Raw genomic sequence first — 72,089 nt, forward strand, 5'->3', positions numbered from 1 at the left:
ATATTACCAATTACTCCCTCGGTTCACTTTTACTTGATACATTTTGACTTTTTACGCTCATTAACTAATAATAAATAAAGTGCATAATTTATCATGATATTCATATTAATTGATGCATATTTTATTGGATTTGAGAAAATGATTTGAAATGAGTAATAAATACTGTGGGTAAAACATAATTTTTTTTTTGTCTTCTCTTAATATGCGTAAAGTGACAAGTAAAAATAAAAATCTATTTTTATTATACATGTTAAGTAAAAGTGAACGGAGGGAGTACCAGTCTTCTCTCTCACTCACTCACTCACTCACTCACTCACTCACACAGAGTAATAAATACACCTTGCGCCACACAGTGCCTCAGAAAGATATTGGGTATAAATATAAAAAAAATAACATCTCTTGTCGTTATAGTGATTTGCTTAATTCTCCAAATATTAAATTCGCTTACGAAAGGTCCCGCTTATGCCACTGCTCACCCACTCAAATTTGTGTTGGGACTACACTAAAGTTTCTCTATACAGTTTTCTTTTTACCCGATTCATTTGTGTATATTATTAATTTATTAAGACATGCTCATAATTTTATAGATTGCTCGAGAATTGGAGCCATTTTATATATATATGAAAGAAGGTGGTTTCTGACTTTTTCTTCAAATTATAGGAGAGGTGGAGAGGAAGGGCAAGGAGCATGTGAGATAAGCATAAGTTCGTTAATGATTGACATGCATGCATGTATATAAAGATATGTACAAAGACTCCAACAACCTCAATTATATATTTTTTGTGTGTTCCCAACATGTACTTTAAGAGACAACGAAGCCAACCTTTTGAAAAGCAGAAAAGGTTTGGGATTCTGAATCTACCTGGAATTTGAGGTGCGATTTGTCTCAAACTCGCACACCCAAAAATAACGGGAAAATTTCTTAAAACGGGAATAAAATTGATGTAAGGTCTGCGTACGCACTACTTTTCACAGATCTCATTTGTAGAATTTTATTGAATTATTATTATTGTTGTTGTAATATTTGATGACATGTACCAATAATTACGTTTCAATCGAAGTAAGTTAAGGTTGACTATTCAAATGTTGATTTATTCATGTCGCCCAAACTCGTTTTAATTTAATATTATAAGAGTTAGAGAGTGGGTAGGTAAATTTACAAGAAGGATGAAATCACTTTATTCTCTAGATACTTTATCTAACAAGCTCGTATAATTCTCCATATCTAAATATCATAAATTCAATTCATCATGAACCCAATATAAAGAAATGTATGAACTAAATATAAAGAAATTTCAAGCAAATGATGAACTTAAAAAAAAGGAAATTCAAACAAGTGAGAGACAAGTGGAGGAAATTGAAACACGAAGGCAAAAAGGAAATATGCAGTCTACCATTGGACAAATCTTATCTCTTCATTCAATTTCCTTGTGCTTATTGGAAAGTGAAGTAGATCTGGGGATTTCTCTATTTAATTTTTCGTCTCTTTTTGCCTCCTTTTTGTTAGTTTCCTCATCCTATCATATCTCATAACATTAATTATATAACAAGGAAAGGCCAAATGTCAATGATATTGCTGTCATGCACATGGCAAAATTTACCACTAGTATTCCAATTTTTCATCCTTGATAAAATTTGCAGAATTTCTTTTTTACCCTTTTACATGTTAGTATTTTGTTTTTCTTTCTTTATCTAATTTTGAAATCACTGAGCAAGTGGTACTTTATTTTTGCAGGAAATAGCAAAATTCTTTTCTGTAAGTAGATCTACTGGAAAAAAAACATACAAGTTGCTGCTTTATGATTGACGCGTGTATTTTTGAATCAGTCTTATGATTATTTATGGCATATATGACAGCATCATCTTTCTTGAAGTTCTCCTACTTTTGTTTGCTAATAAGTCATCCTACTAAGAAAAGGGCATTTTGGAATCTACCTGCCCAAGTAAGTTTATTCACTCAAGTAAAGCATTTTTTTATAATGGTGAATGGGCTATGAGTATATATAGAAGAAATGGTAAATCACATTGAAATGGGAATTAGTGAATTGTGCACAACTTATTCTACAACATTACATGTTTTATTTATGGAACATGGTTCCACAACTAGTACTAAGTATAGTTATGCAATCCTTTAAAACATCAAATGCAAACACAATAATATGAAGCCCGAAAACTTGGAATGATTACAGAGTGGTCCATTGAGTAAGCAGGGAAAGTAAGTTCAATTCTCACTGCTCTACTCTCTTTCCCAATCCACTATATATGTAATGGAAAAATTTAAAAAAAGAACACACACACACACACAACAACATCAGGAGGCCCCCTCTGCTTCAGAGTATGCCCCTGGCCTTGCCCTGCCGTTGGATAATAGTGGGATTTTGGTACAGTGTCAGCTGGCTGTCCCTACCCACTTCCCTCATCTGTTTGTTTGGTTTAAAGAACAAAGCCTTATGCCAGCCAGCAAATACAGGAACATGGTCCTGTTTCTTTGCCAAACAATTCACTCTCATCTAGATCTTTGTATTTCGAACGAGAGCCTCGACGTAACTAATAAAATTGATGTCGCGTGATCAGGAGGTCACAGGTACAAGCCGTGCTTACAGAATGTAGGGTGATGATGTGTACAATAGACCCGTGTGGTCCGGCCCTTCCCCGGATCCCGTACATAACAAGAGCTTAGTGCATCGGGTTGCTCTTTTCTATCTTTGCATTTCACTATTTTTACCTGCGTTATGCTAACTCTCCAAAATACTTACATTAGTATCAGATTTTGACTGGGCACGAAGTTTAAGAAAAGATAAAAGACTTTTGGACTCATGTAAAATGAGTCATATATATTTTGTGTGGTTATGAATCATTGCATAAAAGTAAATTGTTTCCAAATAGAAAAATGAGTCATTTTTTTTGGCACAGACTAAAAAGGAAATAGGTTCACATAAATTGAAACGAAAGTAATAATACTTTTATAAAATTTAACACGCACCTAATAATATTTTCAGAGAATCCGAACAACATAAATTTATACAGCTGCTAAAAGAATCTTAAATCTCATATGCATAAAGATACATGTTTTGCCAATTCCAATGCCACTGGAAAAATGTATAGTAATAATAATGTCATAATGTCATATACTCGAATCATCAGTTGGGTTCACGTAGAACTTAAAAGAAATATATCTACTATATTTTTATTTTCATAATCAAATGGTATGATACTATCTAAGAGTGAACCTGTAATTTTCACCAAACTATGCATCTAAGAGAGTGAACCTATAATTTTCACCTTGTTGTGTATGTATCATGGACCAAGCACATGAAAATAAATTTTGATCCTAAGATATTTTCTGTTTTTATATCATATTAAAGTGTATGACTATCTTATTGAACAATTTATACGGTTAGAAATAACACTGTTCAAATTACTTAATTATATTTTCATATGTATTTAACAATGTTTTTGTACTTGCAGAACAGTAAATAGGTCTGAATACGAATGATTGATTTTTCTTATCAGGCAAATACCTTAAACAAACGTACCGTTGTACTTGCATCTCTCTCATTTTCATCTTTGTTAAATTAATTTCTTGCCACTTGAAATAGTTCCCACGGGTTCCACACCTAAAAACCATAATCACACACCCTCTGTTCAAATACAGCCCTCCTACCTGCTCCTTCCACGTTCCTACATCACTGCATAGGTAATTTATAAGTATTTAGGTTATATGTTATAAGTAAGTGTTATTTATAATTACTATCTTTTAAGGGATCGTTTGGTTTGAAAGCAAGTTATGCTGGGATTAGTTATGGTAGTGTATTAATTATACTGAGATTAGTTTTGCTGAAATTAGTTATTTTAACTGTTTGTTAATTTTAAATTGTCAATTTTACTGTTTTATCCTGTAATTATTATTCCACATTTTACATGTATAAGTTATCCGAATACTATATCCGTAATCTTGGGATAACTTATTCATGATTAGTAATCAAACAAAGAGTAAAGCGGTATTAAAATTTTATCACACAATTATTTTTACCTATCGATCGTACCAAATTAATCCAAAGTAATTTAATTGTATAAATAGTTTTAAACCGTCAGAGCAGATATTTGAAGCTCCATTTATAACCCATTGCTCTCTCTTTCCCTATCTCTCTTCTCATGTGAGAGATGTCCATAAACCATTGTTCTTCACAACTTACAGAACCATTCTAGTGTACAACAAAACAACACTATATCATGGAATCAACAAGAAAATCCTCATCTCCAACTTACAAAAACCAAACTACACCTACTTCTCTCTGTCCTAATAGCAACCGATTAGAAGAAAATGAAATCCCAAAAGAACGTTTGTTTGAGAAACCATTAACACCAAGCGATGTAGGGAAGCTCAATAGATTAGTCATCCCAAAACAACACGCCGAAAAACACTTCCCTCTTAACGGGACACAAAATGACTCGGGCGAAAAGGGATTTTTACTGAATTTCGAGGACGAGTTAGGGAAATTATGGACTTTTAGATATTCATATTGGAATAGTAGTCAAAGTTATGTATTAACAAAAGGATGGAGCCGTTTCGTGAAGGAGAAAAAATTAGATGCTGGTGATTTCGTTTTGTTCGAGCGCCACCGGTTAGACGGCGACCGGACATTTATTGGGTGGAGGAGGAGGAACGCCGCCGCTGGAGCCACCGTTTTGGAGCAAGAAAGTGGTATTGCTCCGCCGGGAGGCGGTGGTGGTGGGTGGGGCCAGGTGTACTACGGTGGGTCTGGGCATCCTTATCCGTCGGCAGGTGTTCCATACCAACCTGACTGTCTTCATGCAGGTATTATTTTCTTTTTTCTTTTTTTTTTCTTCTTCATTTTCGATGTAGTACTGTACCTACATGCAGACAAATACTACACGTTTCTATCTTTTCCGTATTGCTGGTATAGTTATATTATTTTCCAGTATGTATATATTTAATTTCTCTGTGTAAAGAAATACTTTACAATACATAAATGAGAAAATTTAACAACCACCAAAAATAATACTAGTAACAATAATAATAATAATACTTTTTTAGAGTAGACGATTTTATCGAATTGTAAGGAGTAAAGTTAGTAAATCAAGAATTTTCATCAAAATTTAACTTGTCTTAGGGGTTGGAAACATTTCTTTTCTTTCTTTATTTTTGCAGCCTTGTTGGGAAGAGTTGTACATTTTTGACACATTGCATAAATAATCTATGCAAGTGGCAGAGGCATAATTTCCGCGAAGGGGGTTTGGAAAAAATAAATTGTAGTCAGTGGGAATTGAACTTATAACATTTCAAGGATTTTGAACCCCCTTGACCACTAAGCTACACTTTTGAGTTATGTCAAGAGGATTCAAAACTTAATATATAGAGGTAAACAACAGATTTTGCCTTATATATACAGTATAATTTTTCGACGAAGGGGGTTCGGAACCCCCTTCCGCCCTTCCGCCCCCTAAATCCGCCCCTGATCCATGCAAGTTTTTTATTACATGTAGTTTAGTTAATAGTTAATACTAACAACAAGCGGCATGCTACTTGCTTATGTTTTTTCTCCCATCTGATTCAACCAAGTCCCCTTCACCCGAAAATTACACTACGTATATAAAGTCATTTTAATTTTTTCATATATATATATATATATATATATATATATATATATATATATTAGGTGTTTAAGTCCTTTAACTTCTTTGCGTGTTAAAAATTGTATTCTTACATTTTTTAATAAAAATTCTGTTTCCGCCACTGCGTGAATCCGTTCACTGGGCTAGCTTTTATTCCAGTAGCAAAGTTGGAATTCTTGTCTTGAGGTTTTACCTTAATTTCCTCAAAAATAATTTTGTGTTCAAAATTCAAACTCGGCAAATGCAGCCATTGACATTTCTGTGTAAATATATACCAACCAACAACCAATTAGGTCTATTTGATCTTAACACAAACTTTTCTTCAACGAATAACTTGGGCACAGAATATATGATCTTAACACACTAACCGTATATAGCTTTGATGATACGGTTTACATTTAGGCACAGAATTCATATAATGTCTATATACATATATCTGCAAATTCACATTTGAAAAATGGTTGTTTGTTTTTATTTATTATTTATTCATTTTTTTCGTGACAAATTAAATATATAGTAAGAAGAACAATGCACAACCAAACAGCAGCAAATGGGAACAACACACGGAGACAAGTAAGATTGTTTGGGGTGAACCTAGCAGAGTGCGAAGTAGACGAGTCTTTGTGGTCCGAACCATCGACCTCAGATGGTTCGTCGACACCGAGCCACCACCAACAGAGTCATGAGTATCAGGGTCAAGCTGGCCAGCTACATTACCAATATCAAGTCCATTGTTCCAATCCTTCTGCGCCTGCCTCTTCCCATGCTAAAAATAACCATCACAATAACATGGTACGCTACGCTCTTTATTTTATTAATTAAAACTTTAATTACTTTCTTATGCACTACTAAAAATTACAGGAATTAGCAACAAACGCTAAATAAAAAAATCCGTTGCTAATTCTATTTAGTGATAGGTTAGTGATAGATTATCAAAAAATTCTGTTAATAATTTAGCGACAAATCAACGACGAAATTCATAAGTAATTTCAGTTTTTTTTAATAGTGATGGGAATTATAGATATGACTAGTCCGATTTCCAACTTTGATTTTCTTGTTTCCTTTGGTGAGACAGATGTATACACAACTCTACAGTCGCCCTACATAATATTTAATTCTGAAAATACAATGCACCTAGCTAACATGTGTATTGTAGTTAAATCGGAAATAGGTCATAGTAAAGGACTAAAGGCCAAGAAACATATAAATATCTCACGATTTTTAAGTAGTCTATTTGAACAAGTAATTTCTTTTGTCGTAGAAATCAAATTTGCTACTATTTGAAATCATGTAAGCTGTTTTGGAACTTGTAGTGAACTATTTTCTCCTCCCTACTTTTAGTTCCACACCTCTAGAAATATTATTCCTGTATTTCATTTGATGTGACAATTTTTTCTTGGTTTATTTTTAAAAAAAATAACACTTGTTAATACTTTCACTCCCCTGTTTGGTTTAAGGTGAAATTCGAATAATACTCTCCTTCCCTCTATCTCAATTTCTTTCCTTTCGTTTTAGCAGAAATAACAGGGAAATTATCTTTTCTTCTTCCAAATTTTCTCTACTTTTTCTTTGTCTTCTTACCATCTACTTTATGTTTTCCACATGTCTGGAATCGTGTAAAAGGAGAACACCTTGGGAATAACATCAATAAAATGATTGCTAAGAGTGTCTTATCTTTAAAAATAGTGTGTTAACACAACACATCAACCCTCGCAGTTGCAGATGACCGACTTGGGTCTGCTCTGTGGACCCGACCCAAAAGATATTTAGAAAGATGAGTCAAACGAATTAGCTTTGGCCAGCTACTGGTCGACTTCTATAATCAAACTATATGCTTCCTCAACAATAAATAAAAATCACACCTAACATATGCTAGTTTACTGTGTACTATCTTTGTTGTTTTCTGTGACACTATTTCTTTTTAATTTATTTCTAAGAGAATAATATATTTTTATAACTAAAAATAGTTTAAATTTAAAATTCTTATTTTACTTTTAATGACATAATTTTTATAGTTATACAAATATTATGATATGATATGTTTAAGACTTATTTTAAAATTTTCCCTTTTCAAGCATATTCATATAAAAGAAAATGAAACTGAGGAAGTACTATTTTAGCTTTGGGAAGTGAGCAAACAACTTTTTGTAAGAGAAATAGTCAATTCTTAATTACCCTTAGAAATCCTGTATATAGTCGTAGTATTCTTTTCATGCCTAGCTAGGTATTAAAAGAAAGATTTGATGGGGCCATTTACGTTCATTTTGACTAAAGATCAATAACAGTAGGAGTAGGATTAAGAGGTCCAAGGATTGTCATATAGTTTCATAATCAATAGGAAACACACGTATTGCTTGAGATAAATATGTGTAGTATACCATTTAATGATGCATAAGTAAAGTCAAGTGCATGACGTTGTCAACCCTTTAACATGAAGCAACTATGCTACAATTTTTTACTCTTCGAAGTAGCAATTAAGTGGGATATGTATCCATTTCGATACTTGAAAAGTAAAAGTTTAGCTGTCTCTAAACAACAATAATAAACCCCGTCTAATCTGACGAACGGAGTTTAGAGAAGTTAATATGTATATAGCCTTACGACAATTTTAGCTATCTCTATCGCCAAATAACCAGTGGTCCATGGCAGGGATGGTCACATGCACACACTACAATCATTACTTCTATTTTCCTTTTTTATTCTTTTTGAAATATCAAACCTTTATGATGGAATTGCTAATAATTATGTTGTATGGTTGTAACAGGATGTGGATTACTCGAGAGATATGAACCATATGAGATATCACCAGGGATAAGATCTGAGATGTGACATAAGTATTGACTTTTATGGGCCACTTGGAATGTCAAAAACAAGCAAAGAAAACTTGAAAAGGGGAAATCCCAGATTTTCTGGCAACTTGCTTTCCTGAGAAAAAGGTGGTGTATATCAACTTCCACACCTCCCAATTCCAATGTCCAGGAACTTTGAAAGAGACATCAGGGTGTTTGAACGGTGGGGCATTTGGGCAGTGGAGCAAAGGTGGATAGATTAAGATTGTAGGTGCGTCACCCAAGTACAGATTGACGTAAGTAAAGACCCAATTGAAAGAATATGAGTTGTTTGTTTTCAAGAATCTAAAAACTGACAGGTAACATCCTTTTTTTTTTTACACATTTCGATGATAATTCAAGGGCAGAATTCTTTTTGTTCCACAGTACTGTGGTCAATGTACTGTATGTATTGATGATTCATATGAAAAACTGATGAAAAGACTCGTCAATATAACCTGTGAAACTGTGAGTTCAATTCTCAAGAAGTCAGTCAAAGTAAAAATGACAGAATGCAAGATCAACAAGACCTTTTGCATCAAACTTTACGCATCCTTCTCAAATTAGTTGGCTCGCACATGCATGGTTCAGATTTTCTGAGTACCTAACCAAAACTTTAAAGTAATGAATGAAGTAGTAAGGATCATTTAAAACCCTTTGAAAATTTTTAAACAACCGATAAGTACAAGTGTAATCTTCTAATATCCTTCCGCACGTGTAATCCAACTCCAGGATTTATGCATGGATTTGAATTTATTTTCTTCTTTTTAAAAAAAAAAAATAAAGAAAGCTCAACAGGAGCGCACCTGGAAATAAAGGAGAAAGATTAGGCTCAACAGACTAATGAAATGTTAGTCATATGAAGAGAGAAAGTGGGCGTGCAAACGAGCTCACTAAATTTGACTTGGATACTATGTGAAAGAGTCTTTAACATCCCACCCAAAACTTCAAGGCAAAAGGGTGGCTCAGGACCATTTATACATTTTTGGAAACTTGATATTACTAAGGAGTGACAAGTGCAGCATTCTAACAATTCTGTTAAGCAAAATCTTTGTTTGTTATTGAGATTATACTAGTTAATAACAAACTATTACTGAGTGAAAGTAATTACTTTTAATAAATAATGTTATACTATTATTAGTTTTGATAGTCAAACACACTTGTATTGATTTATGATTCAAACCAAGCAAAGCACTTTTTGAGATGCATTGGGCGATCCTCACTGGACAATGGTGGAAGAGGTTGATGGAAATAAGAGCATGCTTAACAAGGTCGGGGCTCAAAATTTGAAAGCGGTAAACTTTAATTCACAGACCTAAAAATGCATCAGCATATAAAAAATGAAAACAACTACTGAAGCATATCAATTACTCCTACTTAGGGGTATGATACAGGCTATATCCTAGTCATCCTGGTTACATGTTCCGAGTCCAACACAAGTTGACAACGGTTTATAGAGTTCAACAGTATGACTAACTACTAAAGATGCAAAGCAAGGTAGCATTATTACCTGTCAAAGTCAACCATTAATTAAGAAATGAAGACTGGAAGATTACCACCATTGACTTTTGTTAGGAATCTCACGAAATTCTAGTGCTCCTGCAAGTGGGAGGTCACCAGACGCATATTAGAATTTAGAACCAGCGACCAGTTACAAAATTGACTCCTCTGCTAATGATAAGTCAATCATCAAACCAAGTACAAGAATAAATCTAAGAGAAGCAAAGTGTTTCCTTCAGCTTTATGCTTTTATAGCAACTTCCTTGCATTTTACGCCTGTGAGGGAAGCAAATGGTGTATTTCCATTAAGACAAATTAATGGTAAAAGTCATGTTGATAACTCTGGGCAGGAACCTTTAATCTTGGAAAGGAATAAGGATAGCGATATTCACATAAAGATGCAGTATACGTTCCAAACAAAGTACTCTCAATTGTTATGAACAAAATAACGATTGAAAAAAGTAGAGCACTGGTTGGAGAACGAGAACTATTAGAAGAATTCTTGATGTCTGCCTATGAAGGACCAATGACAAAGATAGAATTATGATTTCTAGGACATTGTCAGAAATTTTTATTAGAATGTGCTAAAATAAAAACCAATGCACTTGATGGATTTCAACCAAGCAGCCACCCATGACCCAGGCAATAATTACTTAATAAGGATTCCCACAGACAGTGACAAATAGGCCAAGTTACAGAGACCTATCTTAATGGACAAAGTGATAGCCGCTCCCCAAGGAGGCATGAAGTTTTTAAAATGTACATGCTTCATGAAGGGAGTTTCTGCAGCTTGGAGAAATGCACATTGGTGGATTTATTCAATCTGATGTCTCCCCTTTCCCCTCTTCTGATAGACCCTTAATGTCAAGCCCAGATCCTGGTTGAGCTTACTAAGTGTTGGGCCTTTTCTTATTGGGCCATCTTTCATTTTTACACTTCAGGGAACCGGCCCTTATCCGGATATTTTCAATTTTAGCCACATTCATTTGTACATATAAATAGAGCTAGTTGACTCTATTTTTAATTAATGGATCAATTTCTATTTACCCTATCGTCTCTCAGTTCTTCTCTCTCACCGACTTAGGCGATTAGGGTTATCTACTTGATCCAATTCTCAAATTTCTCGTTGATTTCATAAGTTAACATGGTATCAGAGCATTGATCCGAGTTGTCCGCAACGCTCTTCATCACTTCATCGGTTTGGTTCCTTTGGTTTCGTCAATCACGGTCTTCCGTGACGATTTCGATGGTTCAGACAATGTTTGGGGCTTTCTACAAATTTTGCCTCTGCAAGATCAGGTTTCACTTTCCTTGTGCTCAATCAAGGAATTCCGGTAACATCCCTTTGATTCCCCACAGTGATTGATAGATTGTTCAAGTTTGTGCCCTAATTTTGAAAATTGTTCATATCTGTGTTTGGTCTTCTGTGTATTTGATATGAAACGTTGGGATTGAGACATTGTTGTATATGTGAAATAGTTTCAATCTCTATTTTCGACTTTGATTTGCACGCATGGCCCCAGATTCGACTTCTACCTCCTCACCTACGCATACTGTAATTCCCCCTAGTACCTCACTTGATCCTTCTCATCCGTTGTATGTGCATGCATCAGATAATCCGGGAGTTACACTGGTAACTGTCCCTTTCTCTAATACTGGGTATGTATCTTGGAGAAAGAATCTTCTTATTGCTCTATCTGTGAAGAACAAGGTTGGGATGGTTAATGGGAGAATCACTCAGCTACCTCCTGACTCTCCTTTGTATGATCACTGGCTAAGATGCAATGACATGGTGTTTGCATGGTTGAGTAACTCAGTGTCTAGGGATATTGCTGATAGTGTACTTCACTGTGACACTGCAAGGGATCTTTGGAAGGATATAAAGGAGAGATATGGTCAATCTAATGATAGTATATACTACCAAATTCAAAGAGAAATTGGTGGAGTTTCTCAGGGTTCTAGTGACATTGCTAGTTATTACACTAGGTTAAGAAAATTATGGGATGAGTTAAAAACTGCTTCATTTGGTCCAGCTTGTACCTGTAGAGCAGAACCACAGTGCAGTGAAGGACAAAAACTCATTCATTTTCTTACTGGGTTGAATGAAACATACTCCAATGTTAGAAGTAACATTCTTATGATGATTCCTGTGCCTTCTTTGAGTAAAGCCTATTCAATGTTGCTACATGATGAGAGTCAAAGGGAAATTCAAACTTCAGGATCTTCATTTCTTTCTGAATCAAATTCCTTTCATGCCAAATCTACTCATGTTCAAAATAATTCAACAAACAAGTATTACTCTCAGAAAATCAGTTTTGAGAATAAAAGGACAAACATTGTGTGCAAATACTGTAGAAAACCTGGTCATTCTGTTGACAAGTGTTATAGGCTGCATGGGTTCCCTCCTGACTTCAAATTTACCAAAGGGCAGAAGGTTGTAGCCTGTGTTCAGCTTGATGACCCTAGAACTGATTCTCTTTCAGCTCCTGAAGCCCTGCCTGGAAGTCCAGTCCATGGGTTCATTAAAGAGCAGTATCAACATCTCATGAGCCTATTCCAACAGTCTCAAGTATCTGTTGCAACTCAGGATCCCAGCATTGCCTCTTCTGCTATGGGAGCATTTGATTACAGTGCTTGTACAACTACTTGCAATCATGTTTCTTCTATCAATAAAGCTGATCTTTTCTGGCATCAAAGACTAGTGCATATGCCATTTAATAAAATGAGATCTATTTCAGTTGTTTCTGATAAATTGTCTTCAAAAAAATCTTTTATTTGTTCCCTTAGCTAGGCAACAAAGACTCCCATTCCTTGATAGCACTATCAAGTCCACTCACTCCTTTCAACTTATACATATTGATCTATGGGGTCCTTATCATACAAGGACATATAATGGTTTTAGGTATTTCTTGACTATTGTTGATGACTTTTCAAGAGTGACCTGGACATACTTACTTTCCTGTAAGAGTAATGCTTTTTCTATTATCAAAGCTTTTGTTTCCATGGTCTAGAATCATTTTAACTCTAAAGTTCAAACAATTAGGGGTTTGATAATGCATTTGAGCTAGGCTCCAGTGCTCAAATCTCTTCCTATTTTGCCGATTCTGGTATTTTTCACCAAACCACAATTCCCCACACTCCTTAACAAAATGGGGTTGTTGAGAGGAAACACAAACATCTCTTGGAAACATCAAGAGCACTTTTTATTTCAATCTAAACTACCTGTCAAATATTGAGGTGATTGTGTGCTTACTGCCACCTACCTGATCAATAGGTTTCCCTCTAGTGTTTTACACAACTTGTCACATTTTGAGAAACTTCATGGTCATCCTCCTACATATTCTCATCTAAGAACCTTTGGTTGTCTTTACTTTGCTACCTTGCCAAAGGTGGGTAGGGATAAATTCCAACCTAGAGCATCTCCATGTATTTTTCTAGGTTATCCTTTAGGAAAGAAAGGGTATAAATTGCTCAATCTTACGTCTCATTCCATCTTATTCTTCAGGGATGTCATTTTTCATGAGCATATCTTCCCTTATCATTCATCATCTCCTCCTACTGCTTTCCTATTTCTCCTGATCCCTTTACAGACATTTCACCTACTGCTACAACTTCTGCACCTTCACCTGTTCAGGTTCCTCAACCTGCTTCACCAATGGCTTCTTCTCCTCAAGCTACTCATTCCTCTTCTCTTTCTATTGTTCCTTCTTCTATACCCCTTAGGAGATCCACTAGAGAATCTAACACACCTGCCTATCTTTAAGACTATGTTTGCTACACAACCATTCCCACTTTTCCTGTGAATTCCAAGGTTACCTCTATTGAGATTCACATGCATGAACCTCAGTTTTACCATCAAGCAGCACCTCATCATGCCTGGCAGGATGCTATGATTAAAGAATTTCAAGCCTTGGAGGCAAATCATACTTGGGACATTGTCCCTTTGCCTCCCGGGAAGAAGGCCATACCATGCAAATGGGTCTATAAAATCAAACAAAGGTCCGATGGTTCAATTGAGAGATACAAAGCTAGATTGGTGATTAGAGGTGATTCTCAGAAAGAGGGCATAGATTATTTTGAAACTTTCGGTCCAGTTGTCAAGATCACAATTGTCAAGTGCCTTCTCACCTTAGCAGTAAAGCATGGTTGGGCAGTCCACCAGTTGGATGTCAACAATGCTTTTCTACATGGAGATCTCCATGAAGAGGTGTACATGAAAATTCCTTTGGGTTTGAGTGTTGCTCCTTCTTCCTCTGATCCTTCTTTAGCTTGCAAATTGAAGAAATCTCTCTATGGTCTAAAACAGGCTTCTAGACAATGGTTTGCAAAGCTCTCACAGTCTCTCCTTTCTAGAGGTTACTCCCCTAGCAAGAACGACTCTTCTTTGTTCACCAAAATCACTGCCTCCTCCATTGTCATTTTGGTAGTATATGTGGATGATATCCTTTTAGCTGGTGATAATAGTCAAGAAATTGCAAACTTGAAAGCCTTTTTAGATCAACAGTTCAGAATCAAAGATCTTAGTTCTGTTCATTATTTCCTTAGTCTTGAGGTCTCTCTGGTACAAGATGGTTATATAGCCCATCAACACAAGTACACAAAGGATTTCACTGTCAAGAGGCTAAGCCTGTTACTACTCCTCTTGATCCCCAGAACAAGCTTTATATTGATTCTGGTGGTTCCATTTCTGATCCTTCTATCTATAGAAGGTTGATTGGCAAACTGAATTTCTCACAGCACACCAGGCCTGACATCTCCTTCTTTGTTCAACATTTGAGCCAGTTTCTGGTGTTTCCTAAAGTTCCTCATATGTTGGTTGCACTACATGTTCTCAGATATCTTGCCAATGACCCTGCTCAGGGTGTCTTACTCAGCAACTCTTCTGATTTCACCCTCAAAGCTTACTCTGATTCTGACTGGGCTGCCTGCCCTATCTCAAGGAGATCTGTTACTGTATATTTTGTTCTTCTTGGTAATTCTCCTGTTTCTTGGAAGTACAAGAAGTAGCCTATTGTTTCCTTAAGCTCTGCTGAAGCAGAATATAGAGCTTTGAGACAGGTGGTTGCTGAGGTTTCCTGGCTGCTTAGGCTTCTTGCTGATATGGGTTTGTCTATTACTTCTCCTGTTTCTATTTTTTGTGACAGTCAAGCTGCTGTACACAGTGTTTAAAAAAGCGCTCGCTTCATCGCTTTAAGAGAGAAGAGAGGCGAAGCATGAAAGGCAGCGCTTCAGCTTGCTGAAGCGACCCAGGTCAGTAAAAGCGACCGCTTCTCTGTAAAAAGCGAGAAGCGGGGAAAGCGAAGCGAAGAGAAGAAGCGTTCGCTTCTCTGTATTAAAATACTCAACCCTATTTTATTAAAAATAAGTTTTTTTGATTAAACACTGATCTTCAACAACAGCGACTAGTATTCTTCAACTTCCAACAGCAACGACTTCTTCTTCATCTACTTCTGATTTCTGAAAGAATCTCAAATCATCAACTAGGGTTGTTCTTCTTCTTCTTCTTCAACTTCAAGTTCAAGACTTCAACAGGTATGTTCTGAACTTCTGATTTCCATTCTTCTTCTTCTTCTTCTTATTCTTTTTCTTTCTAAACGTCCAAAAAGCAGCGAAATGCTGGCGAATGTTTTCCAGAATTTTACTGCCCAATTTTTCCAGAATTTTACTGCCCAATTTTTCCAGTTATTATCAGATAATTCCTATGATTTTTTATATCCTTTATAGTTTATTCTTAGTTCTTATTGCCTTTCTTATGTGTTATGTAGTTGTTCTTTTAATGGATCCAAAAGAAGATAGGAAAGATCTGGCTTGGGCTTACTCTGAAAGAGTTTGCGAGACCAACAAGATGGCAATTAGATGTCTTTTTTGTGACAAGATTTCAAATGGAGGAATCTATCGTCAAAAAGCGCATCTAATCGGCGGTGATCCAAATGTCGCATCTTGTCCTAAAGTTCCATCGCATGTGAAGGAAGATTTGAAAGCATTCCTTCATAAAAAGAGAGAGTTAAAGACTCAACTGATTCATGAACAAGAACTGTATAATCTTGATGACGATGATGAAACAGAAGAAGGTGACGATGCTTCGTCGCTTCCACCAAAATCACAAAAGCGGGGAAGGATGCAACCAATGTCTTCTAGTTGTGGATCTACTGGCAAGACCAAAGGTCCTATGGATTGTTACTTCTCGCAAAAATCTGGAGATAAGGAAGGAAAAGGTGGTAATCCTCAAATTGATGCCAAAACGATTTTGAGGGATCGTGCAATTACAATGTTTGCGCGGTGGATGTATGATGCAGGTCTTCCTTTTAATTGTGTTAATTATACTGACACTTTTTCTGCTTTTATTGAGGCCGTAGGTCAATATGGTCCAGGAATGAAGCCTCCAACATATCATGAAGTTAGAGGGCCATATCTAAAAAAAGAGGTAGCAGAGGTGAACAAAATCGTGGAGGAGCACAAAGTAGAATGGAACAAGTTTGGTTGTTCCATTACGATGGATAAGTGGACGGCGAGAAATGAAAAAATGATCATCAATATCTTGGTGAATTCTCCTAAGGGAAGCCTGTTTCTTGAGTCCGTTGATGCAAGCGACTCTTCGACTGATTCAACCAAAATGTACTCTTTGTTCAAGAGTACAATAGACTCTATTGGAGCAGAAAATGTTATTCAAGTTGTCACGGACAACGCCAGTGAAAATGTTAAAGCTGGAGATTTGATGTCTGCTGGGTACCCGCATATTTATTGGACTCCGTGTGCAGCACATTCCATTAATTTGATCTTTAGTGACATTTTCAAGGAAAGACCCTTTAGTTCAATCTTTAATCAGGCAATTAGAGTGCATTCCTATATTGTTCAAAGGCCTTTGTTATTGAATATGATGAAGAGATTCACTAAACAAAGAAGCTTGGTGAAACCCGCAAAGACAAGATTTGCTACTGCTTTCTTGACTTTGCATAGGATGTATGAGCAAAAAAGCAATTTGAAGAAGTTGTTTGTTTCAGATGAGTACACTAACAGTGCCTATGGAAGGGAAGCTCGAGGGAGAGAATCTGCAGATATTATACTTTCTCCTTCATTCTGGAACAATGTGGTTCATGCATTGAAGATTGGTGGTCCTTTAGTTAAAGTGCTTCGTTTGGTGGATGGGGAGCAAAGGCCACCAATGGGCTACCTGTACGAAGCAATGGATAGGGCAAAGGAGGCTATTCAAGTCTCGTTTAGTGATCAAAGAAAATACAAAAGAGTCTTTGAGATCATAGATAAAAGGTGGGATAGTAAGCTTCATAGCCCTTTGCATGCAGCTGGACTTGTTTTGAACCCGGAACTGTTTTATGACAATGAAGAAAGGATTCTAGGAGATGAACCTTTGTGGAATGGATACTATGAATGTATTGAGAAGTTGATACCTGAAGAATCCGTGCAAGATAAAATAACAGAGCAATTTAGTATTTATAGGAACGCTGAGCAACTTTTTGGAAAAAACATGGCGATTAGACAAAGAAAGACGAAGTCACCAGGTGAGCGAGTGCTTATATGTTGTTTTATAGTTAATAAGTTATTTCTTTATCAATATTATGTTTTGAAAATTTGTTCTACTTCTACAGTTGAATAGTGGAAGCAATATGGCCATTCCACTCCGGATTTACAAAAGTTTTCCATCAAGGTTCTAAGTCTAACATGTAGCTCATCCGGGTGTGAAAGGAATTGGAGCGTGTTTGAACATGTAAGAACTAAGAAGAAAGATTTAGTATATTGAGATAATTAAATTATATCTCAATTGTCCTAAACTTACTAATTACTTATTATTTGCAGATTCATACCAAAAAAAGGAACAAACTAACCTTGAAGCGTCTCAATGATCTAGTATTCATTAAGTACAATAGAACATTGAGGCGTCGTTACAACGCTCGCAATGTAATTGATCCAATTAGTTTGGACAGCATCGATCATGCTAATGAATGGCTAACTGGAGTCCCGGAAGATCATGCAGATGAAGAAGTATTTGAGGAAACTTCTGATTTCACTTGGGGTGATGTTGCGGAGGCGCGTGGAATTGGGGAGAGGATTTATGGTTTGAGAGGGAGTACCTCAACTTCAAGTTCACAGAGGAAGGGAAAAGAGGCAGCTACTTTGTCCCTAGTTGATGAAGAAGAAGAAGTTGAAGAAGATGACGAGCAATATAATAATGATAGTGGAATACAAGAATTTGACAATCTTGTATAAGAATAGGATGCTCATTTTGTGCTTTAATTGATACTACTATTTAGTTTTTATATTGAAGTATTGAACATTTGCTTACAATTACATGTGTTGTCTATGCAATATATTTTATTTTTAAAAAAAAATTCGCTTCACTTCAAAAAAGCGAGCGCTTCGCTTCTCGCTTCTGGCTTTAAGCGAAATGGGGTTTGTCGCTTTTTCTCGCTTCATGCTCTTCACAACACTGGCCGTACATATTGCCAGAAATCCAGTTTTCCATGAGCACACCAAACACATTGAAGTGGATTGTCATTATGTTAGGGATGTTCTTTCTTCTGGGGTGATCTCTCTTTAGCATGTGCATACTTCTGCCCAACTAGCTGATATGCATACCAAGGCCTTAACTAGTGTTCCTCATCACAGACTTTTATGCAAGCTTGGTGTTCAATCACCCTCAAGCTTGGGGGGGGGGGGGGGTCTGATAGACCCTTAATGTCAAGCCCAGATCCTGGTTGAGCTTACTAAATGTTGGGCCTTTTCTTATTGGGCCATCTTTCATTTTTACACTTCAGGGAACCGGCCCTTGTCCGGATATTTTCAATTCTAGCCACATTCATTTGTACATATAAATAGAGCTAGTTGACTCTATTTTTAAATAATGGATCAATTTCTATTTACCCTATCGACTCTGAGTTCTTCTCTCTCACCGACTTAGGCGATTAGGGTTATCTACTTGATCCAATTCTCAAATTTCTAGTTGATTTCATAGGTTAACATCTTCCCTGTTGAATTCCGAACCATACACCCTCAATGAATTTAAACATAAACAATGCTGTCAAGCATAGAGGTGGTGTTCCCTTATGGTTTCAAGTAATACATCAACAAGACTGTTAGAATAAGCAATGCATCTACATATAGCCACCAGCTAATACCTAAGAAATTTCAGGCATGAGACAGTCAGAACGTTGCCAAACTAACTTCCAACAACAGTACAATGAATATAGCAAAATAAAGTAGTGCCCAGAAACTGGTAGCATACCCGAGTATTATCATTTAATATCATCCCTTCTATTGAAACCATTATAGTTATGTACAAAAAGAGAATTGGTGATACTTATTAACATGATTGTCGCAAACAAGGGAAGACATAATACAAGTTCTTGCAGCGGTATTGCAAAAGATAACTCACGAATTGTCCATTAGAACTCAAGTTGGTCCTATGGAATTGGATGCATCAGTGTCTTTGGAAGACTTCGAGTCTTTATTTTTCTCCATGGTTTGTTGAATACCTTCTTGATATCCTTGTATGAAACTTTTAAGTGCATCTTTATATGCAGAAGCTCTTGTCATGTAAACTCGTTGCAATGCTGGTCGTAGTGTCTCCATTCCACCTCGTGCAGCCACAGCTAGGAAAAAAAGAGCAAAGGTTTCATAACTCAATTTAGAAATGATTTCGACACGACTGAAAGGACTTATCTACTAATTGAAGAGACCACAAGAAATATACAACGATATAATTGAAAGTGTTAGGCAATCGCTATGCAGTTAAAAAATTTAGATGGAGAGCAATAAATTATCGCAAAGTTTTGTGAAAATAAGATATCCAGCATCTTGCAGCATGTTATACTTGCCAGGTGGCTTACGGCCAAAAAAGTAGAGAATGTCAAACAGTAAAAACAAATACTTTCCATAAAACAAGCATGGGTAATTGAGAATTTTAAGATGGATAGATGATAAAGTAGTGAGAAATGCCACAAATAATTAACAAAAATAGATACTCCTATAATGTTAAAAATCAACTGGAAATTAGATTATAATGTTAACATGCAACTGTACTATCATTATTAATTAGAATTACGAGACCAATATTTGATAAGGAAAGAGGTAATCAAAGAGAAAATGAAACAACAGAACTAAATGGATGAAACGGACTCTTAGAAAATTGTCGAAACCTGACAAAATTATGGTTGCATCAAGTCACCATTAGGTGCTTGAACATCAAAAGGTCATCAGAGCATCAAAAAGTATGCAAGAAATCTTCTAGTTACTTTCCCCACGATCTAATTTACCAAAAAGCTTCAATCCTCCATTTTACAAATACTTACCAATATGAGTCAGACAATGATAATTCAATACTTCCAACCTATGTTGCTCAGACCCTTCATAAATCCTATTGCACCCATGTAGATCACGATTTGGGTGTGGGTGTTGGATCCACAACGGATTTGGTCAACATACCTCAGGGTTTTAACGACATCTATGACCAATATGTATAGATTGTTTGATTTGATTTTGGGTTTATGTCATTCATATAAAGTATGATAACGCTTTGCTATTGCACGAGATATCTTATGAATAAACTATTAGGTGTTTATAAGGATTAAATTTTATTAGATTTAGTTCAATAACTTTAATTAATTGTAATACATAGTTATAGTCGTCATGCTACACATCTATTGACTGTGTCCCAGCACCCGTATCCGCACTCGGATCCATATCCCCGAATACTAAAATTTACGTGATAAAGAATTCAACCTCTAGATTTGCACCCGTATCGGGTGCCCACACCTGAGTCCGAGCAATATAGCATCCAACCAGTTTTAACATCAAAAGGTCATCAATCAAAAAAGTATGACAAGAGATCTCCTCTGAACCTACTTTCCCTTATATGATCTAATTTTCTCCTTGTATGATCTAATTTTGAGAAAAGTATCACTCCTATCATTCATATAGAGATACCATTTGTACCAGAAAGAAGCAGAGGGGCATTCCTGGAATGTATACATGGACATATCTTTTACAATAACTTGGGTAAAAAGTATTGCCATTGATCTAGCATATATCTGGTAAAGCATCCGCGTATAAAAATGTAAGAAAAACAATCATATATGAAAGATAACTGGTCAGGTAGTTTACCTAGATCCTCTATTGTTGAGGGTTCCTTCTCCTTTCTGCTACCATTTTCTTCATCCGACTCGTCTTCAATCTCACTCTTCTTTTTGTGATCATTGGGCCGAAGTTCAGGACCAATGTCCCTCACCCAGCTTGCAGCATAAAGCCTAGACGCTTCCTTCAGCACCTGAATCAAAATTACCAAGAACAAACAATAATCACTGGTAAATGCATCACCATAATTCATTATCAAAAGATTTCACCAGAAAGAAAATAAAAAGAACACTCACAAGATAGCGCTCCTTCAAAGTTAGTTTCCTACGTTTTTTGATGTGGGGAGGGTCCGGTAAAGATGAAGGAAAAGCAATCTCCTTCAGATCATATCGAACATAATCAGATACTTTCCTCCAAACTATCTTCAGCTTCATTTTGAATCTTGAATTACCTTTACATATAATGCATAAACTCCAAGTTAGTTCATGATCAAACAATATAAATACCTACATACACGTATGCATGCATATATATGTACTAAAACTAGAGGAATTATTTTCTATTATAATGGTCAAATAACTGTTCACGGAATGGAATGTGAGAAATAAAAGGTCTTCAGAAACTGGTCCTCTCTCTGACCCAAGAACTACTTACTTTCCTTAAAAAATATATATAACTGACGAAAAGGTGCAAGGCAGAGAAACTCATTTTCACTGTTGAATCAACTTATAGCAACAATCATGATGGATCAAAATTATGTCTCCTTGATTAAAGCCTCCTTTTTATGTTTATTGCGAAAATGAGTTCTAATTAACATCCTAAAGTCATGTATGAGACTTATTAATCCATTGTTAGATGTTTACAGTCTACTAACGAAGAAATCATTACATGTTTGTGTGTTTATGCACGCGCTACCATTAAAAAGATTGCAAATGGAACGACAACAAGAGTGCCACTTTGCCAGTTCAGTTCATATGTTTTCTTTACCCCAGATACCTTCATCAGCAAAAGAGACAACTACTGCTTGAAGAGTTCAACCTCTTTCGGGCAATTTATCAAACACTTTGTAATCACAATAAAATCTACAGAATATGAATTCCTACATGCACTATTACCGCCGATTGTGGTTTGTCATTGGAAATTGGAATGGAATGGAATGAAACGGAAGAAGGGGATGCGCGAGATAACTCACCAATAGAAAGCGGCTCCGCAAAAGGAGATTTGCGCACTTTATATTTGTCAGAAATGTAAACAAACAAACTTTGGAATTTTAATTTCTTTTACTGCCAGCGTATAGTGTAAAACTTTTAATATATTCCAAATAAGGCCTCATACCTTGGGGCTGGGGGATCACAATTTGATTTGCTCTATGCTCGACCTTTTTCTTCAAAATAAAGGCAACGCAACAACGTTTGATTACTTATAAAATTGGTCGCACTAATTATAGTCCACGCACCAGGTAGGCATAGATTTAAGGAGTAAAATGTTCGCTACAAAAGATGTTTATTCTCAAGCTAAACCAAAAATATTTAATATTATTACAAAGGTGTTTTAAGGAGTAAAATGCTCACTACTAAAAGATTTTCATTCCGGAGATTCAAACCCAAAAAATTTAACATTATTACAAAGGGGCGAAGCACACAATAAAAGTTTTAGAATACTACGAAAAAGTTCAATAAAGTTAGATTGCTCGCATGCCATCACCAGTTGAAATAAAAATATTTTACAAAATTCCTTCCGATTTCTAATTTTTCAGATAATAAATAAAAGTTGATAAAAAGAACTAGAACAGAGTCAAATCCAAAGGAAATTTTATGCAATTGAATCTAAATTGTTTTTACGTCATGAGATTTAGTAGTTTCATTGTACCAATATTCAAAATCGATCTAATGCCCATTAAATTTCTCATATATATATATATATATATATATATATACACACACACATACATAATTTCTCAAGGATCTTGCTCTCCCTTCAGAACGACGACTTATTCACCTAGCAAACTTAAAGAAATCAGCACTCTTAGCGGATAAAAATCGTTAAAGTACTGGACAAACAAACTCTTAAAATAAATAGAAACATGGCTACTAGAGAAATACTTATAAATTAATTCAACCATTTCATTTATTAGAATATAATTCAGAAGTATGAGTAAAAAGTTTTCACCTGAACTAACTTACTACTGTTGCCGTATATGAGATAAGGTGCAGATCCAGATGAAAATATTCAGGTGCTATGGTAGATTGTAGATCAAACTGACTAGTTTAACTGCCAGTTTTCTTTTCCTCCTTCACTCATCGCCACTTTTTACTTTACTCATTACGCGCACATAGAAAACAAACCAGCGCAACCTGCAAGCACCATCACTAAAATTATTTCTATATGAAGCTTTCCAAGAAAATAATGAAAGCGATTTATATTATTAAGAAGTATGATATTATTAAAATAATGACAAGTTTTCTGGAATATCACCCTTCACTCTGGATGTGATATTAAGAACAAAATAAGAATAAACCTGCGAGTTCACTAATTAAAATGGCTTCTAAATACATTGTCATCTACCTGCTATTTTCTTTTTCTTCATATTTCATATCTTATCAACTTTAATTTTTATTTGTGGGGTCTAAATTTTCAACAGATTACTAATCAGACAGAGAAGACAAAAAATTTTAATAAGTTTGAGTAGCCTTCAATCTACTAAGGAAAATAACAACTCTTTCTACCCCTCGATCTGCATTGTGATGACCCAAAATGTCATCTTTAAATTTAATAATGAATTCTGTATTCTAAGACCTCGTAAAGTACTATTTATTATTACTCGACTTGGGTGCACAATCCATAAAATTTTTCGGAAAGTTTTTATGTGAAAAATAGATTAAAATGTGAATTCGAGCTTTAAAACTCAACTGAGTTGACTTTGGTCAATATTTTGAGCAAACGGACTCGGATAAGTATTTTGACAGTTCCGGTAGGTCCGTATCATGATTTGGGACTTGGGCGTATGCCTATAATCAAATTCCGAGGTCCCTAGCCTAAGATATGGAATTTTGATGAAAAATTAAAAGTTTGAAAGCTTAAGGATTTTTAAGAATTTACTGATGTTGAATTTATTGACACCGGGTCCGTATTTTGGTTCCGGAGTCCGGTATAGGTCCACTATAATATTTAAGACTTGTCTGCCGAATTTGGTGAGAAACGGAGTTGATTTGACGTGATTCGGACGCCCGGTTGTGAAAATATAAGTTTTAAAGTTTTCTTAAAAATTTCCTTTGATTTGGTGTCCGATTCGTAGTTTTAGGTGTTATTTAAAAAATTTGATCGCACGAGCAAGTTCGTATAATATTCTAGGATATGTTGGTGTATTTGATTAAGCTCCTGAGGGGCTCGGGTGAGTTTCGGATGGTTAACGGATCAAATTCGGACTTAGAAGAAAAATTTAAAATTTCAGCCTTCTGGTGTAATTGCATCTGCGGAACTTGACTCGCAGGTGTGACCACGCAAATCACAATGGACCTCACATATGCGCAAGGTTCGCAGAAGCGGACAGGAAACTCGCACAAGCGAGCTTGCAGGTGCGAGCCGAGATGCGCAGAAGCGGAGGCTGGGCTGGTGACTGTAGAGCACAGATGCGGAAGACATCTCGCAAGTGCGGACACGCACCTCCGCGTGGGTGATCGCAGAAGCGTAAATTTCGTAGAAGCGAGGGAAAAAATCAGCAGAAGCGGTTCAAATTCCGCAGGAGTGAGACTCCTGGACAGAATGTTAAAAACAGAGAAGTCCGAGATTTTGTCATTTTTGACATTTTCAAAAGCGGGTGAGGCGATTTTTGAGCGAGAAATCACGAAAAATTTTGAGGTAAGTCCCTTGTGAGCCTTTCTACTCCATAATATTGAATTATCAACGAATAATCCGACTAGATTATATGTTTTTGAGATGAAATTAGAAGTTTTGGGCCTAAGGATTTCAAAATGAGAATTTGAGATTTGGAGGTCAAGTTGATATCGGATTTTAGTAAAAATGGTATGGTTGGACTCGTGGTTGAATGGGCGTTCATATTTCGTAACTTTTGCCTGATTCCAAGATGTGGGCCCCACAGGCCAATTTTGAGTTAATTTCGGATTTTATTGAAAAATGTAGTATTTTCTTATAGAACTGATTCTATAATTTTTGTTGATTGTATCGAATTAATTATGACTAGATACGAGTCGACCGAAATCGGAAAATCAAGGAAAAGGCGTACTACTTGGTTAAATTGGAGCAAGTCGAGGTAAGTGACTTGTCTAACCTTGTGGGGGAGAAAGTTTCCCTAGGATTGGTATTAATTGTAATGTGGTGAAAGTCGTGTACACGAGCTAAATATGAAGGATTATGTTTTTAAATTGTATAGATCACTGTTGCATATTAATTAAATTATTAAATCTTGTTATATTCTCTATCATTGATTTGATTTATATACTTTAAATTTTCTTGACCTTTTTTCTGCTAATTGTTTTACCTGTTTAGTTGGAACTTGGTTTCTTTTATTCTGTGCATTATTTGAAGGTTGATTTTATTTAAATTAAATATTATTAATATGAAGTATTTGATATTTTAAAATTTGGTATTGAAGCAACGTATTAAAAATTTTAAAATATTATTTTGCTGAATTATTTATTCCTGAATATTTTTGTAAGATTTTCGTACTCATTGTGATGGAGTCGTGAGCTCTTTATTGTAGAAAAATATTATTGATGATTTATTTTGGTATGAGCCGTGAGCTCTTTATTGTGGAAAAATATTATTGTTGAATTATTTTGGCAAGTTAAATTATTTGAGCACTTGAGGTGCATATTGCGATATATTGTGATATTGAAACGCATGCGGTGGTATAAGGTATTGAAACGTATGTGGTGAGATAAGGGTGACTTGATACGCGTGGCTAGTAGGGAAACTACTAGAAGTTATGCAGTGTGATAAGGATGGCTAAAACGCGGGATGCTATTTCGGGAAAGATGATTTCTTTAAAATAAATTGTGAAGGCTCCCGCGGTGAGATAAGAGAAATGAGATATTGTGAATTTATTATGATTTGGGACTACAAGGCGGTACCTCGGGAGTGCCCTTGTTGATATTGATTTATGACCATAGTTGCCTTTGATTTTGTTGTGATTTTTCTTAAAGTTGAAAAGAAATTATGTTTTGTTCCACGAGCTATTATTTGCCATTATTTGTGTAATTAAATGGTGACCTACTACTTGATTCATTTTCATTGTTATTTTATTTTATTATATTGTGAAATATTTTACCATGCCATTTATTATTATTTTCCAGTAGGGCCTGACCTGACCTCGTCACTACTCTACTGAGGTTAAGCTTGGCACTTACTGGGTACTGCTGTGGTGTACTTATACTATGCTTTTGCACATCTTTTTGTGCAGATCCAGGTATTTCTTACCAGCCTAGACATTAGTGAGTACCTGTGCACGAAGACTTTGAGGTATATCTACCAGCGTCCGCAGACTCTGGAGTCCCCTTCTATTATTGTTATGTTGCTTCCTTATTTTCTTAGACTCTGTTATATAGAGACATTGAAGATAAATCCTTAGAAGCTTGTGACTTATTTATACCAGGTTTTGGGAGTTGTAATTATGTAAAGTTTTAGATTTCTATTTTTATTCCGCATTTATAGGCTTACCTAGTGTTAGAGACTAGGTGCCATCACGACATCCTATGGAGGGAATTTGAGGTCGTGACAAGTTGGTATCAGAGCACCAGGTTCATAGGTGTTATCACACCCCTTTTTTGCCCCACAAAAGATATATGTGTTATGGTTTATTGTAGGTTAAAGAGTTTTTCCAATTAAAGTGATAAATTTGAATAGGGATTATTTTATTTACAGAGTCGCCACTTGGAATTGATTTTTTGGGTGTTCCAAGTCACCTTTTATTTGAATCCCTAATCAAAGGAAGGTTTGACTCTATTATTATTGGTCTGCAAAAATAAAGTCTGGATAAGGAATTCTGTTGACCGGGGAGAAGGTGTATGGCATTTTCCGAGTCCCGTGGTTCTAGCACGGTCGCTTTATTGACTACAACTTGGCTTGAATTAATTTTAGATAAACTGTGATTTGTTGGTTTTCATGTTTTATCTGTCCGCTTTTATATTAAAATATGGAATTATTTTTGAAACGAATCACGTCTGTGCATCTGTTTTGTTTATTGTGCCAAAATCATGTCACGTGTACGTCCACGCAATTAATGGCATTTTTATTATATTTAAGGTTGTTCCGCCTAAAGTTGTGCGAACGCATACTTTGATTTTAGTTTTGGGAATCATAATTATGTCACGCGAACGAACATAATCACGAAGATTCAATTAATTATGAATACGCCTAAAGCATTCTAGCACATTCATGATTTGTTTTTTTCCTAAGTTTGAGATTATTGTGAAGACCATGAATTATAGAATTACTTGTGGAAGAAGTGTATGATTTTAGATATTTGAATAAATAAACCATCATATACCAATATCCTACAACCCAACAATTGAAGCCCAAACTCATTAGGGTCCAAATCTTCCCAACTTTAAAGCAAGTTTGAATACCATATTTTCAAAAAATATGATTAAGCATATAACATTTAAGGACTAACTTACATTATTATTTATAAAGTTTAAAGGCAAATAAATAAAATCACATAAAATAAGATAAAAAGAACAGAGGGAAGAATAAACCTTTAATGCAAAATTTCCAATTAAATGAGTCTCCAAGAACAGGTACAATAACTTAGACGAACGTCGAACAAGCATAAGCGACGAATAACATCAAACCTAGTGAACAGAGCTCCAGCGGAATCCTCGACCTCGACTATTGACTTCACTTTTTGGCGTGTAAAAAAGGATATTATGAAATATTTTTGTTGGGTTTTGGGTGATGACTTGCTGGATTGTTTGAAAGAAAGACGAAGAAAGAATGACACGAGTAGAAATTCCCTTAGCGTAGAAGAAGAAAAAATAATTTGTCTCAATTCTCTCCTTCCTTCTTTTTTTTCTCCTTCTCCCTCCCCCTCTCTCCTCACATTTCTCTTCTATTTATAAAAAAAATTTCGGAATTGTTTCAGATTTTTTATTTTATTTTTTAATTAAAAAGAATTCTCACTTCCCATTTTTCTTCTTTTTTTTTTTAAAAAAATAATTCCTCACTTTCCTTTACTTTTCTTTTTTTAATTTCCCACTTTTTACTTTTCTTTTTTTTTATTTTTCACTTATTTTACTTTTTTTTTAATTTCAACTTATCTTACTTTTTTTTTTTAATTTCTACTTTCTTTTACCTTTTTTTAAAAAAACCATTCAGCTACCTTTACTTTTATTTTTTAATTCCAACTTCTTTTACTTTTCATTTTTTAAATTTTCACATTCTTTTACTTTTATTTTTTTAATTTTCCACTTTTTTTTACTTTTTAAAAAAAATAATTTCCACCTACTTTTACTTTTACTTTTTTTATTCCATACTTTTAATTTTCCTGTTATTTTATTCCCATCCGAAAATTAAAAAAAATATTTAATTTTTTCGGGTATTTTTTTGAAATTTATTTTATTTAAAAATAAAGATAAAAAATAAAAATAATATTAATACTAATAATTTGACCTTTTAATTTTTTTTAATTCTTACCCTATATAAAAAAAATATAAAAAATCTAAAAATATATATATTAATTTCTAAAAGTAATTACATAATAGAAGGTGGTAAAAATTTAAATATAGTCAAAAATTAGGTGCTCACAGCTCCCCCTCTTTACTTGGAAACATGAAGAGTTTTCAAGAAAAGACTAGGTGAGCCATGTGACTAATGTTTGACCAAATCGTTATTTAAAAGGAAAAGAAATAAAAGATAGGGTGCAATCGAGTCCTGATTTTGGACAGCCTACATATCCCGGGTTATAAGGGAATCGGGTCACATGTAGTTCAAGGAGAATGGTGGAATGATTAGTTGAGGAGTCGAGTAAGGTTCTGTCGAGGCTCCAGTCTGCGGTCCTGCTATTATATCAAAATAAAAAAAGAAACTCAACAAGCCTATCAGCTATGAGTTACGAGATTCCTATATATGAGTCTTCTGAACTTGATCTTGAGTCTTGACTAGTTCTTCATGCAGACTCTCATCTAAACCTTGATGATCGCTAGCTGTAGGTGCTAGTTCATTGTTCTATATCTTCTTCTAATCAAAACGGGACTCCAATGCTCGTGGCTTCAGTCATGTCTTGAGCATTCCACATCTTTTCAACTACTTTTGCATTTTGGATTCATCTATTTTTTTTTCTTTTATTCTGAATTGAGACTTCTTCTTTTGGCCATCTCAAACCCTGTGCCTCGAGGTAAAACCTACTCAGACACTAAAACAAACAAACGAGCGAAATTTTTCTGCCCCAGTTTGTACTAGAAAAATTTTGTGAGTTATTGTAACAAAATTCAAAACTAGTTCTTTATTGAAAGAAATAAAAGGTTGCGAATGGTGTACCCCGAAAATAAATCAGAGACTAGGGAATGAAGACCTTATGTCTAAAATGAAAGAAACTAGGGAGTGAAAACCCTATATTTGAAAAGCGACTAGGGATTGGTGTACTGATAGAGTTAAGGAAATGTAACCAAGGGATGGCACCCTGTATTACGGAAAAGAAATGTAACCAGGGATTGGTGCCCTGTATTACTGAAATAAAAATGAATCCCCTGGGCGAAAAGGTTCTACCTGGGTTAAACTGCGAAAAGCGAGCCTGACGAAGAGTACTTCTACCCGGAATATGAGCTGAATCCCCCTAGGCGAAAAGTTTCTACCTGGGTTAAGCTACGTAAAATAACCTGAGCGAAGAGTACTTCTACCCGGAACTATAAGCTGGATCCCCCTAGGCGAAAAGGTTCTACCTAGGTTAAGCTACATAAAATAATCCTGGGCGAAGAGTACTTCTACCCGGAACTATGAGCTGGATCCCCCTAGGCGAAAAGGTTCTACCTAGGTTAAGCTACGAAAAACAACCTGAGCGAAGAGTACTTCTACCCGGAACTATGAGCTGGATCCCCCTAGGCGAAAAGGTTCTACCTGGGTTAAGCTATGAAAATGAGAGGTATGAACAATAGTGATGCATGCTAAAAATAAAAGAAAGTGGAGATTTTGAGGAAACTTACCTTTGGTGACATTCGTCTTTTAGGAGTCGCCATTCTGCACTGCTTTGTTCCTGTGCAAACAAAGAAACATTGTGAGTTTTAAAAGTGGTGGTCGGTTTGTGGCCTTGATGTCTTTGGTAGCTTGGCTTTGTGCCCATCTTCTTTTGATGATGATTTAAACCTGCCACTAGATGTTTCGTGAATACCACTTGCATTTCTGGCCCCAGAGAGCCTTTGACTTTTCAAACTTTTACATGACGGTTGGTCGCGTGTAACTTAACCTTTTCAACTTTATTTTGCCTTTGTGGCATTTCACTTTCGACTTCTTTCCTTCAAAACTTTCAATTCCAGAGCATTGGGGAACCTTTGGCTTTTCAAACTTTGCCAAAACAGTTAGCCATTTGGGACTTAACCTATTCAAGTTCATTTTGCCTTGTAGGTACTTTCAATTTGATTTCCTCCTTTCGAGAGTTTTTGATTTCAAAGTGTCAGCCACCATGGCCAATCGGGGTTGACTTGATGCCCCTTCCAAGGCTGGGTGCCTATTGAATATTAGCTTGTATCAAACGAAAACCCTGTAAATCAGTCTTGTTATCCCTTCTTTGCCTTAGTTTTGGAACAGAGTTAGACCAAAAGGGATTCAAAGAACAACAAACAAAGAAATGGACAATGAATTTAGACAAGAGATATCCCTTTCGGGGGAAGGAAAGAAGGACTTATCTGGAGTATATGCGGATTTTAATGAACATGCCATGCCTTTTGGATTGGATGCCCGATCTATGTCCAATGTACGACTCTCAGAAATTCATCACAACTTTTGCCTTGAAACCGAGGAACCTTGCCTAGGACTGTGTCAATGCCAATGGGTGTGAGGATCCTCTTTTCGATCGGTGGCGCCCTTTGCGGGTTTTCACCAACTGACCTCTCTGATTTCTTATCTCGCCATCGCCTTATAGTGCTCTTTGCGAGTTTTCACTAACAAGACTCTCATTTTGGTTTCTTTACTCACCATCGCCTTGCAGTGCCCGTGAGGGTTTTCACTAATAAGACTTTCTCATTTTACTTCTCTCATTTTGTGGTATCAGATCCAAGTGACTGTATCCTCCAATTCTTGAACATTCTCGTTGATTGATCGGGAGGACTTGAAAAGGATTTGGGTAAAAAGGATTTGGATTGAGTTACAACTTTGGAACCTTTCAGGCGAAACCATCGCCGAACCATTGTAACATCTGCCCCAGTTTCAACTTTTGGGAAAATGTGGATTTTTGTTTCGGTGTGACTGAACCCCAGAGAGAGGCTGCCTACGTATCCTTTCGGAATCAAGTCAAACGTAGTTCAATATAACAAGAACTGTTTTTTTTGTTTTTCTGTCTGTTTTGTTTTCTTTCTCTTTCCTTTTCCTTTTTTCTTCTTCTTTTTTTTCTTGTTTTTTTCTTTTCAATAACTCCTTCAGGTTCCAAAGAGGGTAATCAAAGAAAGGTAACCGGCTCAAAGGGTTGGCAAAAAGGGTTAATGGTGTTTGGGTAGCGAGAATAAAAGCCTTCGTCATTTCAATAAAAGAGCATTAAAGGTGCGTGAAGGGTCAAACATAGTACCTTTTTGACTGCATCAATTTGGAGCCAATTTCCTTTAGCTTCTTCATGATGCGGGAGGATACATCTCAGAACGAGTTGCTCCACTTCAAATTTTCTGGGCTGCACTTTCTTATTGTAGGCACTAGCCATTCTTTGTTGGTACAACTGCTCGTGACAAACTGCGACAATTTTTTTTTCATCAATCAGTGTCAATTGTTCCAATCAATTCTTGACCCAATCTTTATCCTCAATCTCGGCTTCAACAATGACTCGAAGAGAGGGAATTTCAACTTCTTCTGATTTCATTCGGACTTGGCCTGGCCTACTGTTCCAATGCTTTGTTTATTTTCTTACAAGCCTTATCTTCAACACATTCTGCTTCTTGATTCATTATTTCGAGGACTGGCAGCATTTTAGGATCTAGACATGAAGTCCGAAAGCATGTCATGTCATTAAAATCTGCATTAACAGAACTGAAAAGAGAATAAGAAAGGTGACAAGATTAATAAAAGAGACATTCAATGAAATATTAATTTTATTTGATTTGATTGTTTTTGTTTTTTTTTAAAAAAAATTTAAAGATAGAAGGGTTTACATCACAAAGTAAGACAATAAAAGTAAAACGTCCGCATTACACTCTGAAATAATCCGGACACAGAAAAGATAGCAAGACCGGCTACCGAGACTCCCATCTGATAGAGAACTTTTCAAGTTTGGCGCCCATTTTTAGGTTTCTCTTCTACCGCAGAAATGGCTACTGTGGCTTTTAGTGCTGGATCAAATTCCTCATCTTCACAGATCATTCCGACTACTGACCCATTGGTGTGAGTAGGCAGAGGATTGTTCATCATATTAGAGGCCTCTTCATTCCTAAGCACTATTGCCTTGACCTCGATGAGGTCTTCCACTGCTCTCTTAAGAACCCAACAGTCTTCTGTATCATGTCCCACTGCTCCAGAGTGGTATTCACATCTAGCATTAGTCTGGTGCGCCGATTCGGGGCTACTGAATGCAGTAGACCTAGCCTGACTAGCTTTTTGGAACAAGCTCGTGTATGATTCACCAACAGGGACGAACTGATTCCTTCTCGGGAGGCTCTCCTTTTTTTCTATTTTTTTTTTTGAATTTTTTTTTCATACCTTATTTCTTTTTTCTTTCTCTTTTTGTTGTTTTTCGCTCTTTGTTTTTCTTTGTTATTTTTTTTGTCACTCTTTTCTTTCTTTTTCACTCAATTTTTTACTTCTTTTTTTTTCGGTTTATTTTTTCACTCAATTTGTTTATGGCTATGATCGAATTCGATGGGGATTGCCTACGTATCATGACGCCGCATGAATAAGATCATTACGTAGTTCAGGGAGATCAGAAATAAAATAGATAAACTAACTCTTTTTTTATCTCATACAAATAATTCGACAAAATCTCCTAGCAACGAAAATATTTTCAATTTTGTTTTCCAACTTCGAATTTTTGTTTTGTTTTTGAGAATTGGTGTAAGAAAGACTACTAAAGAAGAAAGAAAATATTTTTGGATTTTGAATTTTGTTTTTTTTTTGGTAAAATTTCAAAAGAAAGAAAATATGTTTTTGGATTTTGATTTATTTTTTGAATTTTGGGAGAAAGACTTTTTTTTTTAAAAAGGAAGAAAATATTTTTGGACTTTTGGATTTGATGTCACAAAGAAAAACTTCTAAAGAAGGAATTAAAGGAAAATATCTTTTTGGATTTTTAAAAATTGGGGGCCGGAACCGATGAGGTTTGCCTACGTATCTCATATCCGGTGAGAATCAGACCCGCGTAGTTCGGTTAGTTTTGACACAACAGTGAAAACATAATTTTTTTGACTCATTTTGAAATGACTTTTATTTTTCTCTTTTATTTTCAAAATATTCGGCAGAGTTTTTAGATTTTTCAAATACCAAAATTTTTGGAAACCGGATGAATTTTCTCTCTCCTACTTCTCACTTCTACTTTTTTTTAATTTTCTGTATTTATTCTAGCAGTCGGTCAACATGCAAATCATATCAAACAAAATGCACAAATATTACGTAGGTTGCATCATGATGGTCTTTTATTTTTGGGTACACGTGTCATAGACGGACCCAACCCCTATGTTGAGTCCCCAAAGTTAAATGCACGTGATACAAACAAACGTTCCTACTAGGGATCCGGCATGAGGCTATGTTATTCTAGGTTTAAAATCCTGGGGGTTATTTTAGACCTGGCTTACCCAAGCGGACAACTCGAGCCGAGGTGGGGGCAACGTACCGGGAGCACGAAAGTCTACCCAGCCTAGTTACTGATCCAGCCTCGTTCTATTTGGTATGACTCGGAAGGGAGGCGTAAGAAGGCAGTTTATATAGTTCAAATAATATCAAAGCGGTAAATGAGCGGCAATTAGCACATTAGGCCCCAATAAATCACAATATATAAAAAATTAATAAAGCCAAATAAAAGTCAATATGTACAAGCTCGAATTCTAGTTGAGATTCCCCAGCGGAGTCGCCAGAGCTGTCACACCCCTTTTTGCCCCACAAAAAATATATGTGTTGTGGATTGTTGTGGGTTAAAGAATCTTTTCAATTAAAGTGACAAATTTGAATAGGGATTATTTTATTTACAGAGTCGTCACTTGGAATTGATTTTTTGGGTATTTCAAGTCACCTTTTATTTGAATCCCTAGTCAAAGGAAGGTTTGACTCTATTATTATTGGTCTGCGAAAACAAAGTCCGGGTAAGAAATTCTGTTGACTGGGGAGAAGGTGTAAGGCATTCCCCGAGTCCCGTGGTTCTAGCACGATCGCTTTATTGACTACAACTTGGCTTGAATTAATTTTAGATAAACTGTGATTTATTGGTTTCCATATTTTATCTGTCCGCTTTTATATTAAAATATGGAATTATCTTTGAAACGAATCACGTGTGTGAATCTGTTTTGTTTATTGTGCCAAAATCATGTCACGTGTACGTGCACGCAATTAATAGCATTTTTATTATATTTAAGGTTGTTCCGTCCAAAGTTGCGCGAATGCATACTTTGATTTTAGTTTTGGGAATCGTAATTATATCACGCGAACGTATACATAATCACGATGATTTAATTAATTGTGAGTACGCCTTAAGCATTCTAGCGCATTCATGATTTATTTCTTTCCTAAGTTTGAGATTATTGTGAAGGCCATGAATTATAGAATTACTTGTGGAAGAAGTGTATGATTTTAGATATTTGAATAAATAAACCATCATATACCAATACCCTACAACCCAACAATTGAAGCCCAAACTCATTAGGGTCCAAATCTTTCCAACTTTAAAGCAAGTTTGAATACCATATTTTCAAAAAATATGATTAAGCATATAATATTTAAGGACTAACTTACATTATTATTTATAAAGTTTAAAGGCAAATAAATAAAATCACATGAAATAAGATAAAAAGAACAGAGGGAAGAATAAACCTTTAATGCAAAATTTCTAATTAAATGAGTCTCCAAGAACAGGTACAATAACTTAGACGAACGTCGAACAAGCATAAGCGACGAATAACATCAAACCTGGTGAACGGAGCTCCAACGGAATCCTCGACCTCGACTATTGACTCCACTTTTTGGCGTGTAAAAAATGATGTTATGAAGTATTTTTGTTGGGTTTTGGGTGATGACTTGCTGGATTGTTTGAATCAAAGACGAAGAAAGAATGACACGAGTAGAAATTCCCTTAGCGTAGAAGAAGAAAAAATAATTTATCTAATTCTCTCCTCCCTTCTTTTTTTCTCCTTCTCCCTCCCCCTCTCTCCTCACATTTCTCTTCTATTTATAGAAAATGAATTTGGAATTTTTTCAGATTTTTTCTTTTATTTTATTATTTTATTATTGTTTTAATTTAAAAGAATTCTCACTTCCCATTTTTCTTCTTTTTTCTAAAAACAAATAATTCTCCACTTTCCTTTACTTTTCTTTTTTAATTTTCCACTTTTTACTTTACTTTTTTTTATTTTTCACTTATTTTACTTTTCTTTTTTTTTTTTTAATTTTCACTTATCTTACTTTTGGTTTTTTAATTTCTACTTTCTTTTACTTTTTTTAAAATGAATTTCAGCTACCTTTACTTTTATTTTTTAATTCCAACTTCTTTATTTTTCATTTTTTAAATTTCCACATTCTTTTACTTTAATTTTTTAATTTTCTATATTTTTTTACTTTTTTTAAAAAATAATTTCCACCTACTTTTAATTTTACTTTTTTTATTCCATACTTTTAATTTTCCTATTATTTTATTCCCATCCGAAAATTAAAAAAAAAAATTAATTTTTTCGTTTTTTTAATTTATTTTATTTAAAAATAAAGATAAAAAATAAAAATAATACTAATAGTAATAATTTGAACTTTTAAATTATTTTTAATTCTTACCCTATATAAAAAAATATAACAAAGCTAAATATATATATATATATATATATATATATATATATATATATATATATATATATATATATATATATATATATATATTAAATCTCTAAAATTAGTTACATACTTAAAATGGTAAAAATTTAAATATGGTCAAAAATTAGGTGCTCACAGGTGTTATGAGTCACAAGCAGGTTTAGTAGAGTCTTGCGGATCGGTACGAAGACGTCTGTACTTATCTTCAGGAGGCTATGGAACTGTTAGGAAAACATTCACTTCTTTGATTCCTTATCGTGCGCAATTGTTGAATTCAAAGTTCTAAGCCATTATAACACAACTGAATCCGATGATCAGACACCCGCACCCCCTGTTGGAGCCGCAAGAGGCCGGGGTCGGAGCATAGGCCGAGCCAGAGGCTGAGGAAGATCACGTGGTGCAGCCAGATAACCTGCACGAGCTGCTGTACCAGAGCCACCAGTAGCTCCAGTTGGAGAGCAGGCACCTGAGACGCATGTTACTACTCCTGCACTTCAGGAGACTCTTGCCCCGTTTTTGAGCATGTTTGGCACTCTAGCTCGGGCAGGGTTAATTCCACTTGCTCCTGCCACATCTCAGGCCGGAGAAGGAGCACAGACTCCTGTCACCCGTACTCCAGAGCCACGGGCCTAAGTTGACCATGCCCTAGAGGTTATACCAGTGCAACCAGTTGTCCCAGTTCAGCATGAGATTAGGACAACAATTTCAGAGGGGGAGCAGCTTAGGCTCGAGAGGTACAAGAAGTACCACCCTACCACTTTCAGCGGTTTAGCTTCAGAGGATGCTCAGGGTTTTCTGGAGGAATGTCACCGTATCCTTCGTACTATGGGTATTGTGGATTCCAGTGGGGTTTCTTTCACGACATTCCAGTTTAGAGGAGTAGCCTACCAATGGTGGCGGGGATATGAGTTGGATAGTCCCGCTGAGGCATCTTCACTCACTTGGACTCAATTTTCAGATATGTTCTTAAGGGAGTATGTTCCTCAGAGTCTTAGAGATGCATGACGCGCAAAGTTTGAGCAGCTGCGCCAGGGTTCTATAACCGTGTCAGAATATGCGGTCCGATTTAGTGATTTGGCTAGGCATGTACCAGCCTTAGTTGCTACTGTTCGAGAGAGGGTTCGCAGATTTATTGAGGGTCTCCACCCTAGTATCAGATACAGTGTGGCCCGAGAGCTAGAGGTGGACATCACATACCAACAAGTGGTGTCAATTGCTGGGAGATTGGAAGGTATGCGGCTCGGGAGAGGGAAGAAAGGGAAGCTAAGAGACCCCGAGATTCTGGCACATATAATAATTCTCGTGCCCCAGTTGCAGCCCGTCATGGTAGAGGTTATGTGAGCCATCCTATTCATTCAGCATTTCCAGCTTCTAGTGGTATTTCTGCTATTCCCAGACCTCAGGTTCCATATTATGCACCGCCACTGTCTACTATATGCCCTATACGGGGTGTTTTCAGCGGACAATCTAGTCGATCTGGCCTGAGCCAGTCCCAGCAGCCACGACCTCTGAGGGCTTATTTTGAGTGTGGTGAAACTCGTCATATTATGAAAGATTGCCCCAGATTTAGGATGGGTGCACCTCCACATATTTCTCAGGCCCCACCTATTCCACAGAGCCCTCAGGCTTCTCATCATGATTACTGCACCAGTTGCCACTCCACCTGCACAGCGAGCTAGAGGTGGAGGTCGGACAAGTAGAGGTCGCCTAGAGGGGGAGGCCAGGCCAGATATTATGCCCTTCCTTCTAGGACAGATGCTGTTGCATATGATTCTGTTATCACGGGTATTATTCCGATCTGTCATAGAGATGCATCAGTCTTATTTGATCCGGTCTCCACTTATTCTTATGTGTCATCTTATTTTGCCCCGTATTTGGGCGTATCACGTGATTCCTTGAGTTCTTCTGTTTATGTATCTACACCCGTGGGTGAATCTATTATTGTGGACCGTGTGTATCGGTCGTGTTTAATTGTTATCAGTGTTTTTGAGACCAGAGCTGATTTATTATTGCTTAGTATGGTGGATTTTGATATTATTTTGGGCATGGACCGGTTGTCGCCCTATCACACTATTCTTGATTGTTATGCCAAGACGATGACGTTGGCTATGCCAGGTCTACCGCGGCTAGAGTGGAGAGGTACCTCGGATCATGTTCCTAGCAGGTTGTTTCATTTCTTAAAGCTCAACGAATGGTTGAGAAGGGGTGTGATGTGTATCTGGCCTATGTGAGAGATGTTGGTATTGATACTCCTATTGTGGAGTCAGTTCCTATAGTAAGGGATTTTCCTGATGTATTTCCAGCAGATCTTCTGGGTATGCCACCCGACAGGGATATTGATTTTGGCATTGATTTATTACCGGGATCTCAACCCATTTCTATTCTACCATACCATATGGCCCTAGCAGAGTTGAAAGAATTAAAAGAACAGTTACAGGAGTTGCTTGATAAGGGTTTCATTCGGCCTAGTGTATCGCCTTGGGGTACTTCTGTCTTATTTGTGAAGAAAAATGATGGTTCTATGCGGATGTATATTGATTACCGCCAGCTGAACAAGGTTATAGTGAAGAACAAGTATCCATTTCTACATATTGATGACCTATTTGATCAGCTTCAGGCTACCAGAGTGGTTGCCAGAGTATTTTCTAAGATCGACTTGCGTTCAAGCTATCACCAGTTGAAGATTCGGGAGCCAGCTATCCCGAAGACTTCTTTTAGGACGCAGTATGGTCATTATGAGTTCCTTGTAATGTCATTTGGGCTAACTAATGCCCCAACAGTATTTATGCACTTAATGAATAATGTATTTCAGCCCTATCTTGATTCTTTCGTCATTGTGTTTATTGACGACATTCTAGTGTATTTCCGGAGTCGGGAAGATCATGAATAACACCTGAGGACTGTGCTTCAGACTTTGAGAGAAAAGAAGTTATATGCAAAATTTTCAAAGTGTGAATTCTGGCTTGATTTAGTGGGATTTTTGGGTCATATAGTTTCGTGCGAGGGGATCAAGGTAGATCCGAAGAAGATTGAGGCAGTGCAGAGTTGGTCCAGACCATCCTCCGCTACGGAGATCCGGAGTTTCCTTGGTTTGGCAGGGTATTATCGTCGATTTGTAGATGGTTTCTCTTCTATTGCTGCATCTATGACCAAATTGAACCAAAAGGGTGCTCCGTTCAGATGGACCGAGGAATGTGAGGAGAGCTTCCAAAAGCTCAAGACAGCTTTGACTACAGCCCAGTATTGGTATTACCTACATGTTCAGGGTCTTATACAGTGTATTGTGACGAGTCGCGTATTGGTCTCGGCGTAGTGTTGATACAAGACGGTAGGGTGATTGCCTACGCGTCCAGACAATTAAAGGTACATGAGAAGAATTATCCGGTCCACGACCTTGAGTTAGCAGTTATTGTTCATGCCTTAAAGATTTGGCGGCATTATTTATACGGTGTCCATTGTGAGGTCTACACCGATCACTGGAGTCTACAACTTCTGTTTAAACAGAAGGATCTTAATTTACGGCAGCGGAGATGGTTAAAGTTACTTAAGGATTATGATATCACCATTCTCTATCATCCCGGGAAGGCCAATTTAGTAGCCGATGCCTTGAGTCGTAAGGCGGAGAGTTTGGGCATCTTAGCATATTTACCGATAGCAGAGAGACCTTTAGCCTTTGATATTCAGGCCTTGGCTAACCAGTTTGTCAGGTTGGATATTTTCGAGCCGAATTTTGGCTTGTGTGGTTTCTCAGTCTTCTCTTTATGATCGTATCAGAGAGTGTCAGTACGATGACCCCCATATACTTGTCCTTAAGGATACAGTTCAACATGGTGATGCCAAGGAAGTCACTATTGGAGATGACGATGTATTACGGATGCAGGGCAGGCTATGTGTGCCTAATGTAGATGGTTTGCGTGAGTTGATTCTCCAGGAGGCTCACAGTTCGCAGTACTCCATTCATCCGGGTGCTGCAAAGATATATCAGGACTTGAGACAACACTATTGGTGGAGGCGGATGAAGAAAGACATAGTGGGGTATGTAGCTCGGTGTCTAAATTGTCAACAGGTAAAATATGAGCATCAACGACCAGGTGGATTTCTTCAAAAGTTAGAGATTCCAAAATGGAAATGGGAGCGGATCACTATGAATTTCGTTGTTGGGCTCCCACGGACTTAGAGGAAGTTCGATACAGTTTGGGTGATTGTGGATAGATTGACCAAGTCAGCTCATTTCATTCCTGTGATTACTACTTACTCTTCAGAGCAGCTGGCTCAGGTATATATTTGCGAGATTGTCAGACTTCACGGTGTACCGGTATCTATCATCTCTGACCGGGGTACACAGTTTACATCACGGTTCTGGAGGGCAGTACAACGTGAGTTGGGTACTCGAGTAGAGTTGAGTACACCATATCACCCTCAGACGGACGGGCAGTCCGAACGCACTATTCAAATACTGGAGGATATGCTTCGTGCGCGTGTGATAGATTTTGGGGATGCTTGGGATTAGTTCTTACCACTTGCAGAGTTTGCTTACAACAACAGTTATCAGTCGAGCATTCAAATGGCTTTGTATGAGGCCTTGTATGGTAGGCGGTGCCAGTCTCCAGTGGGTTGGTTCGAACCAGGCGAGGCTAGTCTATTGGGTACAGACTTGGTTCAGGATGCCTTGGAAAATGTTAAGTTGATTCAGGATCGACTTCGTACAGCCCAATCTAGACAGAAGAGTTATGCGGATCGGAAGGTTCGTGATGTTGCATTCATGGTTGGTGAGCGGGTATTGCTCCGGGTTTCGCCTATGAAGGGTGTGATGAGGTTCGGGAAGAAGGGCAAGTTGAGCCCTAGGTATATTGGGCCTTTTGAGATTCTTGAAAGAGTTGGAGAGGTGGCTTACAGACTTGCACTACCACATAGTCTCTCTGCAGTTCATTCGGTATTCCATGTTTTTATGCTCCGGAAGTATCACGGCGATTCGTCTCATATGTTAGACTTCAGTTCAGTTCAGTTGGACAAGGATCTATCTTATGTTGAGGAATCAATGGCTATTTTGGATAGGCAGGTTTAAAAGCTGAGGTCTAAGAACATTGCTTCTGTGAAGGTTCGGTGGAGGGGTCATCCGGTCGAAGAGGCAACTTGGGAGATCGAGCATGATATGCGCAACTGTTATCCACACTTATTCACCAGCTCAGGTACTTTTTCTAACTCCGTTCGAGGACGAACGTTTGTTTTAGAGGTGGAGAATATGATGACCCAAAATGTCATATTTAAATTTAATAATGAATTCTGTGTTCTAAGACCTCGTAAAACACTATTTATCATTCCTCGACTTACGTGCACAATCCGTAAAATTTTCCAGAAAGTTTTTATGTGAAAAATGGATTAAAATGTGAATTGGAGCTTTAAAACTCAACGGGGTTGACTTTGCTCAACATTTTGAGCAAACGAACTCGGATTAGTGTTTTGACAATTCCGATAGGTCCGTATCGTGATTTGGGCGTATGCCCAGAATCAGATTTCGAGGTCCCTAGCCTGAGATATGGAATTTTGATGAAAAATTGAAAGTTTGAAAGCTTAAGGATTTTTAAGAATTTACTGATGTTGGATTTATTGACACCGGGTCTGTATTTTGGTTCCGGAGCCCGGTATAGGTACACTATAATATTTAAGACTTATCTACCAAATTTGGTGAGAAACAGAGTTGATTTGACATGATTCAGACGTCCGATTGTGAAAATATAAGTTTTAAAATTTTCTTGAAAATTTCCTTCAATTTGGTGTCTGATTCGTAGTTTTAGGTGTTATTTGGGAAATTTGACCACGCGAGTAAGTTCATATAATGTTTTAGGACATGTTGGTGTATTTGATTAAGGTCCCGAGGGGCTCGGTTGAGTTTCGGATGGTTAACTGATCAAATTCGGACTTAGAAGAAAAATCTGAAATTTCCGCCTTCTGATGTAATCGCACCTGCGGAACTTGACTCGTAGGTGCGACCACGCAGAAGCGCAATGTACCTCGCAGATGCACAAGGTTCGCAGAAGCGGACAGGAAACTCGCACAAGCGAGCTCTCAGGTGCGAGCCGAGATGCGCAGAAGGGGAGGCTGGGCTGGTGACTGTGGAGCGCACATGCGAAAGACATCTTGCAAGTGCGGACACACACCTGCGTGTGGGTGATTGCAGAAGCGAAAATTTCCGCAAAAGCGGATGCGCAGAAGCAATTCAAATTCCACAGGTGCGAGACTCTTGGACAGAATCTTAAAAATAGAGGAGTCCGAGATTTTGTCATTTTTGACATTTCCAAAAGCGGGTGAGGCGATGTTTGAGCGAGAAATCACGAGAAATTTTGAGGTAAGTCCTTTGTGAGCCTTTCTACTCCATAATATTGAATTATCATCGAATAATCCGACTAGATTACATGTTTTTAGGTGAAATTAGAGGATTTGGGCCTAGGGATTTCAAAATGAGAATTTGAGATTTAGAGGTCAAGTTGATGTCGGATTTTAGTAAAAATGGTATGGTTGGACTCGTGGTTGAATGGGCGTTCATATTTCGTAACTTTCGCCGGATTCCAAGACGTGGGCCCCATATGCCAATTTTGAGTTAATTTCAGATTTTATTGAAAAATATAGTATTTTCTTATAGAATTGATTATGTAATTTTTGTTGATTGCATCGAATTAATTATGACTAGATACAAGTCGACCGGAATCAGAAAATCGAGGAAAAGGCGTACTACTTGGTTAAATTGGTGCAAGTCGAAGTAAGTGACTTGTCTAACCTTGTGTGGGGAAAATTTTCTCTAAGATTGGTATTAATTGTAATGTGATGAAAGTCGTGTATACGAGGTGACGAGTGTGTACACGGGCTAAATGTGAAGGATTATGTTTTTAAATTGTGTAGATCACTGTTGCATATTAATTAAATTATTAAATCTTGTTATATTCTCCATCATTGATTTGATTTATATACTTTAAATTTGCTTGACCTTTTTCCTGCTAATTGTTTTACCTGTTTAGTTAGAACTTGGTTTCTTTTATTCTGTGCATTATTTGAAGGTTGATTTTCTTTAAATTAAATATTATTAATATGAAGTATTTGACATTTTTAAATTTGGTATTGAAGTAACGTATTAAAGATTTTGAAATATTATTTTGCTGAATTATTTATTCCTGAATATTTTTGTAAGATTTTCGCACTCATTGTGATGGAGCAGTGATCTCTTTATTGTGTAAAAATATTATTGATGATTTATTTTGGCATGAGCCCTGAGCTATTTATTGTGAAAAAACATTGTTGTTGAATTATTTTGGCAAGTTAAATTATTTGAGCACTTGAGGTGTATATTGTGATATTGATACGCATGCGGTGGTATAAGGTCTGAGTATTGAAACGCATGCGGTGAGATGAGGGTGGCTTAATACGCGTGGCTAGTAGGGAAACTACTAGAAGTCATGCGGTGTGATAAGGATGGCTAAAACGTGGGATGCTATTTCGGAAAAAATAATTTCTTTAAAATAAATTATGAAGGCTCCCGTGGTGAGATAGAGGAAATGAGATATTGTGAATTTATTATGATTTGGGACTAAGAGGCGGTGCCTCGGGAGTGCCCTTGTTGATATTGATTTATGGCCGTAGTTGCCTTTGATTTTGTTGTGATTTTTCTTAAAGTTGAAAAGAAATTTTGTTTTGTTCCACGAGGTATTATTTACCATTATTTGTGTAATTAAATGGTGACATACTACTTGATTCATTTACATTGTTATTTTATTTTATTATATTGTGAAATATTTTACCATGCCATTTATTATTATTTTTCAGTAGGGCCTGACCTGACCTCGTCACTACTATACCGAGGTTAGGCTTGGCAATTACTGGGTACTGCTGTGGTGTACTCATACTATATTTTTGCACATCTTTTTGTGCAGATTTAGGTACTTCTTACCAGCCCAGATATCATTGAGTACCTGTGCACGGAGACTTCGAGGTATATCTGCCAGCGTCCGCAGACTCCAGAGTTCCCTTCTATTATTGTTATGGTACTTCCTTATTTTCTTAGACTTTGTTATATAGAGACATTGAGGATAAATCCTTAGAAGCTTGTTGTAACGACCCGACCGGTCGTTTTGAGAGTTAGAGCCTCGAACCCCTATTAACTGTTTTCCCCATATCTATTTCTGCTATTGTGACTTGCCGGGATGATTGGTTTTGAGTTTCGGAATGTTTTGGGACACTTAGTCCCTAAATAAGAGCTTAAGCCTTAGGATTTGGACCGTATCGGTTCCGTTAGCTCCGTTAGGTGCTTTTGGGTGTAGGGGCATGTCCGGATTGTGTTTTGGAGGTTCGTAGCTCATTTAGGCTTGAAATGGCGAAAGTCGAATTTTTGGAGTTTTGGGCCGGTAGTGGAATTTTTGATATCGGGGTTGTTTTCTGATTTCGGAATTTGGAGTAGGTCCGTAATATTGATTATGACTTGTGCACAAAATTTGAGGTCAATCAGATGTGATTTGATAGGTTTCAGCATCGGTTATAGAATTTTGAAATTTCAAGTTCTTTAAGTTTGAATTAGAGGGTGATTCATAATTTTAGCGTTGTTTGATGTGATTTGAGAGATTGACTAAGTTCGTATGGTATTTTAGGATTGGTTGGTATGTTTTGTCGAGGTCCCGGGGGGCTCGGGTGTGTTTCAGATGCTCAACGAGTCATCTTTGGACTTAGAGAAGTTGCAGATTTCTGGTGTTTTATTGCAGAAAAATCCTTCATCGCGTTTGTGAGAGGTGCCTCGCGATTGCTTAGAGCATCTGGGAAAGGCAGCAAAGTTGTTCTTCGCGTTTGCGATGTTGTTCCCGCATTCGCGAAGGTGTGGGACTTTAAGCCTATGCGTTCGTGATATGGTCCTCGCGTTCGCGTAGAGGAACGGGGCAGGGGAAGCTTCGGGCATTAAGCCTACGCGTTCGCGAAGAGGTTTCCGCGTTCGCGAAAGGTCCGTCAGTGGAAGGTACGCGTTCGCGAGAGTCCCCTCTCATTCGCAAAGGAGGAATTTTGGGCCAGTGGAAGATTGTTCATCGCGTTCGCGATCGTGATGTCGCGTTTGCGAAGAAGAACGCACGTGGGCAGAATTTAAGGTTCAAAAATGAGGGTTGAGTTCATAACACAAAAAATTGATTGAGAGCTCGGTAGAAGGCAAAATTTGGAGAGATTTTCGGAGGAATTTTTTGGGTAATGATTCCTAACTCCTTTATGGTTATATTCCACTAATCTATGGTTGATTTCATCATTTAATTTCAGATTTTACGGTTAAAATTGGAAAAACATTTGGAAGAACTTCTCCAACAAAGATTTCGAGTTTTGAAAGGGGATTTGTGGTCGGATTTGGGAAATTTTTATATGGTTAGACTCGTGAGTGAATGGGTGTTCGTATTTTGTAATTTTTACCCAATTCCGAGACGTGGGCCTGAGGAGACGTTTTGGGCGTTTTTCCTAATTTCACGCTTTAGCTTCGAATTAATTAGCTAAATTAATTACTTGTAGTTATATTTACATTATGCAATTAATTTGAATAGATTCGGGCCATTTGGAGTCGGATACTCGTGGCAAGAACGTGATATCGAGTTGATTTGAGCGGTTCGAGGTAAGTGGCTTGCCTAATCTTGTGTTGGGGACTTTTCCTTTGGATGTTTGACATTAATTGATGTGTGGGCGCCGTGTACGTGAGGTGACGAGTACGTACACAAGCTATTATTGCAAAAATCCCGTTTTTCCTTTCTAAATCATAAACTGTTTTTTCTTATTAAATTGCACTGATACGTTTAATTGTTAAACTTAGATTAGAGAAGCATGCTTACGTGTTTTAACTGCCTAATTGACATTCTGTGTGCCATGCTTAGTTAAGTCCCTATTTCCCTTATCTGTGTCCAGTATAAACTGTATAACTCGATGCCTTACCTGCTATTTCATCTTGCGTTGCATATTTAAATTGAGACTACGGATGTATTTCGAGAGATCCCCCTGTACTGCATATTTACTTTGGGACTACAGACGTATTCCCGGAGATCCCCCAGCACTGCATATTTACTTTGGGACTACGGACGTATTCCGGAAGATCCCCCAACACTGTATATTTACTTTGGGACTACGGACGTATTTCGGGAGATCCTCCTGTACTGCATATTTATTTGGAACTACGGGACGGTATCTCGGGAGTTTTCCCATTGTGTTTACCTTGTTCTGAGCCGAGGGCTCCCTTAACTGTTAAATTTTCGAAAATTTCTTTAACTATGTTACCATAAACCTTACTTATATCTTTTACTGTTTAATTTATTATATTTACCCCGGTAGGGCCTTGACCTGACCTCATCACTACTCGACCGAGGTTAGGCTTGGCACTTACTGGGTACCATTATGGTGTACTCATGCCCTTTCCTACACTTGTTTTCGTGTGCAGATCCAGGTGCGAGCTATCAGCCTTGGGGTTAGTGCGTGTTGCTGATTTTAGGAGACTTCAAGGTACTACTGCTTGTGTCCGCAGATCTTCGGAGTTCCCTTCTACTCCCTCGCCTAGAGACTTTCTTTCAACGCGATGTGGTAATCGGAAAGTGGACTTTGAGATGAGGTAAATCTCTTGTCTAATCTTGTGAGGGGAAAATTACCCCATAGGGATTAAATTGAATAATTGTTGCTAATTACGGGGGCTACGTACGCATGAGGTGACGAGAGTTCGTGCGTAGCTACTATTAATGCTAAAGTCCGGGTAGTTTAGGACTCAAAGCATAATTACATGTGTACATTGTATTCTTTGTTTAATTAATATTAATTGATATATATGAATATATTGTGAATTGTCAGATAAAGATATTAAAGGATGAAAATCTCATATGCTTGATTTTTCTGTTTAAATTAATTAATTATTAAAAGAAATTGTTCTTCCTCCCAAATTTATTATATAATAAATATACTCTCCTTCCGGAGGTACAAAAGAAAATGTCCTCCTTTCTTGTGGAACGGACCGAACGCCTCGGCAGGATAGATGCATCTATGGATCGCGTCGCACGTCCCTCGGCAGTGTACACGACACTCTGGATCGGGTCGTACGTCCTCGGCAGAAATCGTGCTTAATAATAATAATAATTACACAATACTTTAATAGCTTATTTCAGCTTGCGAAGCTAATTGATAAATTGGAGAATCCTTGAAATTTAATGAATTATTATTCCTGCTTGTGAAGGAATTAATTGTTATTCCTGTAAATGAGATTAATTGATAAATTTAAAATTATTTGAATTTAATTAATATATTGAGAATTGTTGCATTTGAAGGAATATGATTATTTCCGCTGGTTAAATAAATTATTGTAAATTCTGTGAATCATGCTGAATTAGATATTCTAGTTGTATTTCAGTTATTATTATTGACCCATAGTGAGGGTCAAAGTCGGTCATTTCGTCTCTACCACTTCGAGATTAGGCTTGATACTTACTGGGTACACGTTGTTTACGTACTCATACTACACTTGCTGCACTTTTTGTGGAGGACCTGAGGCAAGTACTAGTGGGGGACCTATCGTCTTAGACCCACGTTATCCAGGGGCATAGTGGTGAGCTGCACTTTCTGAGCCATTCTGTAGCTACTAGTGTCTCTCCTTGTATTTTTCATTCTGTCTATTTTTATTTCAGATAGTATTTGAGGTTTTGTATAATCTACTAGATGCTCATACACTTGTCACACTAGGTCTTGGCACACACATTGGTAGAATTTGATGTTTTTATTGTTTTTTTGGTTTTAAATTTTGTCAATATATGCTTAATTTATTAAGTTGGCTTACCTAGCTGTAGTGTTGGGCGCCATCACGACCTATAGGTGAAATTGGGTCGTGACAATTATAATTTTACATATTATGGATGTAGATTAATTTATTTTTAAAATTAACATTAACAATAATTCTGATTTCTAGAAATTTATACCTAAAGCTAAATCAAAACTCTTTAAAAATAAAAGGAAAAAAATTAACATGCATTGGTGATGTCTTTTAGGTAATCTGTCACGACCCAAAATCACACCTGTCGTAATGGCGCCTACATTAATACTAGGCAAGCCGATAACCTCAATAAACCACAAATTTCTTTAAGTTCAAAAATATATTATTTAAATTTAATAAAAAACCCCACAAATATTCACATAAATACGCTTCCAAAACCCGGTGTCACTGAGTACTGTCACACCCCCTTTTTCCCCCAAAAGATATGTGTGTTGTGTGAATTGTGGGTTGAAGAGTTTTTTCAATTAAAGTGACAGTTTTGAAATAGGGATTATTTTGTTATTCAGAATCGCCACTTGGAATTGATTTTTGGTGTTCCAAGTCACCTTTTATTTGAATCACTAGTCAAAGGAAGGTTTGACTCTTTTATTATTGGTCTGCAAAAATAAAGTCCGGATAAGAAATTCTATTGACCGGGGAGAAGGTGTAAGGCATTCCCCGAGTCCCGTGGTTCTAGCACGGCCGCTAAACTTGGCTTGAATTAATTTTTTTTGGATAAACTGTGCCTTATTTGATTTTTATGATTGCATATGTCCTCTTTTATTATTAAAATATGGAATTATCTTTCAAAGGAATCACGTGTGTGAATCCGTTTTTTTATTGTGCCAAAATCATGTCACGCGTACGTGCAAATAATTAATAGCATTTTATTATATTAAGATTATTTTGGATAACGTTGCGCGAACGCGTACCTTGATTTATTTTTGAAAACCATAATTATGTCACACGAGCGCATACATAATCACAATGACACATTTGTTACGAGAACGTGCCTAAAGGCATACTAGTATTTTTGAGTAATTCGGGGCTCTTGATTATTGAAGAAACAAGTCAGCGTTTAACTAAATAACCAAGGTGCAATGTGACTTATTTCAACCAAAAACATCATTCTTATCCCAAGCTTATATCAGATCTCCAATACTAGTAGCCCATTTATTTGGCCCAAATTCTATAGCAACTAGCATTTACGTCCTTTAACTCTAACAAATTTCAAATCGTTGTTTCCCTTTTTAGATCTAATAAAGGAAATAATATTATTCTATTTATACTTTAACACACTTGCAAATACAAATAATATATATATATATATATATATATATATATATATATATATATATATATATATATATATACATAATAACAAGAATATCATTTAACTTAAACATTCATAATGCAAATAAATAAAAGATTGGATTGGAAATAGACCTTTATATTGACTAGATCAAACTTTACACTTCTGTAACTCAACCATCCAACCGAGAACAAAGACCACGACCGTAAACCTTTGATGGAGGCAACCTCGATGGACCTCTCGAACCACAAACAGAAACAACAATCTGTAACCTCGAAACTCCAAAACTCCGATACTAGCACTCGGTAGTTATGGAGCTGTTTTGTGAGGTGTGTTTGGACTGATTTTCAGTTGGGTTCTTAGCTGGATTTTTGTGGCTTTTAGAGCTGATTTTGTGAGGTTTTTCAGCTGGGTTTGGGACTGATTTTCGTTGCTTTTGGGGGGCTGGTTTAAAGGTGATTTTCAGCTGGTTTTTATGAAGTTTAGATGGTGTTTTTCATGGTGTTTTTGGTGAGTTTCATGGCTGAAACTTGGTGCTATTTGGTTGAGCTTTTTAATGAATTTTTTGGGTGAAGTTTCATGGAGGAGGCTGACTGGGGGAAGAAGAAGTAAGTGCTAGGATTTTCCTTTTGCTCTCTTCCGTCTCTCTCTATCTTGTGTATTTTCAGATTTGTTTTTCTCTTTTTGTGTGTGTACATATATTAAGAAAAGACGAGAAGAGTAGTGTTGAAAATGAACGATGGGTCAAGGAATAGTGACACGTGTATAGTGTAGTGGGTGGGTGATGGGACAAGAAAATAGTGAAAGGGGAGTGAGATATGACACGTGAATAGTGCAGTAAGTGGGTGATGAGACAAAGAAATAGTGTAGGGAAGGTAGGAAGTAATTTTATTAGATTTGGTTCGTGATTCAAATAAATTCTTCTGCCCTCTACGTAATAGACTTTGTTAAAATATCACATATTCTCTAATAAAGCCAACTAACAAAAATAATATAAAAGTTAAAATATCAAAATTAAACTTAAAACTATTTAAATACTAAAAAAAAGTGGTAAATTTTTTAAATATAGTTAAAAATTAGGTGCTCACAGCATGCCCCTCTTTGCTTGGAAACATGAAGAGTTTTCAGGCAAAGACAAAGTGAGCCGTATGATTAATTTTTGACCATACCATTATTCAAAAGGGAAGAAACAAAGAAAAGAGAAGAGAGTGCAAGAGTGCAACCGAGTCCTGGTTTTGGACAACCTACATATCTCGAGTTATAGAAAAATCAAGTCGCGTGTAGTTCAAGTGGGTTAAAGGATGGAGTGATGAGTTCAAGAGTCGAGTGAGGTTTCATCGAGGCTCCGGTCCGTGGTCCTGTTATTACATCAAAATTAAAATCAAAAGAAACTAAACAAGCCTATCAGTTATGAGTTACAAGATTCCTATCTATAAGTTTTCTGAAACTTGGTTTTGAGTCTTGATTGGTTCTTCACATAGACTCTGATCTGAACCTTGATGCTTGCTAGCTACATATGTTAGTTCATTCTTCTAAGGCTTCTTCTGATCAAAACGGGAAATAGCTCGTGACTTCAGTCATGTCTGGAGCAATCCACATCATTTCATCTGCTTCTGCATTTTGGATTTATTTCTTTTTTCTTTTCTTTTATTCTGAATTGAGACTTCTTATTTTGGTCATCTCGAACCCTGTGCCTTGAGGTAAACCTGCTCAGATACCAAAACAAACAAATAAACGAAATTTTTCTGCCCCAGTTTTCACCAAGAAAATTCGTGAGTTATTATAACAAAATTCTAAACTACTTCTTTATTGAAAACAATAAAAGGTCGGGAATGGTGTACCCTGAAAAGATCATGATGATATTTTTTTTATTTTATTTTTATTTTTTTATGGTGTTCCTTTATTGTCAAAAAAATACCTCAACTAAGGATTTGTGTAGCTTATGTTTAAAAAATGTGGCCAGGGAATGGTATGCCCTATATTGGCGAAGATATCAGGGAGTGATGTACCATTTAAGATCAAATAAACTAGGGAGTGGATACCTATGTTGGAAAGGAGACTAGGGAGTGGAGACCCTATGTCTAAAATAAAAAATCAACTAGGGAGTGGAGATCCCATGTTGGAAAAGAAGACTAGGTTGAAAAGGAGACTATGGAGTGGGGACCCTATGTCTAAAAATAAAAATCAACTAGGGAGTGGAGACACTATGTTATAAAAGGAGACTAGGAAATGGAGACCATATTTCTAAAATAAAATCAACTAGGGAGTGGAGACCCTATATTGAAAAAAGAGACTAGAGAATTGTGTACCCTATGTTAAAACGAATCAAGAAGGACTTTTTTTTGAGAAAATCATTCTTTTAAACAAATTGCCCCAATGCTTATTTTCTGAGAGCATGAACAAATGACCCCTTTTTTTTATAAAAAAAATAGACTTCGTTTTTTTTTAATTATCCTAGGAGAAAATTCATCAGACTAGATTTTTTTATCTTAGGAGAAAAATTTGTCAGACTAAGATGTTTATCCTAGGAGAAAGATTCATCAGACTAAAATTTCTATCCTAGAAGAAAATTTATCTGACTAGGTTTTCTTATCTTAGGAAACAAATTCATCAGACTAAGACTTTGATCCTATAAGAAAGTTCATCAGACTAGGTCTCTTTGTTTTGTTATCTTAGAAGAAAGATTCATCAGACTAAGATTTCTATCATAGGAGAAAGATTCATTAGGCTAGGATTTTTTTAGGAGAAAGATTCATTAGACTAAGATTTCTATCCTAGAAAAAATTTATCAGACTGAGTTTTCTTATCTTAGGAGAAATATTCGTCAGACTAAAACGTTTATCATAGGAGAAAGATTCATCAGACTAGGATTTTTTTTTATATTTTATTTAGAAGAAAATTCATCAGACTGAGTTTTATTTATCTTAGGAGAAAAATTCGTCAAACTAAGACGTTTATCCTAGGAGAAAGATTCATCAGACTAGAGTTTTTTTATTATTATTTTATCCTAGGAGAAAATTTATGAGACTGGGTTTTTTTATCTTAGGAGAAAGATTCATCAGACTAAGACTTCTATCCTAGGAGAAAGTTCATCAGACTAAGATTTCTTATTAGGAGAAAAATCCATCAGACTAGGATGTATTACCCTAGGAGGAAAAAATATGAAGAGCAATGACTAGATTTTATGCACACTAGCAAGGCAAATAAAGGCAAAGATTTAAGAAACTTCCCTTTGTTGGCTCTTCTCTTCTTTTCTATTTCTTTTTTTTTAACCACTTTCCTTGCACTGTTTTGTTACTATTTCAAACAAAGAAAATTTTATCAGTTTTAAAAAGTGGTGATCAGTTTGTGGCCTTGAGTCTTGGGAAGCTTGGCTTTGTGATCATCTAGCCTTTGGAAGACTGACTGCATTGGTAGTTGGTTGCACTGCTGGAACACTCTGTTGTTGCTTTCAAGGGACCTTTACTTTCTGTATCAACCCTGATTATTTCGCTCCCAATGCCATTAGTGTTTTGTGGCTTAATCAGCCTTGTCTCAAAAAAGAGATTACTTTTCTTAGATAACCTTTTCCGATATCTTGAATGGCCTTTGCTTTTAAAGCAATTTATCTGTCAGAGAGAATCACAACTAGTAAGTGCCTTTTGCATGATGTGCACACTTCATAGTCCTTGTTTGGTACTACAGAGAATCCCTGATTAACCTTGAGGTTATCTCTGCTTGCTTTAGCCAAGTAGGCTGACAAGAGTCTTTTGGGGGAGCCTTTGCATGAATCCTCAAGGCATGTAGACTGTAACAACTGAGTGTGCTAGCCAAATTTACTTTGTGCAACTGAAAAAGTGGTAGCAGATTTTAAAATCTTTTCTTGCTTGTTTTGACAAGGAATGACTCAGAGTGAAGGACACAATGATGCACAGAAACAATATTAACAAGAAATGCCCCTGTTGGGAAGAACAAAAGGAAAAATTTTTTTAAACTTTTTTTTTGCTGTAACTAGCCTTAATGATCATGACATGCATTTTGGACTTAACGGCCTGATCTATCAAATTGATCAAATCTTCTCTTTTATCTTTCTTATGACCTTTGAAGTCGGGCTTTTTCGTGCCAATCCTTTGCATCAGCTTCACAACTCACTTTCGACTAGTGGTGCCCCGAGGAATTTTCACCAACAACTCTCTCTCATTTATTTATCTCTACTTACTGTCGCCTTATAGTGCCCGTGATGGTTTTCATTAGTAAGACTCTCATTTTTTTCTTTTTCTTTTTCTTTCCTTTTTCTTTTTGCTTTCTTCTGTGAGCAACTTGATAGTGTTCTATGTCGTGTGATAACTAATGCTCATTGCATGCGTCTCTTGGCATTCTTGAAGGCTGATCAAGAGGTCTTTATTTGGAAGGTTTTTTGATAGGGTTGAAAAAAAGTGACGACATAAGGCTCAAAGTAGATTCAAAATGAGGGGGTTGTAGACTTACAACTCTTGGAATCGACTTTTTCAAAAGTGAAATAAAAGTCTTGTCCTAGTTTCAGATACTGGGGATTTTTGGATTTGTTTTTGTTTTTCTTCTAAATTCTTATTTGGTGGGACCGAACCGCGTAAGGCTGCCTACGTATCCTTTTTTTAAGGAATCAAGTCAAACGTAGTTCAAACATCTCACCTAACTATATTTTTTCATATTTATTTTTTCTTTCTTTTTTTAACTTTCTAAGAATTGCCCCAGTTGTACTCTTGGGACATGGACCTTTTTGCCTCTTTTGTTTTGGACTTTTGACTCTAGAATTGATTTCAAGAGAGGGGTGGTCAAAGAAATTGACATAGGCTCAAAGGGGGTAACGAAGGGTATAAAGTGCTTGGGTAGCAAAAAAATAGCCTCCTAGCCTCAAGAGTACAAAACGTATTACCTCTTCGCAAATACATCATTGACGAACATGTTCACCTTTTGGTCTTGTAAAGTGCATATTTTTTTATTTTTTTATTTTTTAAATCATTTGATCATGATGTGTCGTGGTCGAAAGACACTTTCCCTCCACTAATACAAAATGTTTGACCAAGCTTCAATTGATTCAACATCCTCAAACCCGATCTTCATAATGATTTGAAGGTGAAGATCCTTAACCTCTACAGGTATGACAATTCTAGTTCCACGTGAACTTCACTCGGGCTTGTTTTAAAAGAACTTCCATTTTCTATTCATCCTCAAGCGTATCTTTCTCAGTTATTCAATTCAAGACCAAATCAATTTTTTAAGATCTTGCCAAAATTTTTGCATGCATGCCATGTCACTAAAACTAGCAGCGAAAAAAACTAAGTATAGAATGACACAAAAGGACAAAATGTATTTCATTGAATAGAGGATAGAAGGATTTGACAACAAAACAAGTAACCTAAAATCCGAGTTACAAACCTGTAATAACCCAGATAATGAAAATAGCAACAGAACAAACAGACAAGACTCACATAGACAAAATAGAGGGATAGAAGAGTTTGACTCAATAAAACAAATAAAATCTTGATCACAACCCTGAAATAAACCAGATAATAGAAAAAATATCAAAACAAACTACCAAGATTCCTTCATAGTGAGGAGGGAATGACTTTTCAATTGCTGAGCTTGACATTTAGCCACAAATTTGCTCATCACAATCACCAGGGCCTTCTCCAATTTCAATATCATTAACTTCAGTCAACAAGTTTCCGAGAGGATTCTCATGCTCCATGTCACCACGTACCATCCCCAAAAAGTGTGCATCATCATGTGCATGTAAAGGATCATGTATGATATTCGTGGCATCAATGTCCTGGACCACAATTAGTTTTTCCTGTACCATCCTTTCTATTTCTCTTTTCAAATCTCGACAGCTTTCAACACTATGCCCCTGGGCATTAGGTTTTAGAAGGGTCAAAGTTTCTTGAACGTGGATCCACATAATTTGGACGAATAGATGTAATCATGCCATAATATTTTAATTTCTCAAACAAGCTTGTATAGGACTCCCCTATTGGTGTAAAATTATCTTTCGTCCTCTGCTCCCCGCTATATTTTTGCCTTGGAGGTGGGTTATTGGACGCTTGAAACTTTTGTGGAGGCTGATGGGAATTTTGCGATGTTGGTGCTCGCCTTCTAGGGTGTGTTGGTACCTGGGCATATGACTCTGGATTATGGACGACATGCTGAGGTGGATCAACAGAGTATTGTGGATTCTGAAGTGGATAGCAACGCTCAGGGGAATCATAGAAAGTTTGATGAGGCTGCCCACATTTTTGAGATGTTCTCCTAGGACCTCTTCTCGACCCTGATGTCGTCATGGTCTCTTCATCATTCTCATTTGTGTCACTAAAATTACCAGATCCAATCTGGACAGCCTGAGTTGTGGCTTTAAGAATTGCTTGACTTATAATTCTTCCTGTCTTGAGGCCATTTTCAATCATTTCACCAATCTTGATTGCTTCCGAGAAAGGTCTGCCTATTGCGGACATCATATTTTAAAAATAGTCAGGATCTTGGGCCTGAAAGAAGACATTGATTAACTCGTGGTCATCCATGGGTGGCTTAACTCTACTCGCTTTCTCTCTCTATTTAATGCCATATTCCCTAAAACTTTCAGTTGGCTTCTTCTTCAGGTTTGAAAGGGAATTGCGGTTTGGAGCAATGTCGATGTTGTATTGGAATAGTCGGACAAAGTCCTGGGCCATGTCATCCCTGACATACCAGCGAGATGTGTCTTGATCCATAAACCATTCGGAGGCTACTCCCGTAAGGCTTTCCCCAAAATAAGCCATCAGTAATTCTTCCTTTCCTCCCGCACCTCTTAGTTGATTGCAAAACCTTTTCAGGTGGGCTATGGGGTCTCCATGTCCATCATACTTTTCAAATTTGGGAGTCTTGAAACCAGGTGGCAAATGGACATCGAGGAACATACATAGATCCTTGAAGGCAATACTCTTATGACCCGCCAACCCTTGCATGTTTTTTAACTGTTGTTCTAAGCTTTTCATTCTTTGGGTCATTTCTTCTTGTGCCATCTTTCGGGCAGGCTTCTCAATTTTTGTAGGAAGATCAAATAGGTACAAGTGGTACTCAGGAGAGTGGTACTGTTCTTGCTGGGTAGCAAATTGTGACTCATGAGTTTTCCTCTGCACTACCGTCGGCTGTGGGATGGTGAAGATAGGCATAACAGTAGTAGTTGTCTGATTGGTTGTCAATGGCACACTTTGGGAGCGCGCAACAGAAGTTCCAGCTGTCATCGTACAATTGGGATAAAGACTGAGCCCAGGTGGATGGGATTGATCAGACAATGAGACTGGAATGGTAGTAGTCGAGATTAATGTGAACTCTGGGAAACCATGAATAAGAAAAGGCGGTCCTTGGCCATTGGCCCATGCTTGACACATTTTAGTCATTTGCTGCTTCATACTCTATTTTCCTCAACCACGATAGACTCTTGTTGAACCCTCTGATCCTGAGCCTCTTGAGTACCCGTAACAACTTCAATGTCAGTTGTCATTTTTTCTTGGATCTTGTGTTGTCAGCTTATCACAAACCGACCACCTCAAACTTTCTTTACCATTCAAAACAAAGAACACGTTAGAATGGGCTGAGTCAATTATTATCAAGTTTTATTTTTTTGGATTTTGAATTTTTAAATATGGTTGATCGAACCAGATGTGGGTTGCCTACTTATCATGTGAAAACATGAATCAGATCTTTGCGTAGTTCGGGATACCGAGAACAAAGTACATAAGCTAGTTTTTTTGATTTTTTTATTTGTTCTTTGAGAATTTTTGAAAGAAAAGACTTCTAAAGAAAAAGAATTTTTTTTTTAGATTTTGATATTTTTTCCTTTGAATTTTCTAAAGAACGACTTCTAAAGAAGAAAGAAAATATTTTAAATTTTGATTTGAATTTTTTTTTCTTATTTTTTTCGAATGAAAGACTTCGGAAAAGAAGGAAAATATTTTTGGATTTGAATTTTCTTTTTTGATTTTCTAAGGAAAGAAGTCTAAGAAGAAATTAAGAAAAGAAAAATATTTTTGGATTTTGTTTTTTTGAAAATTGGGGGCCGAAACCGATGAGGTTTGCCTATGTATCTCACATCCGGTGAGAATCAGACCCGCGTAGTTCGGTACAAGACTTGATAGATTTTGACCATTTTTGATTTTTGTTTTCAAAATTGTTTTGTATTTATTTATAGTAAAATAAATCATTGGTACAAAACTAGGGGAATGATTTTTTGTTTTTTTCTATTCCGCTCAACTAATTTTCTAAAGCCAGTCCACAATGCAAGCAAGCCTTCCAAATGATGCAGCAAGTAGCACATACGTAAACAGGATGGTCTAAAAAAGGATACTTGTCTTATACGGACTCGGCCCCTGTGCCGAGTTTCGCTAAGTCAAATGCACGTGATGCAAATAAAGCGAACCTACTAGGGATATCCGGCATGATGTTTGTTCTTTTAGGTTTAAATCCTAGTGAAGAAGGTATCTAGACTGGCTTACTCGAGCGGACAACTCGAGTCGAGAAGAGTCAGCGTACCGGTAGCATTGGTTTCCGGCTTAGCTGGTGGTGCTCCCCGCCTAAAACATGTGTGACTAAAATCCTTTATCGGGTGACAAGCACCTCAGCTATCTCAAAGAAAGCGGGATATGTCAAGCAAATGCCCAATTTTAATTTCAAGAATACTTAGAGGGGGTACGTGAGATGACAATTTATAATATACAATTCTACAATATCAAAGCGGTATAAAGTAGACAAGTAGCACATTAGGCCCACATAAATCACAGTATATAAAAAATTAATAAAGCCAAATAAAAGTCAACATGTACAAACTCGAATTCTAGTAAGTTCCCCAGCAGAGTCGCCAGAGCTGTCACACCCCTTTTTACCCCCAAAAGATATGTATATTGTGTGGATTGTGGGTTGAAGAGTTTTTCCAATTAAAGTGACAAATTTGAAATAGGGATTATTTTGTTATTCAGAGTGACCACTTGGAATTGATTTTTGGTGTTCCAAGTCACCTTTTATTTGAATCCCTAGTCAAAGGAAAGTTTGACTCATTTATTATTAGTCTGCAAAAATAAATTTCGGATAAGAAATTATGTTGACCGGGGAGAAGGTATAAGGCATTCCCTGAGTTCTGTGGTTCTAGAACGGTCGTTTTATTGACTTAAACTTGGCTTGAATTAAATTTTTTTTGGATAAACTGTGCTTTATTTGATTTTTATGTTTGCCTATGTCCGCTTTTATTATTAAAATATGGAATTATCTTTGAAACGAATCACGTGTGTGAATCTGTTTTTTTATTGTGCCAAAATCATGTCACGCGTATGTGTAATAGCTAATAGCATTTTATTATATTAAGATTGTTTTGGACAACGTTGCGCGAACGCGTACTTTGATTTATTTTTTAAAATCATAATTATGTTACACGAATGCATACATAATCACAATGACATATTTGTTACGAGAACGTGCCTAAAGGCATACTAGTATTTTTGAGTAATTCGGAGCTCTTGATTATTGAAGAAACAAGTCAACGTTTAACTAAATAACCAAGGTGCAATGTGACTTATTTCAACCAAAAACTTCATTCTTATCCCAAGCTTATATCAGATTTCCAATACTAGTAGCCCATTTATTTGGCCCAAGTTCTATAGCAACTAGCCTTTACGTCCTTTTAACTCTAACAAATTTCAAATCGTTGTTTCCCTTTTTAGATCTAATAAAGGAAATAATATTATTCTATTTATACTTTAACACACTTGCAACTACATAATAACAAGAATATCATTTAACTTAAACATTCATAATGCAAACAAATAAAAGATTGGATTGGAAATAAACCTTTATATTGACTAGATCAAACTTTACACTTCTGTAACTCAACCATCCAACCGAGAACAAAGACCACGACCGTAAACCTTTGATGGAGGCAACCTCGATGGACCTCTCGAATCACAAACAGAACCAACAATCTGTAACCTCGAAACTCCAAAACTCCGATACTAGCACTCGGTAGTTATGGAGCTGTTTTGTGAGGTGTGTTTGGACTGATTTTCAGCTGGGTTCTTAGCTGGATTTTTGTCGTGTTTTTGGGGCTGCTTTGGGAGGTTTTTTAGCTGGGTTTGGGACTGATTTTCGTTGCTTTCGGGGGGGGGGGGGGGGGGTTGGTTTAAAGGTAATTTTCAGCTGGTTTTTATAAAGTTTAGATGGTGTTTTTCATGGTGTTTTTGGTGAGTTTCATGGCTGAAACTGGTGCTATTTGGTTGAGCTTTTTAATGGATTTTTTGGGTGAAGTTTCATGGAGGAGGCTGACTGGGGGAAGAAGAAGTAAGTGCTAGGATTTTCCTTTTGCTCTCTTCCGTCTCTCTCTATCTTGTGTATTTTCAGATCTGTTTTTCTCCTTTTGTGTGTGTACATATATTAAGAAAAGACGAGAAGAGTAGTGTTGAAAATGAACGATGGATCAAGGAATAGTGACACGTGTATAGTGTAGTAGGTGGGTGATGGGACAAGAAAATAGTGAAAGAGGAGTGGGATATGACACGTGAATAGTGTAGTAAGTGGGTGATGAGACAAAAAAATAGTGTAGGGAAGGTAGGAAGTAATTTTATTAGATTTGGTTCGTGATTCAAATAAATTCTTCTGCCCTCTACGTAATAGACTTTGTTAAAAATATTACATATTCTCTAATAAAGCCTACTGGAAAAAATAATATAAAAGTTAAAATATCAAAATTAAACTTAAAACTATTTAAAATACTAAAAACAAGTCGGAAATTTTTTAAATATAATTAAATATTAGGTGCTCACAAGTACATGAGCATCTAAATGATAACATAGTCTGACTAATAAAACATTGTCTGCAAATAGAGAATAGTACATACAACTGAAAGGAAAGAGAGACAAGGTCTGCGGATGCCAAGCAGCTACCTCGACAGTCTCCAACAGATAAAACTCCGAAATCTAGCAGCCGCCATATCCCGAAGTACCTAGATCTCCACACGAAGTGCAGAGTATAGTATGAGTACAACTGACTCCATGTACTCAATAAGTAACAAGACTAACCTTTAGGCTGAAAATAGTGACGAGCTCAACAGGTACAGTCCAGTATAGAAATAACAGTACAGAAATGTAGGCATTCTTTCAAGTTCAACAGTTAAACTCTGTACAAATAAAATAGATCAATTCTGAATGATATGAGGAATATGACATCTCTATATCTACATGCCAATGTACATGCTGAATGTGATGAACCTCAGTGGAAACCTCATGTACTCACACTCTCAAAATAATCAATCACTCAGTACTGTATATGGCCAATCCAGCCCAGGGAAGATCCATCCCATATATATATACATCAACTGACAGTCAGTCACTCAGTACTGTATAAATCCAATCCAGTCCAGGGAAAGATCCATGCCTAAATATAAATGATTCGGACAAGATACATGTCTAGGGAAGATCCACCCTTCAATATAAATGCTTCGGGCAAGATCCATGCCCAGCGAAGATCCATCCCTCAATGTAAATGCTTCGGGCAAGATCCATGCTCAGGGAAGGTCCATCCCTCAATATAAATGCTTCGCGCAAGATCCATGCCCAGAGAAGATCCACCCCACAATATAAATCAACCGCGCTCACTGTGGCGGGTGCAGACTCCGGAGGGACTCCTTTAGCCCAAGCGCTATAATAGCCAAATCCAGGCATAAATAATAAAACATGATGCGGCGTGCATCCCGATCCCATAAATATCACTCAAAATCTCCAGTCTCTCGGGCTCTCAATGACCCGAAAATCAACCTGACATGATGATATGATGTATCAATGAATGACAACAGAGACTGAGATATGATATGCAAATGATAGATGTGACTAAGTACAAAATTTTAAATTTAAACAAATAATTCAATAGCATTAAGACCTCTGTGGGTCCTAAATATATCGGCACGTAGCCTAAACATGATCTTTGACATGAGTCTTAGCTCAATTTCCTCTAACACGTGGGAGATATGTGGACAATGACATGATTATTTGATTATGCAACTCCACGGAATGAATTAAGTCACAATTCCTATGGTGCACGCCCATACGCCATCACCTAGCATGTGCGTCACCTCCAAACAATTCATATAACACGAAATTCAGGGATTCATACCTTCAAAACCAAGTTTAGAGGTGTTACTTACCTCAAACCGTGCAAGTTCTTTATTCCAATATGCATTTGCCTCGCGAATCGGCCTCTGAACGCCTCGAATCTAGTCACAATTAATTTGATGTAGTCAACACAAATTATAGGAATTAATTCCATATAAAAATATTAATTTTCCAACAAAAATCCAAAATTCAACTCAAAAATCGTCAGTGGGGCCTACATCTCAGAACCCGAAAAAAGTTACAAACTATGAACGTACATTCAACCACGAGTCCAACCATACCAAATTTACCAAATTTCGACATCAACTCGACCTTCAAATCCTCAAATCTTATTTTTAAATCTCTAGGTCCAAATCCTCGAACTTTACCCCAAAGATACGTAATCTAGTCGGCATACTCGATGATAATTCAATATTATTGACTAACAATGATCACAAGTGACTTACCTCAATATTTCTCGTGAATTATCTCTGAAAAATCGCCTCAACCCGTGTTAAAAATGTCCAAAAATGAGAAAATCTCGGACCCCTCTATTTTTGTACACTGCCCAGAGGTTTCGCTTCAGCGGAATTTTTAACCACTTCTGCGCAACTGCTTCTGCGGTCTTTCTTCCGCTTCTGCGCCCTTTTTGCTTCTGTGGACAAGAGTCCGCTTCTGCGAAGAAGTTGTCCACTTCTGTGGACCTTGCGCTTCTGCGACACCCCTTCCGCATATGCGGTCTCGCAGGTGCAGAAATTTTCTCGTACCTGCGACTACTGCCTTGCCAGCACACTGCCCGCATCTGTGCTTGCCAAGCTCGCTTCTGCGAGCTCGCACTTGCGAGAAAAGTTCTGCAGGTGCGATTGCATCAGTAGGTAGCAACTTCCAACTTTGTTCTAAGTCCATGTTTTGATCCGTTAACTATCTGAAACTCACCCGAAGTCCCCAAGACCTCAACAAAATATACCAACAAGTTCTAAAACATCATACGAACTTAGTTGAAGCCTCAAATCACATCAAACAATGCTAAAACCACGAATCGCACCCCTATTCAAGCCTAATGAAAACTAACAAATTCCAACTTCTACATTCGATGCCGAAACCTATCAAATCAAGTCCGATTGACCTCAAATTTTTTACACAAGTCATAAATGACATAACGGACCTATTCCAATGTTCAGAACTGGATTCCGACCCCGATATTAAAAAGTCAGCTCCTGGTCAAACTTTCAAATATTCCATTTTCTAATTTCGCCATTTCAAGCCAAAATCAACTACGGACTTCCAAATAATTTTACGGACACACTCCTAAGTCCAAAATTACCATACAGAGCTATTTAAATTATCAAAACTCCATTGCAAAGTCATTTCCACATCGGTCAACTATTTCAACTTAAGCTTTAAATCTCGAAACTAAGTGTTCTAATTCATTCTGAAACCTCTCCAACAAGTTACATAATTATAATTGAACACATGATAAGCAGTAAATGGGGGAACAAAGTTGTAATACTCAAAATGATCGGCTGGGTCGTTACATTCTCCCCCTCTTAAACAAACGTTCGTCCTCGAACAGGTTTAGAATCATACTTGGAGCCTCAAATAGGTGTGGATATTTGCTCCGCATCTCCCGCTCAGTCTCCCAAGTAGCTTCCACGACTGGCTGGCCTCTCCACTTTACTTTCACTGAAGCTATGTTTTTTGATCTCAACTTTCGAACCTGCCGGTCCAAAATGGCCACCGGCTCCACATCATAAGTCAAATTACCATCCAACTGCACTGTACTGAAATCCAAAACATGAGACAGATCTCTGACATACTTCGGAGCATGGATACATGAAACACTGGATGAATACCCGATAGACTAGGCGGCAATGCATTTTTATAAGCCACCTCTCCAATCTTCTTAAGTATTTCAAAAAGCCCAATATACCTAGGACTCAACTTGCCCTTCTTCCCGAACCTCATAACACCCTTCATAGGCGAAACTCAGAGTAGTACCTTCTCTCCTACCATGTAAGCAACATTGCGAATCTTTCGGTCGGCATAACTCTTCTGTCTAGACTGCGTCGTGCGAAGTCAATCCTAAATCAATTTGACCTTCTCCAAAGCATCCTGAACTAAATCAGTACCCAATAGCCTAGCCTCACCCGGCTCAAATCAACCCACCGGAGACCGACATCTTCTCCCATACAAAGCCTCATACGGAGCCATCTGAATGCTTGATTGATAGCTGTTATTGTAGGCAAACTCTGCAAGTGGCAGAAACTGATCCCAAGAACCCCCAAAATCTATAACAAAAGCGCGTAGCATTTTTTCAATATCTGAATAGTGCGTTCGGACTGGCCATCCATCTGAGGGTGAAATGTTGTACTCAACTAAACCTGTGTGCCTAACTCTCACTACACTGCTCTCCAAAATTGTGACATAAACTTTGTGCCCCGATCTGAAATGATGGACACTGGCACAACGTGAAGGCGAACAATCTCGCGGATATAAATCTTAGCCAACCGCTCCAAAGAATAAGAAGTACCAACTAGAATAAAATGTGCGGACTTGGTTAACCGATCAACAATCACCCAAACAGTATCAAACTTCCTCAAAGTCCGTGGGAGTATAACTACGAAGTCCATGGTAATACGCTCCCACTTCCACTTTGGAATTTCAAGTCTCTGAAGCAATCCGCCAGGTCTCTGATACTCGTACTTCACCTGCTGATAATTTAAACACCGAGCTACAAACCCCACTATATCTTTCTTCATTATTCTCCACCAATACTGTTTTCTCAGGTCCTGATACATCTTTACGACACTCGGATAAATGGAATACCGCGAATTGTGGGCTTCTCCAAGAATCAACTCACGCAATCCATCTATATTTGGTGCACAAATCCGACCATGCATTCTCAAAATCCCATCATTTCCAATAGTAACATCTTTGGCATCGCCGTGTTGGACTGTGTCCTTCAGGACAAGAAAATGGGGATCATCATACTAGCGCTCCCTGATGCGGTCATATAAGGAAAACTGGGAAACCATACAAGCTAGAACCCCGACTGGGCTCCGAAATATCTAATCTCACAAACTGATTGGCCAAGGCCTGAACATCAACTGCAAGATGTCTCTCACTAACAGGAATGAATGCAAGGCTACCTATACTCACAGTCTTTCTACTCAAGGCATCGGCCACCACATTGGCCTTCCCAAGATGATACAGAATGGTAATATCATAGTCCTTTAGCTGGTCCAGCCATCACCGCTGCCTCAAATTAAGATCCTTCTGTTTGAACAAGTGCTGGAGATTCCAATGATCTGTAAATACCTCACAAGACATACCATAGAGATAGTGCCTCCAAATCTTCAATGCATGAATGATGGCTATCAATTCTAAATCATGAACAGGGTAGTTCTTTTCGCGAGGCTTCAACTGGCGCGAAGCATAAGCAATCACTCAACCCTCCTGCATTAAGACACACCTAATACCGATCCGAGAAGCATCACAATACACTGTATAAGAGCCTGAAGCTGAAGGTAAAACTAGAACTAAAGTTGTGGTCAAGGCAGTCTTGATCTTCTGAAAGCTCTCCTCATACTCATCCGACCACCTGAATGGAGCACCTTTCTGGGTCAATTTAGTCATAGGCACCGCAATAGACGAGAAGCCCTCCACAAAGCGATGATAATAACCGGCCAAGTCGAGAAAACTCCGAATCTCGGTAGCTGAAGATGGCCTGGGCCAACTCTGAACTACCTCTGTCTTCTTCGGATCCACCTTAATTCCCTCACTGGACACTATGTGTCCCAAGAATGCCACCGAATTAAGCCAGACCTCACACTTAGAGAATTTGGCATAAAGTTTCTCCTCTCTCAGCCTGTGTAGTACAATACTCAAATGTTGTGTATGCTCCTCCTGGCTACGTGAGTACACCAGAATATCATCAATAAATACTATGACAAATGAATCAAGATATGGCTGGAATATATTGCTCATCAAGTGTATGAATGATGTTGGGGCATTGGTCAGCCCCAAAGACATCACGATAAATTCATAGTGACCATAGTGGGTCCTAAATTCCGTCTTTAGAATATCCGAATCCCGAATTTTTAACTGGTGATACCCAGACCTCAAATCAATTTTAGAGAACACCATCGCTCCCTGAAGCTAGTCAAATAAATCATCAATATGTGGCAAATGATACTTGTTCTTGATTGTAACTTTGTTCAACTACCTGTAGTCGATACACATCCGCATAGTACCATTTTTTTTTTCACAAATAGAACTGGTGCACCCCAAGGCGACACACTAGGCCTAATAAACCCCTTATCAAGAAGTTCCTAAAGTTGCTCTTTCCATTCTTTCAATTCAGCTGGTGCCATACGATACAGAGGAATAGAAATGGACTGGGTGCCCGACACCAAGTCAATACCGAAATCAATATCCCTATCGGATGGCATACCCGGCAGGTCTGCAGGAAATATATCCAGAAAATCTTGCACTATCGGTACAGAATCAATAGTAGGAGTGTCTGCATCAACAACTATCACAAAGGCCAAATATGACAACCACCCCTTCCCAACCATCCGTTGGGCCTTCAAGTAAGAAATTACCTAGCTGAGAATATAATCTAGAGAACCTCTCCACTCGACCTTCGGCAATCTCGGTATCGCCAACGTCATGGCTTTTGTGTGACAGTCCAGAATAGCATGACATGGAGATAACCAACCCATACCCAAGATTATATCAAAATCAACCATACTAAGCAATAAGAGATCAACTCTAGTCTCCAGTCCCCCAATAATTACCACACACGATCGATACACATGGTCCACAATAATAGTATCGCCCACAGGCGTGGATATATAAACAGATGAGACTAAGGACTCATGGGGCATATCCCGATAACGAACAAAATATGATGATACATACAAATATGTGGAACTAGGGTCAAATAATATAGAAGCTTCCCTGTGGCACACTGAGACAATACTTGTGATCACTGCATCTGAAGCAATGACATCTGGCATGGCAGGAATAGCATAGAATCGGGCCTGACCACCACCTGATCGGCCTCCCCCTCTTGGGCGATCTCTGGTTGACTGAGCCCCACCCCGAGCTAGCTAGGCGAGTGGTGAAGCAACTGGTGCTGAAGTCGTAGTTTGACTCCTCTACTGAGCTGAACCTCCCGTAAGGCGGGGCAATATCTCTTTATGTGACCCAAATCTCCACACTCAAGACAACCCTTCTCTAAAAATGTCGGAAAGTACTGAAGTGGACCCCAAGAACCAAAATAACTACCAGAAGAACCTGGTACAGATGAACCTTGAACTGATGGTGCACGAAATGAACTCTAAGCTAGAAGTGCACTAAGAGAAGACTGACTCGATCGAGCACTACATGAACCATGGTTAGCTGATGCGCCACGATGAGTTGAACGAGCCATCTGAGCGGGCCTATAAGGACGACCCCTGCTGTGATAGACCTGTCCCCCAGAAGGAACACCGCTGGAATTACCCGGACCACGAGACCTCTTGGCCTCCCTCTCCTCACACTCCTGAATATGGACCATCTCTAACCGTCGAACACTATCAACCACCTCGTCGAATTTAGCACCTGCTACATTTCCCAGAGTCATAACAAAACAGAACTGATGGTTGAGGCCATTAATGAAGCTCCTGATCTTCTCTCTCTCAGTGGGAACCAACCAAACTGTATGACAAGCCAAAACTGAAAACTGCATCTCATACTGGGTCACGGACAGGTCCTCCTGACGTAAATGCTCGAACTGCCTGCGCAGTTCCTCTCTGCGGGTCTGTGGCACATACTTCTCCAGGAATAATACGGAGATCTCATGCCATGAAAGTGGTGCCGCACCAACTTATCTGTTACTCTCGTAAGTCTCCCACCATCTGAAGGCTGCCCCGGTCAGTTGAAAAGTAGTAAATGAGACCCCACTGGTCTCCAGAATACCCGTTATATGAAGAATCTGCTGGCATTTGTCCAAGAAATCCTGAGCATCCTCTGACTCAGTTCCACTGAAAGATAGAGGATGGAGTCTCCCAAACCTCTCTAGTCTCTTCTGCTCCTCATCATTCATAATAGGACCCACTTAGGCATAAGCAGCTGCAACCGGCTGGACTGGTAGTGCCCCCGATATCTGAAGTCCCTGCACTACCTGCTCTGGAGTACGGGCAACAGGGGTATGAGTAACTCCTCCAGCCTGAGAAGTGGCAGGTGCGGCCTGAGCCAAAACCACCTGAGCAATGACAGTGCAAATAGTCAATATCTGTGATAAAGCCTCCTAAGGGCATGGATCACAATAGGCATAGTTGGTGCTTGAGCTGGCCCCGCCAGCTCAACTATATCTGGAACCTGCTCCTGAGCTGGAGCAACTGGTGGTTCTACAGGTGCTGCTCCAACTGCAATACGAGCTATACCTCGACCTCTACCACAACCTCGGCCTCTACCACGGCCCCGACCTCTCGTGGACCTAACTGGTGGCACTGGTGGCTGGCCGTCCGATCCAGTAGTATGTGTCCTCATCATCTGTGAGAGAATAGAATAACAGAAATTCAATTTCCAAAATCAACAAATTCGCACGACAGAATACAAGAAAGTAAAATTTTCCTAAGGGTTCGACAGCCTCTCGAAGGTAAGTACAGACGTCTTTGTACTGATCCGCAAGACTCTACTAAACCTGCTCATGACTCATGAGACGTATGTAACCAAGGCTCTGATACCAACTTGTCACAACCCAAAACCATACCTGTTGTGATGGCACCTATCTTAATACTAGGCAAGCCGATAACCTCAATAAACCAAAAATTTCTTTAAGTTCAAAAACATATTATTTAAATTTAATAGAAAATCCCACAAATACTGACATAAATACGCTCCCAAAACCCGGTGTCACTGAGTACATGAGCATCTAAATGATAACATAGTCTGACTAATAAAACACTGTCTGAAAATATAGAACAGTACATACAACTGAAAAGAAAGAGAGACAAGGTCTTCGGATGCCAAACAACTACCTCGACAGTTTCCAACAAATAAAACTATGAAATCTAGTAGCCGCCGTATCCGGAAGTACCTGGATCTGCACACAAAGTGTAGAGTGTAGTATGAGTATAACCGACCCCATGTACTCAATAAGTAACAAGACTAAGCTTTGGTCTAAAAGTAGTGACGAGCTCAACAGGTACAATCCAGTATAAAAATAACAGTGCAGAAATGTAGGCATGCTTTCAAATTCAACAGTTAAACTCAGTACAAGCAAAATAGAGCAATTCTGAATGATATGAGGAATATGACATCTCTATATCTACATGCCAAAGTACATGCTGAATGTGATGCACCTCAGTGGACACCTCGTGTACTCACACTCTCAAAATACTCAATCACTTAGTAATGTATATGGCCAATCCAGCCCAGGGAAGACCTATCCCAAATATAATATCAACTGACAGTTAGTCGCTCAGTACTATGTAAGTCAGTCACCCAATACTGTATAAGGCCAATCCAGCCCAGGGAAGATCCATTCCCAAATATAAATGATTCGGATAAGATCCATGTCTAGGGAAGATCCATCCCTCAATATAAATGCTTCGGGCAAGATCCATGCCCAGGGAAGATCCATCCCTCAATGTAAATGCTTGGGGCAAGATCCATGCCCAGGGAAGATCCATCCCTCAATATAAATGCTTCGGGAAAGATCCATCCCTCGATATAAATCAATTGCGCTCACTGTGGGGGGTAAAGACTCCAGAGGGAGCAGCGCTATAATAGCCAAATCCAAGCATAAATAATAAAATATGTTGCGGCGTACAGCCCGATCCCATAAATATCACTCAAAATCTCTAGTCTCCCGGGCTCTCAATGACATGACAATCAACCTGACATGAAGATATGATGTATCAATGAATGACAATAGAGACTGAGATATGATATGCAAATGATAGATGTGACTGAGTACAAAATTGTAAATTTAAACAAGTAATTCAATAGCAATAAGACCTCTGTAGGTCCCAGAAAATATCGGCACGTAGCCTAAACATGATCTTTAACATGAGTCTCAACTCAATTTTCTCTAACACGTGGAGGATATATGGATAATGATATAATTATTTGATTATGCAACTCCACGGAATCAATTAAGTCACGATTTCTATGATGCCCGCCCACACGCCTGCCACCTAACATGTGAGTCACCTCCAAACAATTCATATAACACGAAATTCAGGGATTCATACCCTCAGAACCAAGTTTAGAAGTGTTACTTACCTCAAATCATGCAAGTTCTTTATTCCAATATGCCTTTGCCTCGCGAATCGGCCTCTGAATGCCTCGAATCTAGTCACAATTAATTCGATACAGTCAACACAAATTATAGGAATCAGCTCCTTATGAAAATACTAATTTTTCAACAAAATCCGGAATTCAACTCAAAACTCGTCAGTGGGGCCCACGTCTCGAAACCCGACAAAAATTATAAAATATGAACACCCATTCAACTACGAGTCCAACCATACCAAATTTACCAAATTATGACATCAACTCGACTTCCAAATCTTAAATTTTTATTTTGAAATCCCTAGACCCAAATCCTCGAATTTCACCTCAAAAAACACGTAATCTAGTCGAAATACTCAATGATAATTCAATATTATTGACTCACAATGATCACAAGTGACTTACCTCAAGATTTTCTGTGAATTCTCTCTTAAAAATCGCCCCAAACCGCGTTTGAAATGTCCAAGAATGAGGAAATCTCGGACCCCTCTGTTTTTGTACACTGCCTAGTGCTTTTGAACCTGCGACCCTTTTAATCGCTTCTGTGAGATCGCTTCTGCGGTCAACACTTCCGCACCTGTGGAACTTCTGCTTTTGCGGTCCTAAATCCGCTTCTGCGGACTCGGTTCTGCGAGATGAGGACTGCTTCTGCGGAGCCCCTCATGCCATGCCCCTTCCGCTTCTGCGCTGCCTCTTTCGCATCTGCGATATCGCAGATGCGGAACTTCCCTCGCATCTGCGACCTCTGCCCATACTGCTCCAGTCCGCTTCTGTGATCAACATCTCGCTTCTGCGGTCAGGCACCTGCGACCAATTCCATCGTAGGTGCAATTGCACCAGAACTGGAAATTTTTCCAAAATTTCTCCAAGTCGAGATTTTGATCCGTTAACCATTCGGAATCCACCCGAGGCCCCCCGGGACCTCAATCAAATATACCAATAAGTCCCAAAATATTATACGAACTTAGTCGAGGCCTCAAATCATATCAAACAATGCTAAAACCACGAATCGCACCCCAATTCAAGCCTAATGAAAACTAACGAATTCCAACTTCTACATTCGATGCTGAAACCTATTAAATCAAGTCCGATTGACCTCAAATTTTGCACACAAGTCATAAATGACATAACGGACCTATTCCAATTACCAGAATCAGATTTCGACCCCGATATCAAAAAGTTAACTCCCGGTCAAACTTTCAAATTTTTAATTTCCTATTTTCGCCATTTCAAGCCTAATTTAACTACAGTCTTTCAAATAATTTTTTCGGACATACTTCTAAGTTCAAAATCACCATATAGAGCTATTGGAACCATCAAAAATCTATTCCGGAATCGTTTGCACAAAAGTCAAACTCCGGTCAACCCGTTTTATTTAAGCTTCCAACATAAAATTCATTCTTCCGAACTAATTCCGAAACACCTGAAAATCAAAACCGACGATTCACACGTCGTAATACATCGTATGAAGATATTTAAGACTTCAAATAGTTGGAAAGAGCGTAAATACTCAAAACGATCGATCGGATCGTTACAGCTAAGGTCCTTCGTGCTTTTAATATAATATAGATATAGATAGGTAATAGTACTACATGTTATATGTCAATTTCCACAAAACTTCTAAAAGTACTAAAGATATTGCGGGTGATATTGTAAACGTGTAAAGTATTTATCTCTCATAACTTCTTTTTCCTTTCCCTTTAATGCCCGCATAATTGAGTATCTACAGTACACGGTTCAATAAAAGACTGAACTAGTTGCTAAGTAGTTTCAATTAATGTTTAAATTGTACTAAACTTAATTACCTCATTTTGCCTGTTTGTTACCACTGACAATTAATAGGGTAGGTACAGAATATCTCCACTATCAATTGGTAGATTGAAATTTCGAATCACACGAAGAAAAAATGGAAACACTATTGATTATCCTTTCTCTTAGGGTGGTTTTGCTGTGTTTAATTTTCGCTTAAATAGTTGCAGCCTCTCGCAGATCTATGTAAGACTTTTCTTTAGCTGTTGAGTGTTAGAAGGTTATGAGCTGAGGCGGATCTATACAGGGAAGAGAGAGTGGTACGCCACCCGATCACTCGGATAAAATTTCATAAATGTACATGTATTTCACACTGAAACGAACTTATTCCAAGGAGTGGCACCCACAATTGCGAACTAGTCATAGGTGCCATGGTCAAGTTGCTACCTTTCCATAGTCTACACCCTAGTTCGATACTAAGTTCCCTCGCTAACAAACCATTTTTACTTCTCCTCCCCTTTTTCCATTTTCTTCTCTTTTTCTTAATTTATATTAGTTTTTTCCATCTTTGTATTTCCTCTCTTTGTACAAATCCATTTTATTATTTATTTAAACTTTAAAATTATATT

At 37.5% G+C, this 72,089-nt stretch overlaps 3 protein-coding genes across 10 annotated transcripts; 2 read left to right on the forward strand and 1 right to left on the reverse strand.

Moving 5' to 3' along the window:
* The first annotated feature begins 3,805 nt into the window (after nt 1-3,805).
* LOC107792993 (B3 domain-containing protein At2g36080) lies at nt 3,806-8,922 on the forward strand. Its single transcript, XM_016615262.2, has 3 exons — nt 3,806-4,819; nt 6,155-6,429; nt 8,402-8,922. The coding sequence occupies exons 1-3, from the start codon at nt 4,234-4,236 to the stop codon at nt 8,450-8,452; spliced, it is 912 nt and encodes a 303-aa protein (XP_016470748.1). The 5' UTR covers nt 3,806-4,233; the 3' UTR covers nt 8,453-8,922.
* Nucleotides 8,899-23,606, reverse strand: LOC107801707 (uncharacterized). 8 transcript variants are annotated; one of them, XR_012706573.1, is made up of 7 exons: nt 23,526-23,606; nt 23,220-23,404; nt 21,347-21,501; nt 21,081-21,243; nt 19,354-19,570; nt 9,976-10,064; nt 8,899-9,271 (listed from the first exon to the last, which is right to left on the reverse strand). XR_012706573.1 is itself a non-coding variant. In XM_075247917.1 (6 exons), the coding sequence occupies exons 3-5, from the start codon at nt 21,482-21,484 to the stop codon at nt 19,371-19,373; spliced, it is 501 nt and encodes a 166-aa protein (XP_075104018.1). In that variant the 5' UTR covers nt 21,485-21,501; nt 23,220-23,404; nt 23,526-23,606; the 3' UTR covers nt 9,782-10,064; nt 19,354-19,370. The 8 variants fall into 8 exon arrangements, 7 of the variants coding, with proteins under 7 accessions (XP_075104018.1, XP_016480563.1, XP_016480562.1 ...); XM_075247917.1 differs by lacking the exon at nt 8,899-9,271 and having other exon boundaries at nt 9,782-10,064; XM_016625077.2 differs by lacking the exons at nt 8,899-9,271; nt 9,976-10,064 and having other exon boundaries at nt 19,211-19,570; nt 23,234-23,404.
* Nucleotides 15,589-18,542, forward strand: LOC142178439 (uncharacterized). Its single transcript, XM_075247915.1, has 2 exons — nt 15,589-17,688; nt 17,778-18,542. The coding sequence occupies exon 1, from the start codon at nt 15,589-15,591 to the stop codon at nt 17,575-17,577; it is 1,989 nt and encodes a 662-aa protein (XP_075104016.1). The 3' UTR covers nt 17,578-17,688; nt 17,778-18,542.
* Nucleotides 23,607-72,089: the final 48,483 nt, after the last annotated feature.

This window comes from Nicotiana tabacum, chromosome 24 (assembly GCF_000715075.1).
Source record: "Nicotiana tabacum cultivar K326 chromosome 24, ASM71507v2, whole genome shotgun sequence".
Classification (NCBI taxonomy): domain Eukaryota; kingdom Viridiplantae; phylum Streptophyta; class Magnoliopsida; order Solanales; family Solanaceae; genus Nicotiana; species Nicotiana tabacum.

Coding starts and splice junctions, on each gene's coding strand:
- LOC107792993 (XM_016615262.2), top strand. CDS start 4,234: ATGGAATCAACAAGAAAATCCTCATCTCCAACTTACAAAAACCAAACT. Junction 4,820..6,154: donor ACCTGACTGTCTTCATGCAG/GTATTATTTTCT, acceptor TTAAATATATAG/TAAGAAGAACAATGCACAAC. Junction 6,430..8,401: donor ATAACCATCACAATAACATG/GTACGCTACGCT, acceptor TGGTTGTAACAG/GATGTGGATTACTCGAGAGA.
- LOC142178439 (XM_075247915.1), top strand. CDS start 15,589: ATGTTTTCCAGAATTTTACTGCCCAATTTTTCCAGAATTTTACTGCCC.
- LOC107801707 (XM_075247917.1), bottom strand. CDS start 21,484: ATGAAGCTGAAGATAGTTTGGAGGAAAGTATCTGATTATGTTCGATAT. Junction 21,244..21,346: donor CTTTGAAGGAGCGCTATCTT/GTGAGTGTTCTT, acceptor ATTTTGATTCAG/GTGCTGAAGGAAGCGTCTAG. Junction 19,571..21,080: donor CTCAACAATAGAGGATCTAG/GTAAACTACCTG, acceptor TTTTTTTCCTAG/CTGTGGCTGCACGAGGTGGA.